The sequence below is a fragment of the Brassica napus genome, chromosome C9 (genome assembly GCF_020379485.1).
Source record: "Brassica napus cultivar Da-Ae chromosome C9, Da-Ae, whole genome shotgun sequence".
Taxonomy (NCBI): domain Eukaryota; kingdom Viridiplantae; phylum Streptophyta; class Magnoliopsida; order Brassicales; family Brassicaceae; genus Brassica; species Brassica napus.
Window position 1 is genome coordinate 20,989,141 of NC_063452.1, and position 72,089 is coordinate 21,061,229.

General features: G+C 37.0%; 4 protein-coding genes and 1 long non-coding RNA gene across 7 annotated transcripts; all 5 read left to right on the forward strand.

Moving 5' to 3' along the window:
* Positions 1-7,856: 7,856 nt before the first annotated feature.
* LOC106351024 (FT-interacting protein 3-like) lies at positions 7,857-11,068 on the forward strand. Its single transcript, XM_022711592.2, has one exon. It carries the CDS (start codon positions 8,445-8,447, stop codon positions 10,725-10,727), a length of 2,283 nt encoding a protein of 760 aa, XP_022567313.2. The 5' UTR covers positions 7,857-8,444; the 3' UTR covers positions 10,728-11,068.
* Positions 11,069-19,570: 8,502 nt separating this feature from the next.
* On the forward strand, positions 19,571-21,906 carry LOC125592429. Of its 3 annotated transcripts, none has more exons than XR_007328420.1 (4): positions 19,571-20,373; positions 20,449-20,572; positions 20,664-20,840; positions 20,929-20,983. XR_007328420.1 is itself a non-coding variant. In XM_048767568.1 (4 exons), the coding sequence occupies exons 1-4, from the start codon at positions 19,892-19,894 to the stop codon at positions 20,898-20,900; spliced, it is 750 nt and encodes a 249-aa protein (XP_048623525.1). In that variant the 5' UTR covers positions 19,571-19,891; the 3' UTR covers positions 20,901-21,906. The 3 variants fall into 3 exon arrangements, 2 of the variants coding, with proteins under 2 accessions (XP_048623525.1, XP_048623523.1); XM_048767568.1 differs by having other exon boundaries at positions 19,571-20,080; positions 20,174-20,373; positions 20,664-21,906; XM_048767566.1 differs by having other exon boundaries at positions 19,571-20,080; positions 20,174-20,572; positions 20,664-21,906.
* LOC106349600 lies at positions 21,089-29,206 on the forward strand. Its single transcript, XM_048767748.1, has 10 exons — positions 21,089-21,239; positions 22,383-22,640; positions 22,730-23,035; positions 23,192-23,407; positions 23,508-23,946; positions 24,066-24,781; positions 25,080-25,782; positions 25,875-26,530; positions 26,621-27,691; positions 27,801-29,206. The coding sequence occupies exons 1-10, from the start codon at positions 21,089-21,091 to the stop codon at positions 28,391-28,393; spliced, it is 5,109 nt and encodes a 1,702-aa protein (XP_048623705.1). The 3' UTR covers positions 28,394-29,206.
* An 8,627-nt stretch (positions 29,207-37,833) lies between these two features.
* Positions 37,834-38,397, forward strand: LOC106349599 (uncharacterized protein At4g04775-like). The gene is made up of 3 exons (XM_013789589.1): positions 37,834-37,989; positions 38,095-38,223; positions 38,269-38,397. The coding sequence occupies exons 1-3, from the start codon at positions 37,834-37,836 to the stop codon at positions 38,395-38,397; spliced, it is 414 nt and encodes a 137-aa protein (XP_013645043.1).
* Positions 38,398-52,971: 14,574 nt separating this feature from the next.
* Positions 52,972-53,654, forward strand: LOC106351022. The gene is made up of 3 exons (XR_001271185.3): positions 52,972-53,074; positions 53,146-53,266; positions 53,343-53,654. It is a non-coding gene; the product is annotated as an uncharacterized LOC106351022 (long non-coding RNA).
* Positions 53,655-72,089: the final 18,435 nt, after the last annotated feature.

Consider the following 72,089-nt stretch of genomic DNA (forward strand, 5'->3'; position numbering starts at 1 on the left):
AAAATCGATTTTTGTATTTTACAAAACAATTTTTGTATATAAATTTGATTTTTTGGATTTTATAAAATGTTTTTTGTATATAAATTCAATTTTTTGGATTTTACAAAACATTTTTAATATCTATAAAATTTTTTTTGTGATTAAAAACTATTATTTGGGATTTAAAAAAAAATATATATATATATATATTATTAAAACTATTTTTTGTAATTATTAAACTATTTTTTATTTATTAAACCTATTTTTTGTTTATTATAACTATTTTTATATATTTATTAAACATTTTTAATATCTATAAAACTTTTTTGTGATTAAAAACTATTATTTGGGATTTTTTTTAAAAATATATATATGTATATATATATTATATAAATTTCTATATTTATTAAACTTTTTTAATATTATTAAAACTATTTTTTCTAACTATTAAACTATTTTTTATTTATTAAAAATATTTTTTGTTTATTAGAACTATTTTTATATATTTATTAAACATTTTTAATATCTATAAAACTTTTTTTGTGATTAAAAACTATTATTTGGGATTTAAAAAAAAAAAAAAATATATATATATATATTATATAAATTTCTATATTTATTAAACATTTTTAATATTATTAAAACTATTTTTTGTAATTATTAAAATATTTTTTATTTATTAAAACTATTTTTTGTTTATTAGAACTATTTTTATATATTTATTAAACATTTTTAATATCTTTAAATCATTTTTTGTGATTAAAAACTATTATTTGAGATTTTTTTTTTAAAAAAAAATAATTTATATATTTCTATATTTATTAAATATATTTTTTTTAATTTACAGGTCTCATGATGATCAGACCCGGCCTCGACAGCGTCGTGGTCGTGGTGGTACGGGGAACAAGTCTCGGGATTCCAGCCATTTTCAGGATTCCCCTTCGTCCCACAGCTCCTACCATACATCTCCCTCTGCTGCAGCCTCTCCTGCTCCTCTCGCTCCCGCTGCTGCATCCGTTCATGCTCCTCCGGGTCCTCCGGGAGTGATGAGTGTTGCGGAGTTGGTTCAACAGCCCGGTCGTGACCATCTTCCCTATCTCACTCCGTATCCACATGGACGGGGTCAAACATGGTAATTAAACATATTTTTTTTTTCTTTAAATTTGGATTCATTATTAACCGTTTGTTCTTTTTATTAGGTTCAACCGATCCGGGAACGAGATCAGCGCATGGATCAACCGTATGATGTACTCGGCCCTCGACAGGGGACATCCGACTTTCACTCACTTCCCTACCGACAAGCAGCATCTGTGGTTTCGTCAGTTTGCGGTAAGTATTCTAATTTTTTACTTATATTTTTAATCTTTAATATAAATTTTCTACTAATTGTGTTTTTTTTTTCAGCAAGAGTTCAACTGGAATTCCGATGAGACGCTCTTTATCTATCACCGCTTCGTCCATAAAGTTATGGACAACTATGGGAACCAGATCCATGAGTGGAAGAAGAAGTGGGAAATCAATAAGGTTCGATTTAATTTATTAAACAATTTTTTAATTTATTAAACTATTTTTTAATTTATTAAACTATTTTCTTTTTTTTTATATTAAAAGGTCCCAAAGTCGATGAACGACACGGTCAGGAAGGAGTTGTGTGCGCATTGGGATAAGGAAGCGACGAAAGAAACTTCTTCCACCAACTCCACCAACCGCAGGAGCGACCGTAAAGGGAAGAGCATCTACAAGCATAACTTGGGTGCTCAATCTATTGCCACTCTGGGAGATCGCATGGTAAGTTCAACCATTTTTTCTTCAATTATTTGAGTTTCAGAATTTTAATTTATTGTGCATTTCTTCTAATTTCTAATGTTTCTTTAATTTATGTTTTTTTTCAAGGCGGAAGAAAATTATGGCGAGCCGGTTGATGATCTCGCCCTAATGAAGATGACGTATACCAACAAGAAGACCAGCCAGATTGATGACGGTCTTGTGAGGGACGTGTTCGACCTGGTCCAAACTCAGGTGATAGACGAAGTGTCTCAGCTTCAAACCGAGGATGACGCTTCGACGGCTTCGACCAACTTGTCCCGGTTTCGAATCAACGAAATCGTTGAATCGGTAAGTTCTTTTTTTTAAAGTTCAATTTATTTATTTCTTGATTTTTATTTTATCATCAATTTATATTATTTAAATTTGGTTATTTATATTTCAGTCGGTTCAAAAGAAGAAGGGACGTTTGGTCAGTTTGGGTCGTCGCTCCCGGTCGGCTGCTCCTTCTTCTGCACCACCGCCATATGTTGATCCTGAAGTTCTTACGGCTCAGCTGAAGGACAAGGATGATCGGATATCTGCGTTGGAGACCCAGATGGCAGCTCAACAGGCGGGCTATGAGACACAGAAGAGGTTGAACGAGCAGATGATGGAGATGATGAAGAGGATGTACCCGAACGAGGTGTTCCCGAACATTCAAGACCCTTAGTTTTTTTTTTTAACCAAAAACTCGGAATGTTTTATTTTTATTTGTAGAACTTTGAATTATCTAATATGTTTTCAGTTTTAATTTTTAATTTATATTTTCGAATTTAAATTTCACAAATTTTAATTTTTTTTAAAAAAATAATTTTTTTAAAAAATTATTTTTTTCGAAATTCCGAGGAAAAGCACCCTCGGAAATTTCCGACGACTTTTTCCTCGGAATAAGTCGTCGGAATTTAAAAAAAAATCCGAATGAATGTTCCTCGGAATTTTCCGAGGACCTTTTCCTCGTAATAAGTCGTCGGAATTTTTTAAAAAAATCCGAGGGAATGTTCCTCGGAATTTTCCGAGGGGCTACGTTCCTCGGAAATTTGCAAGGGCCACGTTCCTCGGAAATTCCCGATGCAAATTCCGAGGAATATTTCGTCGGAACTTCCGAGGATTGGACCATCGGAAATTTCCTCGGAATATACCGAGGAAGTCCTCCCTCGGTATATTCCGAGGAACTTTCCGACGATCTAGTGGTCCTCGGAGTTTCCTCGGAAATTCAGTTCCTCGGAATTTCGTCGGAAATTTCCGAGGGATTTCCGAGGAAAAATGAATTTCCGAGGAGTTATTTCCGAGGACTTTTGTCGTCGGTATGTCGTCGGAATAGCGTTATTCCGACGACATACCGACGATTTTTTCCCTCAGTATGCCGCTGTTTTCTTGTAGTGTTTGTCTAATCTTACAAATAAACTTCAAAACAAATATACCAAACTAATCAACTCAACTAAAATTCAACGACACATACATTGGCCAGCTAAACAAATACAAACTACACGGCCAACTATTTAACAATTTACAAACTTACTTTTGCAGATGCTTACGAAGAAGACGAAGACAACAACCAAGATCAGTGAAATTACTTAAACAAAAAAAGCAGAGTAAGTTACAAACGCTGATAAATACAACTAACAATGATTTTTGTTTACATATTACCCATCAAATAAAAAAGAAACAAACACAGCCACACCAGGAGATACAAGAGACAATCCCAACAGACACAAAGGCGGCAACAACATCTCCACCTGCTCACTCTTCTTGTCTTATGAAAATAGCTTACATGCTCAATGTCACAGACCAATGCTCTTGTCTTCTTATGAAAAATACATATATTCGTTTAAAACCCATTACGACCCAAATATTAATTGTCACTCATTTTATAGTTATTTCTACAAGTCTTCATGTATTTGTTTTAAAGGTCCAGTAAAAGAAACAAGTTTAAAAATAAAAAAACATATAACCAACATAATAAGAATAAAAAAAATTATTACTTAATACACACAACTTACACAACTAAACTAGAGAAAAATTATCCAGAAACAAAAGGTACTCTCAACAATCTTAATATAATTTATGTAATCTCAACAATACAAGTAACAAATTAAAAAGACAAACAAACAATAAGTTTCAATGACACAGCAAGCAACACCACGAATTATATCAATCACATTACTAACACAGTTTAGTTCTTCATAAGTGGAGAACAGTGCATACACAGTTCATCATCACAACTCTAATCCTATAACAATAAAAAAACTTGAAAAACTATGATTAACCCACAACGCAAAATTCACAGCTACAATAACCCTAAAAAATATTGAGATGAAACAAAACTCTGTCCACAACCCCGCGCTTGCGCAGAGGCATTGCCCCTAGTAACTAGTAGTACTTGAAAATACAAAGCCAAATCTCAAACAAGACAAGGACAAAACTATATACAATGGTGGGAAATAATGAGCAGTGCTTGAAACAGAATTACCTATGCTTTTACCGGCTTTAAATTGTTTGATAGGGTGTATCAAAACTCTTGAGTTCTTGTTGGTTTTCAACTGCCCAATACATCGAAACTGACTGATCAATTTCATTTATCTTGTATTCCCATTTTGTTTCTCTTCTACCTATTGATTCACTTCATTACTACATCAGCTGCTTTTAAAGTTGGCTCTTTTACTAGGCAATGACACTGTAGAACTTCTTGAGTCTCTTGCTTTGATTGAGGAGGTGCATTGTAATTCATAAAGATATCGACAACTGAAGGCATTACTTAAGCACAAAAATAAGCAAAACAATCTCAGTAAAAAGGAAAAAGCTTGCATGCACCGAAATTCATCGCTTACCCGATTATTCTCTTTTGAGTTGTTTATCTTTTTCCCCAATTTTATTTTCATGTGTCCCTTTGTTTGATTGTGATTGTTTTGGTGCGTATGTTACATCACTTGATGGAAAAATTACATCCTGATAAGGAAACTATTGTGATTGTTCTACAAGATACTTCGTAAGACACATTTTGAGAGCACATATAAGCTCTCGAGTCATTCAAACACCACATGCACTAACCAATCAATTTCTTTTGCCAGTGAAAATTGCTAACACACCTCAATAAAGGCTTACAATATAATTTAGCTAATTATATCTTTGTGCCTAATTATGTGTTACCAATCAAACCAAGAGAGTCATTGTGCCTAATTATTTCTTTTTGCTAGACATTTAGCTATACTACATTTCAAGTAAGGCTTACAATATGATTTAGACAAATGAAAGAAAATACCTCTTCAGAAACTAGACCTGTGTTTTTATATGGAGTTTTGGAATTAGACAAAGTATAAGTGATACAGTTGTCTTCTTCATGCATTGCTTCTTGTGTTTCTGTTGGTTTGATTTCTAAACAACATTTATAAGCATAATCAATCTATATTCTTTTAAATTGTTCAGTTTTATTAAATTTTAGTTTATATATCTCATATTGGTTCATATATTGATGATTTATAATAAATTTGAAACAAATCATTATTTTTAGGTTTTTAAAATAAAATTATTAGATCAATTATGAAATAAACTTTTTTCAAAAAAATTCAAAAAAATAAAATCGTAAAATAACTTTTTAATTGTTTTTATTTGGTTTAAATGATATTTTTACTAACCATTTAGGTTAATTTGACATTGTGTGGTTTACTTTTGCATTTCTATTGAAATTTTAGATCATTCGACAAATCATCTAAAATTTTTGGGTATTTAACGATTCTTTTTTGTAAACTAACGATTCTCAAAAGTAAAACCCAAACTGTGACCTAGCACGTAAAGGAATCAAACCGAAACTAAATTCAAACTTCACCTGTTCCTAGATGGATGTAAAATTTATAGGGAATTTTTTTTTTTGAGCAAAAAAATGATAGCTATGTCACTTTAGACTAATTTTATATAATTTATGTTTCATTAGACTAATTATTTTCAAAATGACAATAATATCCTTAAAATTGTAATTTTTAAATATAATAAATAATGTGTTCGATCAAGCGGGATTGATCGATCCGAAATTACAAGGTCGAACGGATCGATCGATCCTGATCATTATGCATAACAAAAAAAACGCAAAGCATATACTGATCGACCTGGTCCATTTCACTCGATCGGCAAAGGTCGATTTCATACAGATCGACCGATCTCGAATTATAGATCGATCGATCCCGTGCTCAGGTAAGTATTCCAAATCGATTTCTTGGTTTTCTTCGGTTATATCATGTTTGATTCCCACTTGATTTGAACCGACCAAACACGATTTCAACTCTTTAAAGTCGATTTTTTTGGGATGAAAACCATAATTTCGCATCTCCTTCACGAACAAAGGGGGAGAAAATCAAAGTCTCAGGTTCATAAACCCTAACTCACTCAATTTCACACTGATTTGGTAGAAATAATGTGAAATTTTTGTGAAAATTGTGCGAACAATCAAGAGAATATAGAAGACGGCGTCAGAAAAAGGTTACCACGTTTTTTTTTTGGTTTTTTTTAAATCAATGTTTTTCAAAATATGAAAGTGAATATTCCCAAATATTTTGTTTTCATATTTTTAGGAACTGATTTCTTATCTGTAGAATACATCTAGAGGTTGATTGTTTGTAGTTTTTAAAATGGTTTTTGGTTTTTGTTTCTGAAAAACCACTTTATTTTGCCAATCAAAATTTTGCTAAAAATGATTCCCTAAAAACTAGGGAAACTAGTTTTTCAAATAAATACTTAATTCTACACAAAAACCAAAATCTGCGTTTTTTTAGTTTTCTGACAGTTTTCTAAGAAGATTTTTTTTTTATTATACATTTTTATTTATCATTTTCTTTTAATTGGTCTTTCTTTTCATTTTTTTTTGTAACTGGTCTTTCTTTTTCATATTTGGATTATTCTTATTTTTCATTCCCACTATCATCCGTTTTTCACCATCACATCATCAATACATTTTTTGTACTTTATTAATATAAAATAGGTAAGTGATTATACATACAATTTTCGAGTTTTTCTTCTCAACACTCAAAAAATATTTGATCATACTTGTAAATTAGAAGAAGTTCTCTTACTTGCAAACTAAAAGAATTTCAAAAATATTTCAAAAGGAATTTTTTTTTAAAAGTCACTATTTTAATTAATTGCTATAGAAATTATTTAAACAAAAATAACCATAGAAATAAATGTGTAAAAATTATTTTAGAAAAAATATCAAATGTATGATATTAATATTTTTATAATGCTTAATTACTTGTATAATAGTATTTGAGGTCAAATATGAAAGGCATTCGAGATAAAATTAAAAATATATATATATATATATATATATATATATATATATATATATATATATATTTGTTTATATGGAATTTACGATAGTTTTATTTTGTATTTATATATTTTTTAAATAAGTTTTGTAAATAAATTTATGTTTATTTTAATGACAGTGTTGTATATTTTATTATTTTCAGAATAAATATCTTACTATCCATAGTATTTTTATTTTATTAATTTTAAAAATAAAAACCAAAACTAAAAACTAAAAACCAAAATCTAAAACAACCATTTATGTTTTTCAAAAAAAAAACAAAAAATCTACTGCAAAATCAAAAACCAAAAGTCAAAAACTAAAATCTAAAAACCAAAAACTAAAATCCATAAACCAAAAACTGGAATCTAAAAACTAGGAAAACAATCATCACTCTAATCTGTAGAAATCAGTTTCTACAGGTTTTTAGAATTATAGTAATGTGTAGATTTTGATTTCTACATGTTTTAGATTTACAGTTGATCTATAGAAGTCGGTTTCAACGTGTTTTAGATTTATACTAATGTGTAGGTTTTGATTTCTAAAGATTTTAGATCGGTAGGTTAAGCGTAGAATATGTATTCTAAATATTTTTAGAATACTCTTATTTACGTAGATCACGTATTCTAAACATTGTAGATTCAATGAAAAAAATGAATTTCATTTTCTACTTTGTAGAATGTCATTTCTACTTTATTTATAACAGAATCTGAAAATTATGATTTAAACATTTTTAGACTGAAAAAAATACCACTAAGTTCATATAGGTATTTTATCAATAGTAACTATTTTTCTATTTTTTTTTTTGGAAAACTATTTATTAAATTTATTTTCAAAAATATTAAAGGGTATTATAGGCAAAAATGACATAAAATAGATATTAGTCTAAAAAGACATAGTTATCATTTTTTTGCTCTAAAAAAAATAATTTTCCCAAATTTATATATCCAAAAGACCAGAGATTGTTTTTGTTTCCTATACCCAAAATCACAGTGGAAAATATTTGCCGACAAAAACGTATATTATTTTTTAATTATGGTCTAGCAATACGTTGAAGTTTGAATTATTATCTTCTTACTAACTATTTTAAAAAATGAAATCTCCTGATATGAGATCAATGTCTGGTAACGTCTTTTCAAAATAAAATCCGAAATTTTCTCACAAATGATTTTTATAGAATCTTACGCATTTAAAACGAATAGTAAAGCCATTTAATTCATTTCATCTAATAAGGAAATAAATGTTATAAACTTAGAAGGTAAAATGTTCGTGTCTTTTGAATATCTACAACAAGAAAATCTCTCTTCAAACGTATATCTATTTTCTCTCTCAAAAAACATAAAATTTCAGAACAACGCCAACAATGGCAGAAAACGACTTCTCACTCAAAGAGACATGTCCGAAAATCGGCGGTGGAAGATCGTTTCCCGGCGGCGAAATGCAGACGTCATCGTTCGACCTCGTGGAGCGAATGACATTTCTCTACATCCGAGTCGTCAAGGCTCGAGCCTTACCTTCCAACGACTCATTCATCGAAGTCACCATCGGAAGCTACAAAGGAAGAACGAAGAACAACACAAACCCTAACCCTAACCCTGAGTTCCACGAAGTGTTCGCCTTTAACAAGGATCGTCTCCAAGGAAACGTCTTGGACGTCGCTGTGAAGGCCAACGAAGAAGTGATTATTGGTAAGTGTAAGTTCGAAGTTGCTGAGATTCCGACGCGTGTCCCTCCGGACAGTCCACTGGCTCCTCAGTGGTATAGATTAGAAGACATCAACGGGAATAGGTTTGGAGGAGAGGTTATGCTGTCTGTATGGATGGGGACACAAGCTGATGAAGTGTTCCCTGAAGCTTGGCATTCGGATTGTGTTACCGTGAATGGAGACAACGCAGTGATCGCACGGTCTAAAGTTTATCTATCTCCGAGGCTTTGGTATCTGAGAGTGAACGTCATTGAGGCTCAAGATTTGGTTCCGTTACAAGGAAACAGAACCAATCCGGAGATTTTAGTGAAAGGGTTTTTAGGGAACATTGTCGTGAGGAGTCGGGTGTCTCAGACACGAACCATGAGCCCGGTTTGGAACGAGGATATGATGTTTGTGGCGGTAGAGCCTTTTGAAGACAGCTTGATACTTAGCTTGGAATGCAAGTTAGGTCAAAACGAAGAGTGTTTAGGGAAATGTGAGATAAAGTTATCTCAAGTTGAGAGAAGGGTAATGCCGGATCCTGTGCCGGCTATGTGGTACAACTTGGAACGCGTCGTGGACTCAGTGGTACCGGGATTCGCGGGGAGGATTCATTTGCGGGTTTCGTTGGAAGGAGGTTACCATGTTCTTGACGAGTCTATTCAGTATAGCAGCGATTACAGAGCTTCTGCTAAAATTTTATGGACTCCAGCCATTGGTGTGTTGGAGCTTGGTGTCATCAGTGCGTCCGGTTTGATGCCTATGAAGTCACGTGATGGCCGAGGAACCACTGATGCGTATTGTGTGGCCAAGTACGGGCAGAAGTGGGTGAGAACAAGGACGATTGTTGATACTTTTAGCCCAAAATGGAATGAGCAGTATACTTGGGAGGTTTATGATCCTTACACCGTTATCACCATTGGGGTTTTCGACAACATGCATCTATTAGTACCAGGAAACACGAATGGTCCGAGAGATTCAAGAATCGGTAAGATACGGATACGTTTGTCCACGCTTGAAACGGAACGGATCTACACGCATTCGTATCCACTCATCGTTTTGAAACCAGACGGTGTGAAGAAAATGGGTGAAATTCAGCTCGCGGTTCGATTATCATGTACATCAACGATCGATATGCTTCAGAAATACTCAGAGCCGTTGCTACCTATGATGCACTACTTAACACCGTTGTCAATCTACCAGCTAGACAGTCTTAGGCATCAAGCAACTCACATACTTTGTATGAACCTAGGCCGGACCGAGCCGCCGCTACGAAGAGATGTGGTTGAGTATATGCTTGATTTCGGATCCAACATTTGGAGTATCAGAAGAGGAAGAGCGAATTTCGAACGTCTTGTGACATTCTTCACTGCGTTTCTTGATGCTTGGGTTTGGTTTGATTCGGTTTGCAAATGGAAGAGTCCGGTAACAACGATTCTTGCACATTTTATCTTCTTGTTCATCGTGTTTCTCCCTAAGTACTGCGTCACCTCTCTGCTGCTGTACTGCTTTGTGATTGGGTTCTATCGATATCGGTTGAGACCGAGGCATCCTCCTCACATGGATATAAAGCTGTCTAAAGCGGATTCGGCTTTACCTGATGAGCTAGACGAGGAGTTTGATGGGTTTCCGAGTGGTAAATCTGCAGATTTGGTGAAGAAAAGGTATGATAGGTTAAGAGGAATCGCAGGGAGGATGATGATGGTTTTAGGAGACTTGGCTACACAGGGGGAGAGAGTTAAGAATCTGTTGAGCTGGAGAGATCCTAGGGCAACGTTTCTGTTTTCCATGTTTTGTTTGGTTGCTTGTGGAGTAATCTTCTTAATCTCCATGAAACTGCTGATGACTTTGCTTGCCTTCTACGTCATGAGACACCCTAGGCTTAGGGTTTTTGATATTCCTTCGGTACCTCAAAACTTCTTTAGGAGATTGCCTTCAAGAGCTGATAGTATGTTGTGATTTTTTTTTTTTCCAATTTTATTATGCTTTGATTTCTTTTAATTTTGAGACGTTTCATTGATATTCATCATTCTATAAATTTGGTTATCGTAGTTTCTTTCAAATGGGTTACTTTTATTTTTAAATTCTGAAGACCTTTGATATTTATGTTATTCGAATACGTAGGAATTTTTGCTGTTGTTAATATATCTTACCAACACAAGGTAAATGCATTTTGAAATTTATCCATCCTCTGTATTCATTTCCTGTAACATATGAGAAGCATGAGATGCTCTCATGTTATTTGAAGCATACGGGTTTGCTTATGAAACTGATAAAAATTGTTGCTCGAGTTCAAGAGTCAAGCTTCTGAAGACAAGAGAGAGAGAGATGTCTTGTCCTCGTGTAAAAACTCATTCCCAAACACAAGAGAGTTACCTCAGAGGATTGCATTTGGGATAATTATTATTTTGAGATACTGAATCTTGAAAGGTCTGCTTCTTTGCCGTTAATGATGGTTACAATAATAATAATCTAACAAATCTTGCCGTGATGGTTAATGTAAAAGTCTATCTTTATTCATAACATAAAAGTTTCTTATATAGGAGATTACACCGTCATAGATAAATAGAAAGATTACAAATCATAATCTCTGGGTTATGAGTCATCCACAATCTGGTTCATAACACTCCCACTTGGATGCCATAACCATTTAGAGCTTGTAATGTTATTTAATGTTGCCTCATTAAAACCTTACCAGAAAAACCCAATTGAGACAAAACCATGGTGAAAGAAAAAGAGTACAACACACATTGGACATTACTGAAGGTCCCTTGGAACTCTCCAATTTTCTGCAATCCGTGGGTGATGAAGATCTTGGGCAGAATATGCTTCGTCCTCGAACATGATAGTTGGTTCTTCTTTACCATCGGCCATGCCCCAATCTGATCGAACATATTGAGTCATCGACCTCAAATACACACACACAAAATCTTAGATGATGTTGCTGTGATATGTGTTTACCACCATGTGTAAATCATAACCTGTCTGAAAGCAAATCAACAAAACCAAATAACCTCTCTTTGGGCTGGTTAGTATAAAATAAATCAAAATCAAAGGCTTCTTCATTGTCCTTCTTATGGACCAATCAGATCAGTGTCTAAAACAAGACTTCTGCATACTCCATCTCGGGACTAAACGGACTTCTTTATCGTCCACCTTTGGACTGAATGGATCAGTGTCCAAAACAAGTGATCTCACGCCCATGTACTAGATAATGGGTGAGACTGATCCATATTAAATCTCTTGAGTACCCTTTTCTGTATATATTATTTGATGCACAAGGATTTCATTGTTAATGTACTCAAGCTGTAATCGCAAACAAAACTTTATTTTTTTTTTAAAGATCTTTCATCTCAAACTCTTTCTTGAGATATTCAACTGTTTGAGAAATTGTATCCAGAGGTTCCTAGGATATTCAGATCATATACTTTGATGATTATCAATATTGTTCTCGAGAACTTGTTGTACTTTCAGCTCAATACCCTCTAGTACTTTCATTATCCAGTGAACCATATAAATATGCAGTCACTACATCAACTTGCTGCAAGTCTAATTTTCTCTCTTATATAGCCAGACTTATGAGAAATCTAAAAGTAGTTGCATCTACCACATAGGAGTATGTCTCCTCATAATCTATTACTGGTCTTTGTGAGAATCCTTGTGCAACATCAGCTTTATATCTCACGATTTCTATTCCTCACAAGATCCATTTATATCCACTAGTTTTAACATCATATGGCGTCTTAATCATATGGCCAAATACGTCTTTCTTCTTTAAATTATTTAACCCCACGTTTCCAGTCAATCCAATATGTTCTACGAATGCACACTCTTACATTGACGTGGGTTCATGATCCTCGCTTATATTCATAAATTCAAGTGCTACCTTGTATGCAAATAAATCATCTTATGTCGACATTCCTTATTGGTTCCATTATGTTCCATACATGATATAATCGATTGAGATTCATTATTATCAGGACCTTTAATACTTTGCAGCTTGGCGTCCCAAGCTACATTGTTTGGTACCTGTACCTTAGAGCCGGTCGGCCTTATCTCCATGTCTAGGATGGTTTCCTTAGTAACCTCGGATTTGGATTTTGATTATCATTCTCTGCACCTTTCTTTTGTTTCCGAGGATTCTTATCTTTTGGAACCTATTTGGTCTATCATGTTTCATACGTTGTCTAGACTCTGTAGCAACTTGAGTGTGTCTCTTCTTGGACATCAAATTCGTTGGTGCTTTACAAGCTGGTTTATATATGACTTAGTCATTCTCTTTCGGGCCAGCAAATATGTCTGGCATTTGATTAGCTAGCTTTGTAAATGTATAATCTTTGGACGTCTATTTCACATTCTTTAGTCCGACGATCTTGCCAAGACATTGATGGTTGATTCCATTCTATTTCCTTTACCATTTTTTTACCAGCTTAATTATTTTTTTCTCCTCCTGGTCTTAAAATAATCCGTGTACCTGGTCTCAAATATAATCACCCATAGTTGGCTCAAAGTACTTTATTATTGTGGGAGAATCATATCCAACATATATCCCCATCCTCTTTTTGAGGTCCCATCTTAGTTCTCTGTGGTGGAGCAATTAGTACATAGACAACACATCCAAATGTCTTATGATGGGGTATGTCTGGCTCTTGACCCGCTAATAATTGTGATATGGGATATCTATGCTCACTAAATGGCCTGATGCGTATTAGCTTAGGTGCATGTAAATTTCGTGTGGCCCAAGCTGTGAATGAGAGTTTTGACCTCATAAGTTATGGTCTATCAATCAACTATTTGCGTTTTAAAAGATTTCGGCCAATCCGTTCTTGGTATGGACATGTATCACAGAAATGCCCACACTTACCCCCATGGACATACCATAATCATTTAAACGCTTGGGACATGTATTCACCAGTATTATCTAGACATATAGTCTTTATTTATGAAAAAATGGCTCTTAGCCGTTATACTGGTGATGGTCGAATGAGTTTCCCTTGTGTACATGCTACACACGTGAGATTCTTTGGGATAACTCTTCTTATCTTTTAATGTGTGCCTTTTGAATATCAATTTTCGCATCATGTTTGGACCAGGATGGCCAATCCGGTCGTGCCATAAAATGTATATTTTCGCAGGCTTAAAGCCTCTATCATACTGATCTATGCATAGTCTAGGTCAGTAGAGTATGCAAGTATAGTCTTTAGGACTTATTATGGCCTTGGGCGATTTTATACATATATCTGAAGGAACTCTTTATTTCCTTCGCCCATTGTTTTAATATGGAAACCATTCATTCTTATATCTTTAAAACTCAATAGGCTGCTCTTGCTCTTAGAGCTGGGTGAATATAAGGCATCACTGATTTCTAGACGCATACCCTTAGGCAATAATATATTAGCCTAGCCATAGTCTTCTTTCAGACTGGTGAAACCTGCTTTAGCATTTATATTGGCGTTTTTCAGTGTACTCATATAGACAAATCATTCATTCATTTAATCTAAGCACACAATGTAATAGAAATAAATTCAAGGAGATAAAAATCAGAGAAAACATACGAGCAAAGCAATCACACAAGTTTGATGTCGAAATCAGATTATCAACTTGATTCTTTTAGGCAATCATAAGTCTCATATTCCATAAGATCATCTTGATCATGTTCGAAATTATTTTCACCATCTTTATAGACCAAGTGGGTTTCAGGATTCTTCCCTTTCAGACTCTCTTTGATAAAGGTCACAAAAATGTTTAGGAGTCCTTCATATCTTTGCCCAATGGTTCCCCATTCCACATCTATGGCACACTGATTTGGTCGAGCTTTGTGGTTTAAAGGATATACCACGGCCACTGCCTTGACCATGGCTCAAATTGGGTTGATACCCACGGCCTCTGCCATAGTGATTCCCACGGCCAAATGTGTTATAGTGGCCATGACCACGTCCTTTCCACCCTCCACGGCCATGACCGTGTGGTCTATCATTCTGGACATGGTTACCTTTTTTTTTTCTTCTGCGACCTTATTGGTATCAGGTAATGGGGTTAATCCAGGAGGTCTCAATTCACTGTTTCTCATTAGTAATCCATTATTTTGCCCAGCTAGCAATAGACTCATCCACAGACTTTTATAGTCCTGGATTCTGGGATTCCTCCAATCAAATAGGGCCTTTGGTAATAACACCGTTCTTTGGTGATCATATCTCGATTTTTAACTATGTCCAAAGGTCTAGAGGATTCTCTATAGTCAGATACTGATCTTTGAGACTCTTAATAAGATGATGGCTAATAATTAATATTGCCCTGTATCAATTTTTCTCATTGGCATTATTGCCTTCTATGATACATTCACCAAGTCTTTTTGACTTTAGGATAATTTTCATATTCAATGCCCACCGTAAATAATTATTTTCAGAGAGATTTAGGGCAGTAAAATCCAGGTTGATTTTCGACATCTCAAATCATATATCACTCAATATTTAGGTATAATTTTCATGCGGCCTTACTCTTAAAAACAATCACTTCGGATTTCAATCTTGTGAGGACAATGAGACTATAAATCTTAAAGGCATTTAATCAATCAATCAATTTCTAGCAAGTCTGAGCAATACTATTTCTATGTGCTCATAATATTATGGTTTATCAAAACTAGCAAAAACAAATTCAATTAATCATGCAATTAGGATTTAACAATCAATAGATTTTAGCAAGACTAGTAAAAATATTTATTAATCACTCAATCAGTTTCAAGGCTGATTTTAGCAATACTAGAATATAGATTTCAAGCATGAATTTCAATGAATCAGTTTCAAGGCTGATTGGTATTTAGCATAAACCATGTGTAAATAATTTATCTAGTATCCGAATTTATCAAACCTCAAAAACATATAATCAGACCAATCAATTTAATCAAACTAAGCATACAATCTTAAACATCAAGACATTAGATTTTATCATGAATCTATCAACCTAGCATACGGATTCTCAATTCTCAAAGACATCCAAATCAGATCAATATAACCTATCATACGGATTATTTAGGGTTTCTATTTAAAACATATCAGATTACAAAACTATCAATCCTAGCAGATGATATTAAACCTCAAGAATCATGCAATCAGATCATTCGGATTTTAAACAAGTAAACCTCAATCAATCTATCAACCTATCGGATTATATAAGCAAAGCAAGCTAGAAACCTATTGGATTCAATCAATATTTTAACAGGCTGGTCGATTTAAATAATTTTAAATCAGATGAAAAATTAACCAAGCAGGATGAGAAAATAAATCTATCAATTTAACGGTCAAACAATTCTAGCAACATAGCATCAGATTCAATCAGATTTAAAACCTCAATGATCAAAACCGAAAACAGTTTTGATTTCAAAATATTCTATTAGGGTTTTAATATGTGATTTGATAATTATAGTATAATTAATTCTGATACTTATATTATGTAGGGTTTATAGATATAGAGTTACGGTTTATCGGATTTTAATTTGTAAAAACCGATTTGGAGTTTTAATCATGTAGGAACATGATTTAGGGTTTGGGGTATCGAACTTTTAGAGCTTCGATTTACTCAATTATGATTTTTGATTTATTACCCTATGGTTTTGAGTCATAAAGATTAGGGTTTTAGGGTTTCATTATTTATCAATCAATCCATGTTCGATTATGGGTTCTTAGGTTTTGAATTACCTTTTAACCTTAGATGATTGTTGAATCGGACCACCAAAGGAGTTGAGCCGCGAGCTGGACACGAACGAGACCCGAGCTGGACACGAACGGGACGCGAGCTGGAATGGATCGAGTCGCTTCTATCGGGTCGCAGACATCCTTTGTTGCTTGATCGGGAACGCCTTGATCGTTGGACTTAGCTGTCTGATGCTGTCGCGAACGAGGAAGAGGTCGCGTGCTGGAGCTGCTCTCGGGTCGCGAACGTCTGAGCTAGGATCAGGAACGCCTTGGGCTGAAGCTGATCGGGGACGCGAGCTGGAACAGATGCGGGAACAAGAGACGCGATCGGGGTTTAGGGTTCGTCGGATCGCTGGCTAGGGTTAGGGTTTTAGGGTTTTTTGATTTGGGTATTAGCTTAGAGTTTCGTGCTGATAACGTGTTATAAAAGTAATGGAAAAGTCTATATTTATTCATAACATAGAGGTTCCTTATATAGGAGATTACACCGTCATAGATAAATAGAAAGATTACAAATTATAATGACTTAGTTATAAGTCATCCACACTCTGGTTCATGCTTACCTTTTACATGCATACTTAGAATCTCCTATTTATCAGAGTTCAAGTCGTGGCAGACGTTTCTCAGTGGATGCATGATTTTCAAAGTCAAGTCAAGTCAACTCTGTCAAAAACCGAAGGTAAACAAAGAAAAAGATCCCTTTCAAGATCATCATGCTCACTTCAAAACCCTTAAAACCACTCGGGATCAAATGAATAGAGAGGCAGAGACTTGGCATTGACTTCTCTTCAAAAAGTCTCCTGTTAACTTTGATCCTTAACAAGATTTCTCTTTCCCTGTTGCAATCATCAAGAAATTGATTCATTATCATCACAAAATTACAACTTGCGCTTCACGACACTAACCTTTCCGACTATTAAAAAGTTATCGCATTGATAACGATGGTTCTTCGTGAGTCTGTCAATGACTTTGCTGTGTTAGTTCTTATCACACGATATACTATAAAACTAGATAGTAATCACGCGCTTTGCGCGACATAAGATGTCTAATTATGTATAACATAAGATATATTTTAAGCGATAGTTAGATAGAACTAAAAGTATGATAATTATCAGGGGCGAAGCCAGAGACTTTTTATAATGGGTTCACTAATATTAAAATTTAATATATGGTATTTGCAAGTTTGAGAAGAAGCTTTGGAAAATAATTTTTTAATATTTTGCCTATCACGTTGTATTAGTTATGGACTTAGAGGTTTAACAAATAAAATCGAAAAAAGGTGGATCAATCCCCTATATATTAAAGAAGAAACATTTTTAAGTTATGACTTTGTAATCAGTGCTTAGGTGTCAGCTTCACAGGGCTTCTCAGAGTCTCTAATTAAAAAACTTAGATCTTACTAGAGAAAATACATTTTTTGTTACATTGGACCTCCCTTACCATAATTACACATTCCATAACATTACTAATTAAAAACGTGGAAGCAATAACTAACGTGCATCCTCTGTATAATTATAATAACTGCCTAACCAAGTCACCTTTACAAAATAATATAACGGTTTCAAGTTTATAAAAGTTATCGTGCATGCTTTGTTACTACCATACGTGTTTATATGGTATATGTTCTTAGTATTTCTTTGTCTGGATCAAGAAAGTTTCTGGATTTCAACCTTAAACATAGTTAACGTACAATCTATAACATGTGTGATTTACATTTATAGGTTATTGTCGTTGTCATATAGTCATTTTTTCGTTTTCTAAAGTCTAATAATTTTTGTGTTCGAATTTTCTAATCAAATTATTTTCTGTTATAGTTTATACTATCGGGCTTCAGTAATCAATATAAAAGTCTTCTTAGACTGCAGATGCTTTGTTTTTTTGGTCCTTTCTAAACGCAATTTTCCCTCCGTGTGACAAGCATTGATCTCAATAAGCCTTATTGTCCACGTTTAGCATTAATAACTCATAAATTGTTATTAGTGGCATTTATTTTACTTGGAGTATTGTCCAAGTTAACGCATTCAATTTTCCATTATTACATGACATTAAATGGGTCAATAATACGGTACATACATCTATTACAACGCGGTAAGCTCAATATACAAAATACATTATTTCCTTAATAACAGAGATGCTTAATTTACATAAGGCGTTCGACTTAATTTATATATGGAAATTTAGATCGGCTTAATATCTCTAGGTTTGACTATAAAAGGGGTGACCCGTTCTCTGCTTTTCTTTCATCATTCCTCTTCATCTCTAAAACCCAATAATACTCCGTAACAACTTTCAGACTTCTCTAATGGCCGGCTTTAACCCAGTTGCTGATCTGAAACCCTTCAAATCAATGTGGAAGATCAGGGTGAAGATCATACGCCTTTGGAAACAGTTTACTGCTGCTGGTGGTTTAACCATAGAGATGGTTCTTATTGATGCTAATGTGAGTTTTTATAAAACTCTATTTAATCGTTTCTTTTGGTCTGTTATGTCCATATTTATTTTGTACTTATTCTTAATGTCGTGTATATTTATACAGGGTGATAAGATTCATGCAACTGTGAAGAAAGAATTGGTTAACCAGTTCGATCCCTTTCTTGCTGAAGGGAAAACAAAGATGATGATCAACTTCTCACTAAATCACTCATGTGGCTCCTACAGAACAACAAATCATCTTTACAAGATCAGTTTCCTTGCGACTACCCGTGTCAAAATCTGTGAGGATTTGCCAAGAGCTATTAATGGGTTTCAACCTGTTAATTACCGTGAGATTCTTGATGGTACACTCAACTCGAATCATTTGGTTGGTAAGTAATTATTTCTGTCAGTTTTGTTCTAGCTATTATTCTACGATTATAATTATAATATAAACTCCCGTTCTGCAGATGTCATAGGCCAGGTAGTGGAAGTTAGCCAAGTTGATGTGTTGTCGGTGAATGGAAAAGATACCCAGAAGATTACTTTGGAACTACGTGATCTTGAGTAAGACAATTATTCTAAACCATGATCCCTTTTCTATATTGATTAGTACATACCAATTTTGGGTTTATATGATTTCGTTTTGATTTATTTTGCAATTTTAACTATTACATTTTTTATTTTTCGTAGGGATGTTCGTCTTCCACTTGTGTTGTGGGGAAGCTTTGCTTCTGATGTGAGTAATGAGATGCAGACCCGTCGTGATGAAGCACTAATTTGTGTGTTGAGATTTGGGAAGATAAAAGTATGGAAAGGTACGTATATTTAATGTCGTTTGTTTTGTATACTGCTATGTATATGGTTTATCTTTTTTACTAATTCCTGTCCATCTTTGTGCAGATGAACGTAGCATTTCAAATGCGTATAATGTTTCAGACGTCAGTTTGAATCCATACATGACTGAGGTTGAAGAGTTTAAATCTAAGTAAGTTATAAAGGGAGTGTGAATATATTATAATGATAATTCTTTCCATGTCTTACAAAACTTTATTTTGTATTACTTTTGATAGGTTACCAAAAGATGAACTTTGTTTAGCTATCGTGGAGTCCAAGCCAGTAGGCCAGGTTCTTGGTGTTTCGGACAAGGATGATTTTTTTGTTCACACCACCAGGAAGACCATTGCTGAGTTGTCTGAATCTAGACAGGTATATACATATATATTTAAAAACAGATTTTGTTTACATTTGTTTTGAACAAAATGGTCTTCTTACTATACTATTGGATGTTTGTCATGATAGGTGGAGAAGTGTATTGTCATGTGCACAATTGCAGCTATTGATTCTGATATGGGCTGGTACTATTTGAGTTGCAAAGTCTGTTCAAAGAAGGTTGTGCAAGTGCCTAACGACACTCTTGATGATGGAGAAGATGAAAACGAATTGATGTTCAATTACTATTGCAACAAATGCAAATGTTACAACCCTAAGCTTCTCCCAAGGTTGTACATCTATGAATTCCTTTCGTATATTGTTTCTCTTTCCTTATATTTACTCTTGCATTTTTTCATATGTAGGTACAAGTTGCATTTGGTTGTGCTTGACAATACTGGAAATTCAAAATTTTTCTTATTTGACAACCTTGCATTACAGTTGCTTCATCAACCTTGCATTGAGCTTACTGGACCTATTAGTGATGAGGTTCTTAATCTCGAGCTTAATCCATTTTTTATTTACATGCATTAATTGTCAGATATTTACAGTAAATGTTTTTCCTCTTAACATTTTGTAGATTCATGGGCCAGATGTTATACCTCTTGAACTCCAAAACTTAGTGGGTAAGACGTACCTCTTTAAGATTCAAATTGAAAGAGAGAATTATGTCTACAAGCATGAAACCTACAAAGTGTTGAAGATTGTCACCAACCTTGAAATGATTTCTGAATTTGATCTGCCGGCGTCCCCTAAGGTATTTCAACGGATGTTACTTATAATGTTGTCGATATTGTCTTGTCTAATGATTAAATAGTGTTTGAGTTACTTTTTTGTTTATTTAGGTGCCAAGGCTTTGTTTAGCTCCATCAACCTCTGCCCTTTCAGAAGCACCAGAGGTACGTGGGACCTGTATCAGTAGGTTGGACCTGTATCAGTAGGTTGTATGCAGTTTTGTATTTGTCAGTTAGATAACCGTGGTTAATTTTTTATCAGGGATCGCTCATGTTATCTGGTGGTTCATCAGAGGAAGTTAATCCAACTGAGCTAACTCCATCTAAAAGGAGAGTGTCAACAGTTGTCAACTTGGAGGAAGAGTTTGATCGGAATTCGGTTACTAAAACTGCATGCACTGTTCGAGTTAAGAAGGAGAAGAGTGAGAAAAGTGGCTAGGAGTAATCACGTGGAAAAGTGTTAAGAGGCCTTCAGTTTTTTTTTTTAATGTTTTGGTGTTTTTCCTTTTATGGTTTTTTCTATAATTAATGCGGTTTTTTGTTTTCAAATTTTGTTTATGGCATATGGTTGTTACCATTATTATTAATAGAAGGCCTTAGTTTTATGATATTTTCGTGCTTTGACTCTGATTTTACTTTTATCATTGTCGATTGTTCTAATAAAAGTTCAGGCCATGACACACAAAAAAAACATATACACTCATTTCTGGATATTTCAGTTATTTGTCCATTTAGGTTAATATAAGTTCACTATATTTTCTTAAACAACTATTCGTGTTGTTGAAGTTGGAACTAACCTGAAAGTAATTTGCATAAGGAAGGACAATAATTCTTCTGTCCATCATTGTCTTTCCGCCAAAAATTGCCCCTCTGATAAGTACATTTAAATGGAGTTGTTAAATCAATATGTTGACCAGAAGGTAAAGCACCCGTATATATTTCAAGATATAATGGAATCTTTTAGTAATGAGGTCACATATGACACACAGGAAACACAGACAAAAAGTCTTATATATAAATTGAGAATTATATTAACATCAGGTGTTTTTGATGTGGATGTGCACTGGATACCTGAAATACCATATCATGCATCATATAAACAATGATGATTATCTCAGATCGGATTAATTGAATCATTATATATATAAAATGACATTTATAAAAATATCAATGCAATGTCTATTATGTAATGGAAAATTAACGTCAATCTCTATGGTGCAAGAAAGATTAAAGTTTATTTCCATATTATATATATGAATTAGATCCAAAAATATCTCACACAAAAGGAATGATAATATATTAAATTATTTACTTATTAATAAAATTATATGAATCCTGCAAAACATTGTGATACTACGCTCTATTGTTTCTGTGCAGAGAACGATAGCAGTTTTCAGACATGAATCGAAACAAACATAAAGCTGGAAAAGAGAATGTTTCAGACATTCGTCCACCTAAAAGAAGGAAACTAGGTTTTGTAATTTGTCCCATATATATAAAGATTCTTTTTTCATCTCAGTATATGCAAGTGATTATATAAGAAATTTTTTGACGTGATTTTGCAGACACAAAATCTTCTATTAAATCACCGGAGATGGTTCAACCGGAGGAAAACAGAGCTATGTTGGGTGAGATTACAAATCAGGCATACAACGAACAAAGAGATGCAAGAACAAAAAGGTTTAACATCTTGCGGCAGAAGAGGAAATTTAGTGAAACAAATCCAACTCCTACAAAACCTAAACAGTTGAATATACAACCATCTATTCTACTCTCAGCTGCATCCGAGAGTTCTGAAAATCACTATATCATTGAAAGTCACAGTAAGTGCATATCATGAAATATTAAGTTTCAATTTGTTGTGATTACGTGTTTGAAATTTTTTTATATGTGTACATTGGTATCCTTACAGTTGCTACTGCGAATATTGGTAATCCGCCTAAGAAGAGGATACAAAGGCATCAAGAACGCATACATGAAGGTTTCAAATTTACTGCTAAAGCCACAACTCAACCAGCATCTTCCTTCTTCAAAAACAATAGTTGTGGCACTTCAAGTGTTAGTCAGTGTACTGTTGATACGACACAACCCACACTAACTAGACCTACTAGACAGTTTCCCTGCAAATTGTCAAGTCAAAGGACTACACCTCAGCCTAGCAGTCAAAACCGTTGGTCAGGAAAATCTATTATCTCGAGCGTGGACTCAGATTCATCTGGTAATGAAAAGATATTGATATTGTAATTCATACGTATTTTTGTGGGAAATGTTTTTTATGACATTACTCTATCAGTATATCAGCTCTCGAGTTAACATGTGATTCTCACGATGTTAAATGTTATATGTTTTCACAATTATTCATTTCTATCATCAGATTGCTCAGAAGATTATTGGGCAAATACCAGTGATGAAGATCACAATTATGACATTTTGTCGGACACAGACACTGATGACGAACAGATCGATATTGTACAACGCCGAGCAGTAACCAACCAGGTGTTTGAGCGTTTTGCTCGAGCATTTGGTGATTCACTAACCAAAGTTAAACCAAGATCAACTGCTTCAATTGTGTCGGCTAAAAAGGAGGAAGGTATAATTACATATTTTTGCAGCTTTCTGTTATAAAATCGTGGGTTGAACATACATATTACACTTTTGTTAAGTTAGCAATTGTGGATTATTTTCAACAGAGTATAAAGACGATGGGGACCTTGAAAATGAATGTCCAAAATGTGGGGCACTATTTTGGTTTAACGAAAGGATTGGCAAGACCCGGAAAACAAGAAAGCCCACATTTACAATGTGCTGTCTTAATGGTAAAATCAAGCTTCCACTGCTTAAGGAACCCCCTGAATATCTTATGGGACTGCTAACCAAAGATGATGTTATTAGTAAGCATTTCAGGGACAATATTAGACCACTAAATATGATGTTTTCCTTTACATCGCTTGGTGGCAAAATTGATAATTCTACCAACAGAGGTAGAGGACCGAAGATTTTTAAATTACATGGTGAAAATTATCATTTGATTGGAAGTGTGAAACCAAAGCCCGGTGAAACTGCCAAGTTTTCTCAGTTATATATACATGATACAGAAAACGAAGTTCAAAACAGGTTGTCAGCGTTAAGGTATGGCACTCGCTGTTTTCGGAACTGCTTTTAATTTAGCATTCAGTGTTTTGTTTTTTCTGACACATCGACTACCAATTGTTTTTAATTAACTTGGAGTACGTTTATTATCTTAACAGTGGCAATTCTGAAAGGAGCAAAATCAGACCAGATTTGGTAGAGTCTATTATGAACATGTTACGGGGTTGTAATGTTCATGTGAAGACCTTCCGTAATGCGATGGATAGATTTAACAATGAATCTGAATGTCAGGATGTGTCATTGGTTTTGATCAATGATCGCCAGAAGGATGGCAGAGTATACAATTTGCCTACATCGTCTGAAGTGGCTGCTTTGGTTGTTGGAGATTTTCAGCTTAATATGGATAAAAGGGATATTATCTTGGAAAAGAATTCTGGGAAGCTAAAAAGGATCAACGAGTTGCATCCTTGCTATCTACCTCTTCAATATCCACTAATTTTTCCATACGGAGAGGATGGTTTTCGTCTAGGTATCAAGAATGGTTTTACAGGAATCACCAAAAATAAGAAAGCAAATATTAGCATGAGGGAATTCTTTGCATATCGAATACAAATTCGAAAGGTTGGATCACAAGCACTTTTACTTTCGAGGCGTTTACAGCAGCAGTTTTTAGTTGATGCTTATACGATGATTGAAACTCAGCGTCTTCGATATATAAGGAAAAATCAGTCCAATTTGAGGTCATTGAATTATTCTAAATTTGTGGCTGCTGCAAATGATGGTCTTTCTTCTCTGCCTATCGAAGGAAACCGTATCATCATACCCTCATCATTCACAGGTGGTCCGAGATATATGCATCAGATGTATTTGGATTGTATGTCCATTTGCAAATACTTTGGTTTTCCAGATCTTTTTATTACATTTACATGTAATCCTAAGTGGCCAGAGTTGATTCGATATTTTGAGAAATACAATCTTAGATCAGAAGACAGACCGGAATTGTGCTGCCGGCTATTCAAAGTTAAACTTGATAAATTGATGGATGATCTAACGAAGAAACATTTGCTCGGAAAAACAGTTTCTGGTTAGTATTTTGTTACTAATTTCGATCAGTACATGTATTTGATATTTCATTCTGAATTATTTAAACTTGATCTCTTATCGTTTTGCAGCTGTTTACACCATAGAGTTTCAAAAACGAGGGCTTCCACATGCGCATATTTTGCTATTCATGGATCCGACAGCTAAATTTCCAAGTTCTGATGATATTGATCGGATAATATCAGCTGAAATTCCTGATAAAAAGGAAGAGCCGCGTCTCTATGAGGTTGTAAGAGACACAATGATTCACGGACCATGTGGTGTTGTTAACAAGAATTCACCATGTATGATTGAAGGGCGGTGTACCAAATTCTTTCCTAGAAAGTTAGTGGAGAAGACTACAGTGGATTCGCAGGGGTATCCTATCTATCGGAGAAGAGAAGGTGGGTGTTTTGTTGAGAAGAAAGGAATTCAGTTGGACAACAGGTTTGTAGTTCCTTACAACAAGAAGCTACTTCTCGCTTATAATGCGCACATTAATGTTGAGTGGTGTAATCAGTCCCGATCTATTAAGTACTTATTTAAGTACATCCACAAAGGGCAAGACTGTGTCACAGCAACAGTTACTCAGAAAGTTAATAAGGAATCAAGTGGTTCAGGAACAGCACAAAATAGTAGGAATGATGGAGAGCATGTAAACACTGTTGGAGGGTCTGTAGACACTGCAAGAGTATCATCAGGTGTTAACGCTGATGGGGAAACAGTAGGTGGTAACACTAATGGGGAAGCACTGGAACCAACTGTTGATGAAATTAAGAAATATTTTGATGCAAGGTATATCTTTCATATATCTTTTTGCTTAACGTAAAACTTTATCTATTGTGCTTATGAACTAATGTTATTTTTGTATTCTTACTGGTGCGTAGATACATATCATCTTGCGAGTCTACTTGGAGAATTTTGGCATTTCATACACATTTCCGAAGTACACCAGTTGAAAAGCTAACATTTCACCTAGAAGGAGACCAACCGGTAATATATAGGGAAGGTGATACAGTGGAAACTGTTATGGCTCGCGTGAGTGTGATGAAAACTATGTTCTTAGCATGGTTTGATTGCTGTGAAGAATTCCCTGAAGCTAGATTACTTACCTATGCAGAAATGCCAACAAGATTCATATATGATGACAAGCAACAAAAATGGAGAAAACGGAAAAAAGGTTTTGCAATAGGTAGGTTACAGCATGTTTCTCCAAGTGAAGGACCACGTTACTATCTGAGGGTTTTGATAAATAAGATTAGAGGTCCTCGGTGTTATGATGATATCAAAACAGTTGATGGGATCGTTCAACCGAGTTTTGAAGAAGCATGTTATAAGCGTGGTTTGTTGGATGATGATCAAGAATATATTGAAGGAATAAAAGAATGTAGCTTTTGGGCATCAGGACCCTATGTGCGAAAGTTTTTTGCACAAATGCTTTTATCTGAAAGTTTATCAACGCCCAAATTGGTGTGGGAAGCAACCAAAGATATACTATCAGAAGATGTTTTGCACATTGAGAGAAAAAAGCGGGGAAATCCAGGTTAGTACACGTCTTCTTCTTTCTAAGGTTGTAATGAATTTCCATTGATTCGTAGAGAGATTTTTTATAAAGTTTGTTAAAATTGTGTAGGTTTGATATTGAGTGAAGAACAAATTCTCAATTGTACACTTTTGATGATTGACAAGATCTTGCGCAGTAAGAACAGTAGCCTGGATAAATGGAAATCATTGCCCCAACCCATTGATAACAATCAGTTAATATCAGATAATCAGCTCTTACAAGATGAACTTAGCTATCCTCAGAATGAGTTGCGCGTAAGACATGAAGAATGGTTTCGACAGTTGACAGAGGAGCAGCGGGCTGTGTATGATCAGATCATAGGCTCCGTCGATAGTTCATTAGGTGGAGTTTTTTTTGTGTATGGATTTGGTGGGACAGGAAAAACTTTTTTGTGGAATATTTTGTCTGCTGCTATCCGTTCCAGGGGAGATGTGGTGCTTAATGTGGCTTCTAGCGGCATTGCCGCTTTATTGCTTCCTGGGGGAAGGACTGCTCATTCCAGATTCAGCATTCCGATAAATCCTGATGAATTTTCTATTTGCAAGATACAACCTGGGAGTGATCAAGCTGAATTAATATCTAGAGCTTCTCTTATTATTTGGGATGAAGCTCCGATGATGAGCAAACGTTGCTTTGAGGCTTTAGATCGGAGTCTATGTGACATTATGAAGACTACAGATGAAAGACCTTTTGGTGGAAAAGTTGTTGTTTTTGGCGGTGATTTTAGACAAATACTCCCTGTAATTCCAAAAGGGAACCGAGCAGAAATAGTAATGGCGTCTCTGAACTCTTCGTATTTGTGGAGGCATTGCAAAGTTTTGGAGCTTACCAAAAACATGAGGCTTTTTTCAGAACCTGATAGTCGTGAAGTTGAGGAGATTACAGAGTTCTCTAAATGGATATTGGATTTAGGAAATGGGAAAATTAATGAGCCAAATGATGGAGAAATCATGATTGACATACCAAAGGATCTTCTGATTACTGAATGCAACGATCCTACTGAGTCTATTGTTTCAGAAGTTTATGGGAATACATTCAAAGATTCAAAAGACCCAATTTTTTTCCAGGAAAGAGCTATATTGTGTCCAACAAATGAAGATGTTGACATCATTAACAACTATATGCTTGATCACTCAACAGGTATTCGTAAAGGTTGTTTTTGTTTTAAATTTTTCCGAGCCTCGACACAGCAAGAAATGTCTATCTATTATTCTGATCCCTTATGTTATGTTTTACGTTTCCCATGTAGGTGATGAAAGAATATTTTTGAGCTCTGATAGCATTGATCCAGCTGATACAAACTCACAAGATGACTCAGTTTTCACGCCTGAATTTCTCAATAGTATTAAAATTTCAGGGTTGCCTAATCATTGTTTAAGGTTGAGGATTGGAACACCCGTGATGTTAATGAGAAATCTTGATTCTAATGATGGTTTGTGCAATGGGACAAGGTTGCAGATAAGTCAGTTGTCTTCTCACATTGTTGAAGCAAAGATTATCACAGGAACTAGAGTTGGTGAAAGGGTATTCTTACATCGTATTCTAATCACACCGACAGATTCTAAGATTCCTTTCAAGATGAGGCGTAGGCAATTTCCATTGAAAGTGGCATTTGCAATGACGATAAATAAAAGTCAGGGTCAAACACTTGCGAAGGTAGGTTTTTATCTCCCTAGACCTGTTTTTTCACATGGACAGTTATACGTGGCTGTGTCTCGTGTGAAATCAAGGAAAGGATTAAAGATCCTTATTACTGACAAGGAGGGGAAACCACAGAGTTCAACTATGAATGTGGTTTACAAGGAAATTTTCCAGAACTTATTTGAAGATAAGGAAGAATAGGTAGTATGTGTTTGATTTATGTTTTCAGTCGTAAGATGGGGAGTCTTTACAAAGCGTGTCTAATAAAGTATGTCATGTAATAACCTATTTCATTTATTTTCAGTGGAGCTACTTCAGTTTCTTTTAATAAGGATGTGCTGTAATGAAGCTATGATCATCTCATGTAAGTGTGTAGATATAATTTCTTTGCTGAATGTCTTTATCGGTTATATACTTTGTATTACAAATATTATATTACACAGAGGATTTGTATATGTCTCTCATTTAGCAATCTCATTTAATCTTTTTCAGGACATTGCCGACATATCAAAAGACACAATTTGCAAGAAAAGACAATGTATACCTAAAGCACCAGAACTACAATACCTGGCCAAGTCTACACATGCTAGTAAATTTTCTTATTCAGTTCAAACATTGGCTACGAGAATATCTATCCTTTTTTATAATCAAATTCTATCAGAAATGCCTATTTATTGGATTATTCAGATTTTTTCATTTCTCTTCATACTAACCTTATGTCGACAGACAGAGAGAATGGCTTGTGGTGTTCTAACATGTGGGCTTCAATTCGTAGAGGTCCATTAAGAAAATGAATTTTGCTGGCCATTTTCTGGAAAAAAGGTTTACTGAAAATTAGTAATCATAACAGTTAATGCAGATTATGTATGCAATAATATTTTAATTATAACTTGGACTGTATTACTGATCTCTCTGATCGTAAATTTTTTTGCCTTATTCTCACTTTTCCATATTTATTTGTTATCATAAATATTCTTATATGCCTAAGATTATCATTATTGGTCTTTCCTATTATATATGCATAAGATAATCATTAATAACATTGGAATTAATTTTTCAAATCATTGTCACCTAAGTACCGCAACGTAAAATATAGTAATGAGAAGATCTTAGGATATATACTTCATAGATACATATACAGAAAGAGTATATCTATTCTTACTATATAAAGGTATAATATATAGTGTGTCTATATTGTTATGCACGTTCTATATTAATGAAATTTGCGTCCCAAGTCAATTATATCAAATATATGGTAGCATCGGTAGTATATTAGGTCTTTGAAACTAATTCTATAACTCATACAATAGCAAAGAACAAAACAGCTTACCTTTGATTCTAGATGTTGACCTACGCATGTTTGACCGCCTTGGTTCCAGGCAAAAAGCAGCCTGCAATTCGTGTCAAGATAGTCAGAACATGGATGTCACCTTTTGGTTTAATTCGACCCAATACATGTATGGTTTTTGGAGATGAAAAAGTGAGTACTCTATTTACTAATTAAGTTTATTGTTTTATCATATAGTGTTCTGATGTATTGTTTAACGTATTTTAATAGGGTTCAATGATTGAAGCAACTTTTCCTTGGGGTGTGGTATTGCCGTATGAAATCAATCTTGACGAAGGTGATTGGTTTGAGATCTTAGATTTTAAACTAATTCATGCTTCTGGATTGATTCGAACAACAAGGAGCAAATACCATATCAACCTCACTCATGACTCCGTGGTTACGAAGATTCAGCCTATCACCGAGTGTAACTTTCTCTTTTGTGCGAGTTACAAAACCATCCTCCGTGGTCTATACCATCCTAAGTTTTGTATTGGTAATTCTATCCTTTATTTAAGACAAGTTTTATTAGTATCAAAATTATAGTATGGTTTCCTTATCTTTATGTTTTTTCATATGTACAATCTAGGCCTATGTGGAGCTTTGGTTGAAGTAGGTGATATCGAAGATTTCCCCGAAGCGCAAGCAAACCAGTTTAATCATGGAAATCAACCCAGCATTCGGTTCTCCGTAATAAATATTGAGTGTGTGCTATAGATTTTAATGTTTTCTGTTTACAGGAATTCAGATTAGATAACAGAATTCTTTAAATTCTTTGCAGTTTCACGCAAGTTAAGTGTGTTGCTTATGGATCTCTTGCTGAGAAGTTATATGAATACTGGTCTTCTACAACTGCAAATGTTGTTGTCTGTGTACTAAAGCTATGGAGAATTGAGTGGGGTAATGGTAAGTTTTATTTAGACTAATTAGCCGAAAATAAGTTAGTTTCTTAGCTGAACTGAGTTGTTGCGTTTTATAGGTCGCTTCAGATGTCTTACAAACATTGAAGGCTGTTCGGATATTTTATTTGATCCTGAAATTCCTGAAATACATTACTTTAAATCAATGTAAGTTTAATATTATTGACGAAACCTTTATTTTATAATGTGAATATCATGTATACAGGGTTTATAAACAGTTTTCATTGGTAATGTTAATTTTTGTTTTCCAGGATTCCATTCACTACACTTTGAGTCTAAAGCAAGAGAGCTGAAGACTTTGATTTACTATCTTATGCAAGTTCTATGTCTGCTTTTAATTTGGGTTTTTTTATATTAAGATTTTAGTTTTGGATTTTATTATATTAAGGTTTTAGTTTTGGATTTTTTTATATTACAACGTATGTGTTTTAGAAGGTTAAAGAACTTTCAATTGCTGTACGCTGCAACTGTTTTTTTTTTCAAGTGTTATAAGCCTTATATTATACTTGAATCTACTCTTACCTTCAATTAAAGAATCTCCGATGTCCAAAAATTTTTTTTGATGAATCTCCTTCTTTTCAAGAGGCTACCACTCAGGCACTTGATGAGTTCCTTGGGCATCTGAATCTAATTATGCACATACGAAAAACTTGGATAATCAATTTAATTTATACAAAAGAAGCATAAATAGATCAGCATACTTAAGATCTGAACAGTTTTTTCTGGGTTTCCACCTTCAAATAAATGAATCGCCTTTGCTTGGAGTAAATCACGGGATAGGAGTTCGTTCGCGAAGACGGTCTTCCCAAATACATAAATCGAAGACCCGTTTGGAGGAGATTTTAATTCAGAGAAAAGAAGGGAAGTCAAAGAACGACTTGAATCTGTTTAGCTTTGTTTATGACATGAATACGTTTTGGGAACAAAAAGTGAAGCGGATCGATTTCGTTCTTGCCGTAAACTTTATCCACCTTTAGTCTTATTTTTTATTCTTTTTTTATTAAGTTGAGCAAAATTATTTAAAACAAAAAACATAAAATCCAACCCAATGTGACTGAACTTAAACGCAGCCCACTGGGAACAATTAAAAATAAAACGCCAAACCCACTTATGTTGAGCCAACTTAATTTATCTTTGCAATATTCCAGAAGACAAATTCTAATTTTTTCAGTCAATAAACTATTAATACATTCAAAACCGATAAGTATGGTTTATGTCTCATATTATAAGCTTATATACTAACTCACGCATATATAATTTAAACATGTAAAATAACTATTTCATCCCGCGCAAGGCGCGGGTTACTACCTAGTAACATATTATAAGCAAAACAATAAATGTGTGAAAAAAAAAATTGAAGGTTATTTGACCCTCTAAATTGTAAAGGTTGTTCCAGATGCGACCAGCACGTGAGACTTGCTGATGGTTTGTTCCTGGAAGTTTCTTCTCATCTTCAAGGTCGTCTAATGCATAGCTCTCATGGCGGCGAAGGTGGTGACACTCGAATGCTTATATTGCTTGTTCGAGAAGACTAATACACTAAGCCGAGACGATTTACAGTGATTCAGTCTCCTCGAAACATAGATCACCTCATCGAGCAGTAACAAAACCGAGTACGATACATTTATCTAGAAATATATTTTCAACGTCCTCTTTCAGCTGGGGGTGGGCGTTCGGGTACACGTTCGGGTTCGGATCGGGTATTTCGGATTTTCGGGTATTTCGGTATAGAGGTGTAGAACCCGTTCAGGTATTTCTGTACTTCGGATCGGGTTCAGGTATTTTTAGTTCGGATTCGGTTATTTCGGATCGGGTTCGGATATTTAGAGTTTTTTAAAAAGAATTAAATTTTTCATTTCTCAAATTTCTTGTACTTAAAAATATAACTTTCACTTAACTATTTTTTTATATTTTTAATAGATTCAATGGTTAACAGATTTGTACATAATATTTTGAAACTAAAAAGACATTAATTTGGTTAATATTTTTAAATTTTGGATGTAACTTTTTGTTAATTCTTTAAATAAAAAGTTTGACATGTATTTTAAGTGAGTAGCAAATCATTTTTTCCGTAATTGTATGTATATCATATAAACTTAAAGTATATGAAGTATCAATATAAATATTTAATATAAAATGAGAGATGTAAAGTAGAAATATAAGGTTAATTATACATATGTTCGGTTATCTTCGGATATCCATTCGGGTTCGGATATTACCCGTTCGGGTTCGGATATCCAATCTCTCCTAATTCAATACCCGTTCAAATATTTTGCTCCTTCGGTTCGGATTTCGGTTCGGGTTTTTCGGATCGGGTTCGGGTGCCACTTCGGATATCGGGTAAAGTGCCCACCCCTACTTTCAGCAATGAGAGACGGTTCTCAAGAACGTGAGTGCTCTGCTAAATGCATGAAAGCATGTATGGACAAAAGGGTTCTTTCATTAACACTTGGCATCCTACTAAAGTTTCATCGCTTTGTGGTCTCTACGGATCTGTCGACTTAATGGCGATAGATCAGATGGGTTACCGTTTTTTACAGAAACGTATAGAGCAATAATGAATCTTTACCGTCCGGGTTCGGATATCCAATCTCTCCTAATTCAATACCCGTTCGAATATTTTGCTCCTTCAGTTCGGATTTCGGTTCGGGCTTTTCGGATCGGGTTCGTGTGCCACTTCGGATATCGCGTAAAGTGCCCACCCCTACTTTCAGCAATGAGAGGCGGTTCTCAAGAACGTGAGTGCTCTGCTAAATGCATGAAAGCATGTATGGAGAAAAGGGTTCTTTCATTAACACTTGGCATCCTACTAAAGTTTCATCGCTTTGTGGTCTCTACGGATCTGTCGACTTAATGGCGATAGATCAGATGGGTTACCGTTTTTACATAAACGTATAGAGGAATAAAGAATCTTTATTGATGCTATGATTATATTGAGAGGATTGATAAATCAACTAATCAAACTTGAAGCTGAAGGTTTATCACGTAAAAGTGTTCGTCGAGAAAAATATAGATGGTATGAAGTTCTTTTAAAAGAATGTTAGTGTGAACGCATTAATTGACAGTTTTGGTGAGAAACGTTCTCTGCGTGACACCTAAGTGTTTTACTAAATAAAAGTTTCTCGTTAAGCCACGTCACCACGTCACATTCCTTGCTAATTAACTTTTAAGGTAAATTTTAAAGGGAAAATTGGAAATATACAACAAAACAATAAGTACATTGTCCCTATGCCAGAAAATGAAGTATAAGTTGTCCACTTAGCATAATTTTTTCTGTAAATCCAATTAAACCCCTAATCTAAATCCAAAACGATTATTGTTAATTTAATTATTTTAAAATTTAAAAGTTAAAAAACAAAAAACAAAAGAGGCAAAACCGTTTTATCCCCAAATCGTGTGTATCGAACCCTAATTTCACTCCGTTTTCACCTCCTCCTTTGGCGAAAGAGAGAAAAGACGACTCGAAGTCACCGATTTGCCAGAGGTAGTTGTCGCCGGTGTTCCTTCTTTCCGCTAAGACTCCGCCGGTGTTCTTCTTCTTCTTAATCTAAGTCTCAGTCGTGCTCACTTCAAGTCTCGTTCTTAAGTAAGTCGCGAACATTGAAGCTCGTACCTCGCCGGAAACTGAAGCTCGTGCCTCACCGCTCTGCAATACACTCTCTCAGCTCTAGTTTCAAGAAAAGAAATCGAGAATTTCAGGTTTGTATAAGGACTTGTGGTTTCGATTTAAGTTTATGTCAATAATTTAGGATTTTATGTTAGCAAAGTTTTATTATTTTTGATTTATGTCATCGCGCGATTTTGCTAATAAAGTTTCATACTTTTCGTGTTTCGCATCTGTGTATGGTTTAATTTGTTTTTTATGGCCACCGATTTCTTGTAGCACTCTTACATAGTTTGTGTTGTTGTTCATTGGGTGTCTTTTTTTAAATTTTGGTGTTTTTTTTATCATATTTTGCGTTTGATAGCTACTGATTTTTGCTTCTGTTAAAGATTTAGGTGTTTAAATTCAAAGTTTAATTCTTTTTGCTTGAGACAACTTGGAAGGAACTTATATTATGATGCCTTTTTTTTGTAATGAACTTGTATTAGGAGACTTTGTTATTGTAATGTCTCGGTTTATTGTCTTTGTAATGTCGCGGTTTATTATGAACTTGTAGACTTTGTTTTATGAGAATTGACTGTGGTGTTTGCATTGTTTCATTATTCACAGGTATGACGATGGATGAGTTGCCTAAGTGCCTATTCAAAGAGGGAACTGAAACACAAGTTGAGAAGGTCAACAACACTTGTCGAACTTCCATAATTAAGAAGGTGGAGAAGTGTGTTGAAGCAGAGTACAAGGAAGTGTTGGGTGACCCGCTATTTGCTCAGGTTATGGCGATTTATGTACACAAGCTCAAGTATTCGGGGAGAGTGATCCACAGCTTCGTTTGTAAGCAGCTTCTAACCGCAAAGCGCCATGAGTTATGGTTCCATTATGCTAGGAACCCTCTCAGATTTTCAATGCAAGAATTCTATGCGATCACTGGTCTGAAGTATAAAGATGAGCCTGACTTGGAGATTGATAATTGGAAATATGATAAAGGGTTTTGGAGTAAGCTGTTAAAGAAAGGAGGAAATATCAGTCTACAGCAAATCAGGAAGGTGCATCTTAGATCTTGTAATACGTGGTCTCATGTTGATTGGCTGAGGCTGGTGTATTTGTGTGTGATTGCTGGTATACTTATGGCGAAGGATGAGAAGGTATTGATCCCACACAAGTACATCAAGCTGGTGATGGATTTCGAAAACATGAGGAAATATCCGTGGGGTCTTCACTCCTTTGATGCGCTGGTGAGTTGCATTATCCAAGTTAGGGATAAAGTGAAGATGCAGAAGAGTTATGTCGTTGATGGAATCTCGTATGCACTTCAGATTTGGTTGATGGAGGCTATTCCAGACATCGGGTCTCTTTAGGGTTGGAAACTCAGAGAAGGCATGACTAGCATGAGATGCAGGAAGTGGAAAGGATCTGCTAAGGTTTTCTATGAGGATATTATCAGCTTAGAGTCTAATTTTGGATCCAATGTAAGTTTTGTTTCCTTTAATTAATGTGTTCGAATTTGTATAGTTCTTAATGTTAGTGTCTAACTTCTGTTTTATTGTTTGCTTTGTAGGGAGAAGTGTTTACTTACATCTCTTCAACTGGAAATTTCGATGTCGTTTTAAGTGCTGAGTTTGATCGACCCTCTGAGATGCGGGATGAAAGAGTCAATCTGATGATTGAGATGCACCGAAATAAGTATGACTGGAGTAAGCATGTTTGGGCTTATCAGGAAACTGTACAACCATTTGAGTACAGTTATGAGGAACATGGTTCAGCTGAAGAAGAAGCTGGAGAAGCAAGTCCGAATGAAGTGGAAGAAGAAATAGAATCCACCCCAGTGTCTGCTGCAATAAAGAGAAAGAACAAGTCCGAACCTTCTGCTTTCACTACGCCAGTGACTTATTTCCGGCCAGAGATCTTCAACCGACCATCCTTGAATAATATAGATGATCCAGAAGTCTGTTGCAAAGACACTACAAATTGGTTTTTGTTCCATAAGAAAAAATTTCCAAACTAAGTGAATGGATCCTCAAGCCCAAGTAAGTAATATTTGTATTGTTTTACTTCTTTTTCTCAATTCTGCCTCATAAACATCGTCACTACAAATTGGTTTTTGTTCCATAAGACAAATTTTCCAAACTAAGTGAATGGATCCTCAAGCCCAAGTAAGTAATATTTGTATTGTTTTACTTCTTTTTCTCAATTCTGCCTCATAAACATCGTCACACTACTACTTTCTCTTTACAGAGTACTTCAGATTGGGCCATCTAAATTTGATGCAGAGTTAGCTTCGCGTATAATGGGGCCTAATGAATGGTTGAAGAACTATGTGAGTTTAGCTCAAAATTATTTTGCAGATTGAATTTTGTTGTTGGTTCTCATTCCTAAAAAAATTGTATTGTCTTTTTCAGGACATGTACGCTATGATGTATTTGTTTCGGGAAAAAACCTCATTGCGTCGGTGGAAGCCAAACCGAGTAGCATTTATGAACTGTATGTTTAGTAATCAGATCATCACGGCCTACGGCAAGTTTGATGGGAACATGAGAGGGTACAAAGTCGACAACAATTTTCTTGAGTATGGAAGAGGTTAGCCTCCATATCATGGAAGCACAGGTTCAGTTTCGAGTGTTGATGTCGATCGTCTTTACATCCCTATTTGTGTTAACCAAATCCATTGGATCTCTATGTGCGTCAATCTTGTGAACCGGACAGTTGAGGTCTTCGATTGGGGGGGGGGGGGGGGGTAAGAAGAACAACATAGCCGTGGAAGCATTCGCCGTCCTCATTCCACGAATCGTCAAGGCTGTCCAGTCGTCAGATAAGAAGAAAGATTTCAATGTCAAACAGTATACTGTTTCATATATCCCGATGCGCGCCCTAAACAAGAGTGGCAATGATTGTGGTGCTTATTCGTTGAAGTTCATAGAGTGCCATCTACTTGGTTTAGATTTCTCTTTGGTGAATGACGAGAACATCCAAGAAGCCCAACACAAGATAGCGTTTGATGTTTGGGAAGCAGCAAATGATTAGGTCTTGCAGTATCGAATGTCCACATTTAAGCCTCCAAAGCGTGCTCCGGAGAAAACGGTTGAACTCTTTTGAGTTCATGACTGTTATCTTTGATAGTTTTTGGTTTATCATTTCAATTCATGCACTACTGTTATTGTTTTGAAACTGATCTAATTTATTTGAGTTCATGATATATTAAGTGATTTAGGGTATAGGGTTTGAACCCTATCTAATTTATTTGAGTTCATGATTAATTGTTGTTGTTAGTTGTTATTATAATTTACATTTTAAATATGAACGTGTTGAAACCCCTAAATTCATTACGGTTCAAACCCCCAAATTCGATAGTGAACCCCTAAATTCGATTTGGTTCAAACCCTATACCCTAAATCATGTTATAGGGTGTAGTATTTAACAAGAGTAAACAAGAATTCTGTGTTTACCAAGTTACAATTTAGTATGTAACATGGGGATTTTAAGTGATTACTAAGATATGTTTTACAGCTTAGTATTTTCAAATTTTGTCTTCATATAGTTCTCAGATGTCGATTTTAGTGTATTAGAGTGTAGTATTTAGCAGCCAATATAAGTGTTATAGAGTATAACCCAATTACGGTTTATACCCACTAGGCTCACCCGAAAATTCTTAAAACCCAACCCTAAACCCGTATCCACACACCCCCAAACACGTGATTTTCTTTTCATTTGTCGAAACTTAAGAAAGTAAAGTAGAGAGAAAAAGGGATTAGGGTTCTTTCTCTGCGACTCCTGGGAATCTAGCAACAAAATCACAATGACCAGTTCGTCAACATCTTCTGCTCGTTTTCCTCGATTCTCTACTCATGGTGTGCCTACAAGATGTTGGTGTGGCGAGGGCATAACCACGTTTGGTTATTCGACGGTGGAGAATAGGTATCGACGATTCTACCGATGCGAAATCGCAAGAGATGTAAGTCCCTGTTTCGATTTTGTGTTGCAGATTAAACCATACTATATCACTTAGATTTACAGTTCAAAATATAATACTGACTGATTTTTGTTTCTTTTGCGATAGAGAAAAACTGAGAATCATCTATTTAAATGGATTGATGAAGCTTTGATTAAGGAGATTCGGATGGTGGATGCGAAACATGAGAGGGTTGCTCTAGGGATTACGAAGTTTGAAGAAAGGGTTATGGAAAAGGTGAAGTCCTAGATGGTTAGAGTTGAACATGAGATGTCCGAAAAGCTTAAAGAGAAGGTATACTTGGGGTTTGCTAGAGTTGCACAGGAGATGAAACAGAAGCTAAAGATAGCGACGGTGGCTATGGTAGTTGTAGGAGCAATCGTAGGAATATGGACTTCTCTTACTGTCTGAGCAAGTTCTAGTGATCGGTTTCTTGTTGTCTGAGTTTGATGGGTTCCTAATCTTTTAAGTTTCCAGTATTGTTTTCATTATGATCGACTAATATACACTCCATGGATTCTTATTTACAATCGTTGGCTTTATAATCAGCTTCAGTTCACAATCTATTACTTATTGTTTGATTTCTATATTTCAAAGCTAGCTTCAATTTACTGTATATTGATTAAAGAGTAAAAGTTGCAGAGAAACCTATTGATCAGCTTCAGTTTACAACTTATTGTCAAATAGATAACATTGCCGAAAATCAGGGAATGATTGCATAAAATCAAGTAAACCATATCCAAGAACAAGAAAATTCAAAAGCAAGAAAACCAAGCAAATCAAGTAACCAACACCATAATGAAAAACAAGAAAATCCAAAACAAAGACATGTCTAAATGGCTCTGTCACACGTAGCCCTGTTATGATTCTCTTCGCCACATCGACTGAACATGTGCCTCTTTTTTTCTTGAGCTCCTTCCGATGAACGGAGCTTGTCTTCAACTATCTCATACCTGCGTTTTCTTCTCCTTCCTGCTCCTCTTCTTGATTCTGGAGCTAGCACATTAGCATTCCGAACAGTATCTGGAACCACCCAACTATCCTCAGGAACACCTATTGGATTGATAGTTTCTTGATAAGCTGTTCTCCAAGTGGAAGTCGTGTACATGTCATCTGTTAGTGATGATGGGGCTCCGCCAACTGTTAAACCAGCCTTGATTGCGTGTCTACATGGGATTTTCAGTAGGTCGTATTTCCCACATGAGCAGGTTCTTCTGTCCAAATCAACCAGGCAGTCGATTGTATCTCCACGAACCAAAAAACGATGCTCGTTAACTGGCTGGACAAGAAACGTTTTCCCCTTGTTAATCCGTCTATCTATCTTTTTCTCGATGGCAATAGTTAATGGTTTTGTGTGCTTCCTGCTTCGTGTGCGTCATTCGAAGAACCAACGGGTCAGCATTTCTCTGATGCTATCCAACAAAGGAATGACTGGATACTCTCTTGGTGAGCGCAAAGCAGGGTTTGTTGTCCTGATGTCGTACTTGTATCCTTGAACTTGACAGCGAGCCCACTTTGTAACATCTGCATCTGTTAAATATTTTCCAATAGGTGGACTAATATTGCACAGAGCCTGGAATCGCTTCTTAAAATCAACAACTCTATAAGTTTTAGAAGCTTTTGCAATCAATCCAACCACTCCCTTTCGTACTGATTGCCCAAATGAAACGAAGAGAAATCTGAATTTACCATCAACATCGGTTTCATAAAAGGTGTGTGTTCCTGGATTAGCTTCTTTCAGCATGTGCTCTGTATGAAAACCTCGTACAGATTGCCCAAACGAAATGAAGAGAAATCTGAATTTACCATCAACACCGGTTTCGTAAAAGGTGTATGTTCCTGGATTAGCTTCTTTCAGCATGTGCAAGTATTTCAGAATTTTTCCAAAACTCTGCTCGGGAATGCCTCTAACCAGACTAATTGCATACTCACGAGCATCCCACGTTAATGATTTAGATATCTCGCATCCATGTTTCATTCTCATAATCTGTATGATATCATTAGCTTTGGGACCTTCTTTGACACCATTATACCTATGCATTATTAGACTCCCAATAGTTTTTGCAGAAGCTGTCCGGCCACCATTATTCATACTTGAAGCAGCACTTGTATGATCTGCCACATATTTTTTGATGATGAAATATGTGGATCCTGATAACCCCTCAGCACGAAAACTTCACTTACACTTGTTGTCCATGCATCGGATTTACCAAAGTTTTCAATCTGAATTCAACACTTTGTAATCGAAGTTATTCTTCATTGCTGGCATTTCCAATGCTGCTTTCAACTTCGATTTGTTTTGAAACGTTTCACCCCTCTTCACAACATCATTCAAAGAAAACCGAACACCTTTTCCCCTATCGTCTTCATTTCCACTTAAGTCAACATCTTCATCTTCTTCTGAGGCGTTCGAGTTACATTCGTCTTCAACATCCTTGCTCGATTCAAATGAACTACCAATGCCATCTCGAGGTGAAAACGAGGAAGGCTCACCTCGCTCTCTGAAAGGCGAGTTAGATTGCTCTTTATCAAGCTCAATGTTGTCGCTGTTTCAATTGACATGTGAAATAGACACACACAACCTTGCAGAAGCTTTTCCACGTACATATGTAAGAAAATTCTTGACTTGCCGATAATTCCCAATAATAACTGAGGGACAGTCTATCGTATTGATTAACTCCAAAGGTAAGTAGCTTAACTCAAGCTCGACATCATTTTGGTCAATTCCAAAATCCTCAAAAGCCGTAGTCCTTAGATCTTCAAAGGAACTTGTCAATTCCACAGCCAATACTCTACCTCCTTTTTCTTTTTCAAAAGCAAATCCCCACCCTTTACAGGGATCAAATTTCCACATCCCACAAGAGGCATAGATATGCATGTTCTTCAACAAGGGATTCAAATTTTTGGGGTGGTTTCAAAATTAATCAAGAACTTGTGAAGAAGAAGAGAGATCACGGTTATTTAAAAAAAAATAACTTTAGGAAACACGTAAAATTTGGGAAAATAAAGATTTACAGAATATTTTTCAAAAGATTTTGGAGAGATTTAAGGAATATTTTCCAAAAGAATTCGAATTTGGCAGAACATGCATTCTGCTGCCCGTAGATTGTATATATGATGGTAGATACGACGGCAGAATGTATAATCCAGCAGAGATAAGTTATAGTATATTAGTAGATAACGAAATATTACCATGGTAGATTATTAGTAACTGGCATATTCTGTGAATCCCTGCCAGTAGATATATAGGAAACAATAATTCATGAAATCTTTTGTGGTTCAGATCGTAAGCAAAACCGTAACTTTTTCTTTTTGCGGTAATAGACAGATTACCAAATCGTAGATTTTAACATCTGTAAGCGCAAGATATATGTAGTTAACCGAAACTACGATCTACATATCCGTAGTTAGTAGATTTTGTTTTCTACTATCCGAAGATAAAAATATGAAATTGTGTTTCACTAATATTTAGTCAACCAAATTATTTTTCATATGATTGTTCCATGTTTATGTACATTTTGAATAATTTTTCATATTTTTCTAACTCTTAAAATAATTGATATGAATTTTTGAAGTTGGCCAGGGGTATCTAAGTCCAAATCCGACCAAAAAATGATTTATGGTATAGGAACAATGTAATTGTTTTTCCGTGGTGTTTTGGCAATTTTTTCAATTTTAAAAGTGTTTCTCCTTTAATATATAGGAGATATTAAGGAGAAGCATTTAATGAGTATGCAGAGATAACAATAATGGGTTTTTTTCCTCAAAAAAAAAAAACCACTCGAGATGATATGTCGTGGGGAAACTTCATTCTTTTGATTCATTTAGATGTTTTCATCCTAAACTCAAATTTTGTTTTGTCCTCTACTTTTTGTACTCCATAAATTTTTGATCTTTCTTAGTTCCCATTGCATTTAATCAGCTTCGTGATCTGATATTGTCAGTGAAGAACACAGAGAACGACTTCGATGAATTTGTTTAGAATTAAACACTTGATATTAGGTTCAATTTTCTGTTCCAGCCATTGTCAAACTGCACTAGATTGTCGATGTTGTTTTCATATTCTAACTGTAACACCCGCCCCTTCCCCATTTCCAACCGGGGTTCCTGGGCGCGGGGTTAATGATACACATGTCTACTATCCCGACATCTCCGTGTGTCCCGTTACTGGTTCCATGAGTTCCAAGTGCATTTCCTTTCTTACCATCGATACTTCCACTTAAGGTTCTGCAAAAAGGGAAGGAAAAGAGGGGTGAGTAAGGATTACTCAGTGAGGTGATTCTAGACCAGTCTCCCCCATGAACTTTTATACTGCTCAATGCGAAACGAGAACCGGCTAGTCACTATACTCAGTTGGATTCAACTTAATTAACTTGTCACATTCGTTTCATTTCATCAAGTCAAGCAATGTAATGAACTCAGTCATCACTCAATTCACATAATTCGGTTTAAGACTCAAATCATCCTAGAACTCTAGGACCTACACAGCTCAAAGCGGTTCCCTCCACCCCTTGTTCGTGCTGCTTCCTGTGAAGTCGCCTGCCCTGGTAGGCCCGTCACCCAGTTCCTCGGGTACGGGCCGCCTTTGCAGTGTATTACGACCCCTTCCCGCCAAGACTCGGAGTGACTCAATCTTACCGGCGCCTCTATTCTTAATCTGCCATTTTTATCGTATGTTATGTCCCCGCATCTCCGCCGTTTTTGAACGCTACGGCCGCCGCGTTATCTTTCTTTCCACCCTCCCGGGTAATTTACTAATCAATCAATCATCTTTCCTTTTTCTTTATTCTTTCCATTCATTTTCTTAGACTCAGTCTTTCCTTCATTTAAGACGCCACCCGTTTTCGGTGTCTCACTCAATTCATTAAACAACCATTCACGGATGTCCTACCATTCATCTAATCAGACCGGTTAACGTTTACTATTATCCTAGGTTTAATTCTTTCTAAGCATCCTGACTCTCAACCACAATCAAGAATAGATCATCGACCAATCAATCATGAGACAATCCATTTTAAGTCCTTAATCAGTATGAGCGTTCTTATGCAGTATGATCTATCAACCTAGCATCAATCAGGATCTAGACAATCCTAGCTCCTCATTCAACAATATAGAAGAGCATGAACAAGATCTGGGTAGAACACCTCACCTTAGCCTAGATCTGGATCTATATCTGAAAATAAGAGATAAGAGAGATGAGATCTGAGATCGGCGACAACACACGGCCACCACCACCACTCGCGGTTGCTCACGGCGAGGAGAGAGAGAGTCGGCCGGGAGAGAGAGAGATCACGCGAGGAGAGAGAGAGAGAAGAGGCGCGGCAAGGGGAGAGAGAAGAGAGAGGTGCGGCAAGGAGAGAGAGAGAAGGGAGAGAGGCGGCGCAGGGAGAGAGAGAGTCAACGGCTAGGGCTTCCGGTCTCTGAGAGTTCTCTGCAGAGCTTCGCTTCAAGGCTCATGATGAGAGACTAAGGAGGTGGAGGCTGGTATTTATAAGAAAAAAAGAGTAGGAACTCTAGGGTTTTCTAGTTGGGCTGTAGAGAACCCAATACCCTATTAAAATTTTAATTGGGCCGGTTTTGGGGTGTTACAATTCTCTCCCTATTAATCGGAATTCGTCCCGAATTCCAATCTTCAGACTTCGAACTTAACATCTCAAAACTCGATGCGAGTTTCAAACACAATCAATGGAGGCACACATAAAACATCCTACTTGCTCAAGATCATTTTTTTTAATTTAAAACCAACAATGAATTTCAATAAATGAAATGGAGTAGGAATACAATAGTTTAATAGGTCTCAAGGTATCGCCCAAATCTGCGAATAGCCTTATAACAAGAAAGGAAAAGCTAAAACCAATACGAAATAAAGAAAGCCGTGTCCTACTCCTACTAGCTGTCTCAGGAATCGCAACTAGCCACTTTGAGCTGGAGACTTCTGCCCCGCCTCTGTTTCAACACCAACCACGCGGCCACTCCCAGTCGGCGACGCCGGCTCCTCTTCCCACTCTGAGTCTTCCGATGGATCCTCTTCCACTTCCTCCTCAGAGCTCGAGATGGCGACGACCCGATGGGTAAGTGTCCGTTCGGCCTCCATTGCCTGGCCGGCCATCCGGTTCACCAAGGCGAATTCCCATGATTCCAACGCGCCAATCAGCTTGCCCTGAATTTCCTCGCGGAGTCCTGCCTTATACCACCGGCACCAATCCTCCGCTGTCTTTGGCTTGCATCTTTTGGCTGTCTCCAGGAATTCCTCAGTGTACTCCCGAACTGAGCGTGGTCCTTGCCTGGCCTGCATCAGTGTCCCACACCGACATACTCCGGTCACGCTCCTCAGGCGGTCCGCATCAATGCTAGGAATCTTTCTTGGACGTCCACGTTTCCTCGTTGGTACACTGTCCTCCATCCTACACGGTCCAAGACCTTCCCCGGTCAACCCCGACGTCCTTGGGGGCCCACGGCTCCCCATGGGCGGTGTCGTTTCAACTTCAGGTGCAAACTGGAAAGTCCCCTGACCCTGGTACAACCGCCTGTACTCAGCTGCCCGCTGGAAATGGGGCATCAGTACCCGATGCCTCACGGTCGTCTCCCGGATGTGGGCGTTCGGCTGCTCCACGAACCCCACTTCCTCCTCGTCCGGGAAGAGGGCAGGTACCATGTTACCCCAAGCGTCACAGTAGGGTTTGCGGGTGTACGCCCTCGTCACCTTTGGTCCATAGCGCAAGCGTCTTTCTCCGAACTCGTGATGCACTGGTGAAGACATCCTGCAGTGTCAAAAGATCTGATCAGAATCATAATAGCAGTCATGAATAGATGACAGTTCTCGATCGTTTCTCAAGACTATAGTGCTGCTTGTGCATTTGCATGAATTATATCCCCGGTGTAGTCCTTATCATCCCTAATAGTGCTTTCCATTTCGCCCCAAGCGATCCTCCAACATCCTTGTTAGCATCGGCCTTTTCACTCAATGATGCTCCTCCATCATCCTTTTTACCCCAAGATGATCCTTTTTACCCCAAGATGATACTTATTACCGTCAACCCTTTTACCCCATGAAGGTCCTAGATCCTTATTGGTATATCCCATTTTGCTCCAAAGCGATCATCAATCGTCCTTATTAGCATCCACCTTTTCGCTCCATGATGATCCTCCATCATCCCTTTCACCCCCAGACGATCCTTTTCACCCCAAGATGATCCTTATTACTGTCAACCTTTTTACCCCATGAAGGTCCTTAGCTCAACCCGCAATCTCGAATTGGCTTTTCCCTTTTGTCCAGTCCCCATGGCCGCCCTTGGTTTCGCACCTTCCTTTCCTGGTGGGCCCACGCCAATTTTTTTTTTTTTTAATGAGAAATAAGCTTCACTGTAATATCAGAATGACGCAATGCTATTCTTTTGCAGAGATATCTCTTCCCTGGAGCGACGCACACCTCGGCTTTGTGTCTGATCCTCGTCCCCCGACCTTCTCGGGCTGGCGTGGGGTGGTGATGCCGGCGAGACATATCACCTAAAGCTAGTATGTCCAATCTTCCATTCCTCATTAGCCTGCCGCGCTAGGCAAATGACCACTCTGTATACTTGTCTTACAACTCTTTGTTAACCCCTTTGTGGGCCTCCAGAACTCCGCCACACCACGGTTCGAGGACTTCTTGTTGTTCCCATCCCGGCCGAAGCCTCTGAGCTGTTCGAACTCTCTTTCAACACTGACTACAGTGGGTCCAACAGAACCATAAGGAAAGTAATGAACAATGGCGGAAACGCTGATCCCTTAAGTTAGTATTAAGGGACCTTAACCTGGCTCTGATACCAATTGTAACACCCGCCCCTTCCCCATTTCTAATCGGGGTTCCTGGGCGCGGGGTTAAGGACACAAATGTCTACTATCCCGACATCTCTGTGGGTCCCGTTACTGGTCCCATGAGTTTCAAGTGCGTTTCCATTTTTACCATCGATACTTCCACTTAAGGTTCTGCAAAAAGGGAGGGAAAAGAGGGGTGAGTAAAGATTACTCAGTGAGGCGATTCTAAACCAGTCTCCCCCATGAGCCTTTATACTGCTCAATGCGAAACGAGAACCGGCTAGTCACTACACTCAGTTGGATTCAACTTAATTAACTTGTCACATTCGTTTCATTTCATCAAGTCAAGCAATGTAATGAACTCAGTCGTCACTCAATTCACATAATTCGGTTTAAAACTCCAATCATCCTAGAACTCTAGGACCTACACAGCTCAAAGCGGTTCCCTCCACCCCTTGTTCTTGCTGCTTCCTGTGAAGTCGCCTGCCCTGGTAGGCCCGTCACTTAGTTCCTCGGGTACGGGCCGCCTTTGCAGTGCATTACGACCCCTTCCGTCCAAGACTCGGCGTGACTCAATCTTATCGGCGCCTCTATTCTTAATCTGCCATTTTTATCGGATGTTATGGCCCCGCATCTCCGCCATTTTTGAACGCTACGGCCGCCGCGTTATCTTTCTTTCCACCCTCCCGGGTAATTTACTAATCAATCAATCATCTTTCCTTTTTCTTTATTCTTTCCTTTCATTTTCTTAGACTCAGTTTTTCCTTCATTTAAGATGCTACCCGTTTTCGGTGTGTCACTCAATTCATTAAACAACCATTCACGGATGTCCTACCATTCATCTAATCCAACCGTTAACGTTTACTATTATCATAGGTTTAATTCTTTCTAAACATCCTGACTCCCAACCACAATCAAGAATAGATCAACGACCAATCAATCATGAGACAATCCATTTTAAGTCCTTAATCAGTATGAGCGTTCCTATGCAGTATGATCTATCAACCTAGTATCAATCAGGATCTAGACAATCCTAGCTCCTCATTCAACAATATAAAAGAGCATGAACAAGATCTGGGTAGAACACCTCACCTTAGCCTAGATTTGGATCTGGATCTGAAAATAAAAGATAAGAGAGATGAGATCTGAGATCGGCGACAACACACGGCCACTACCACCACTCGCGGTTGCTCACGGCAAGGAGAGAGAGAGTCGGCCGGGAGAGAGAGAGATCACGCGAGGAGAGAGAGAGAGAAGAGGCGCGGCAAGGAGAGAGAGAAGAGAGAGGCGCGGCAAGGAGAGAGAGAGAGAAGGGAGAGAGGTGGCGCAGGGAGAGAGAGAGTCGACGGCTAGGGCTTCCGGTCTCTGGGAGTTCTCTGCAGAGCTTCGCTTCAGGCTCATGATGAGAGACTAAGGAGGTGGAGGCTGGTATTTATAAGAAAAAGAGTAGGAACTCTAGGGTTTTCTAGTTGGGCTGTAGAGAACCCAATACCCTATTAAAATTTTAATTGGGCCGGTTTTGGGGTGTTACACTAACAACCTAGGAGGAAGTGTTCCTTCAGAACAGGAAAGCTCCTCTGCATCTCTAGGAAACTTGACATCTCTCAGAGATTTTAGCTTTACTAGTAACAATATAGGAGGAATTCCTAATGATATATCTTCGACTAACAAGTATTGTATTTTGATTTTGTTGGAATTCATACGTTTATAACAATTTATAAATCAACCTATGAATTCAATTTGTCTAGAATCTCATGTCAATACTGAAATAAATCTAGATCTAGGGTTTCAAATATACCTGGAAGTTTTGCAGCGGAAAGATGAATAAAACAAACCGAGGTTTCCTAGCACTCCAAACGTCGTGTCTCTACCGGTATCCACACGCATACAAACTAGATCTCAACGAGATGCTAGTGCCGTCAAACTAGACAAACATTTCGTCTCTGGTCGCCTTAGGGTTTTAGTTGTATTCGTCATCATTAATGAAAAGACAGCACCATGTATTATATAATTAACATGGCAACGTGCTTAACCTAGTCCAATTAAGGGCTGGTGGGCTAAAGCCCATACACATACACGTTCATCTTTTCATTAAGATAATTATAACTATTATAATTATCACTTGCTTTAGTATAATACATCTTATCTTATGTATTATATTACTTCCAAAACCATAATCATTAATCTAGTTTGCTTAGGTGTGTGACCCTGTAGAATCATATAAAATTAGTAGTAGATTCTCAATCAATAGATTATAAGCGGTTTCTCGCAAAACATTATAACCACCTTATTTTATACGATTGTCGAAATTAGTAAGTACAAAATGATTTTAGGACATTCCCAACAATCTCCCACTTGTACTAGAATCATCTATTCTCATAATCCATTTGTCTCTATATCTCGATCTCAGCAAAAGACAAGAACTAGTGTCATCCTTATTAAGCTAGATCACGTTTATCGAACTCTGATTTATACTGATAAAACAAACGACTGACAATCACCTCGTTTGAGCACGGCCATGCATTTTTCAGTATCAAATCTTCGATAGTCCCAAAGATATTTATCTCTCGTTATATGGGAGGGACAAATCTCATCTTGTTCCATCCCTGTTCCTTAACAAACTTCATAGAACACCTAATCAATGCCTTTATAATCACCAGTTACGGCTGACGTTTGACAAGGTCAAAGTGAACTAATCCATAAATAAAGAATCATGACGAACTCAGGTCTAAGGACTATACTATATAGTCGTAGTGAGAAACTCTCATGACACTCATATAACAATCTTGTAGAGTTCTCATAGCGGGTCAGTCCGATCATGTGTTCTCTAACACATATCCATGTGATTGACTTCAATACCACATATTGAATGACTACATATTGACTTCAATACCACATATTGAATGACTACATAAAACTTAGTCATCAATCACCTCACATACTAGCCATTCATGGTCGTTAATGTCCCAGTTTAACAACCTTGACTAGGGACCTCAGTAATTTATAACATCTTTCACTTATAGGGTTTCATGATCAAGTCCCGTACTTGATGACCTATAAGAATGATATAAATTATTTTGGGACATTTATTTAATTATCCAATAATCAAATAAATCTGAAACAATTTCATTAATTTGAAAACATAACTAATGTATATTAATATGAACATCATATCATAAAAATAAAGCCTCCCACTAAATCAAGATCACATCTTAAGTTATTTAATATCCATGGCTGCTGTATAACTCTTATACTTAGACCATGGAAGTGGCTTGGTCAATGGATCAACAACATTTGCATCCATTCAGACTATTCTATGGTGCTTTGCTTGGAACCCTTCCAAATCACCACTCTCTATTAAGACAAAAGATGAAACCAACTTGTGATCAAAAATCATCTTTGTCAGTCTGAAAAACTGGCATCGATGTAACCACTTACAACAAGCTCATAAATTCCTCCATAGACCAAGAATTTATCCTTAGTATTTCTCAAATACTTGAGAATATTCTTGAATGTTGTCCAGTGACTTTCACCTGGATCAGATTGGTATCAACTCGTCATGCTCAAAGCACATGCAACATCTGGACGAGTACAGATCTTGGCATACATGATAGATCCTTTCGCAGTAGCATATGGGATTTTACTCATGCGCTCTCGCTCATCCTGTGTCGCAGGACACTGAGTCTTGCTAAGAGTTATGCCATGAGACATTGGCAAAAAGCCTTTCTTGGAATCATGCATTTTGAATCTTTGTAAGACCTTATCAATATAAGTATCTTGACATAATCCATTAGTCTTATTTAATCTATCTCTATATATTCTTATTCCAAGGATATATGTAGCTTTTTCCATGTCTTTCATTAGGAAACAACCTCAAAGTATGTCATCTACATACAACACCAAGGAAAACTGCGCTCCCACTAGTCTTCTTGTAAACACAAGGTTCTTCTTTATCTCTAATGAAGTCAAACTCTGTGATTGCCTCATTAAAACGAAGATTCCAACTCCGAGATGCTTGCTTCAAGCAATATATTGGAGTCAGAGCCCATCATAGCTTCCTCAAAAGGCGTAGGTTCATCACTCCCTATTATCAATAGATCATGATGATCTGTCACCCAAACCTCATATCTATCAGGTTCGTGACGTGTACTTTCGGACCTACGCACTCCGGGTTTCACAGGGGTAGATTCCACGACTCTTCGTAAATCTAATTGATCATCTTCCTAAGATGATGAAACCATCTCATGTGTTTCTCGAACTTCTTCGAGTTGTACTTTACTCCCACTGTTCTTTTTAGAAAGAAATTCTCTCTCAAGAAAAACACCACTATGAGCAACAAACACTTTGTTCTCGGTGGGGTAGTAAAAGTAATAACCTTTGGTTTCTTAGGGACAACCAATGAAGTAGCATTCATCAGATTTAGGTCCAAGCTTATCAGTAAACATACGTTTGACATAAGCATTAGAAACTCAAATTTTCAGAAAAGACAGATTTGGAGCCTTTCCAGTCCACATCTCATATGGTGTCTTCTCAACTGATTTTGATGGACATCTATTTAGCGTAAACACAGACGTTTCTAGATCGTATCTCCAAAAATATGGTGGAAGATCTGTATGACTCATCATAGACCGAACCATATCCAATAAAGTTCATATTTCTCCTTTCGGACACACCATTCCACTGTGATGTTTCTGGAGGAGTGAGTTGTGAAACGATTCCACATTCTCTCTCAGATGATCATTAAATGCTTGACTCAAATATTCTCCACCTCGATCAGATCGAAGAGTTTTTATTTTCTTGTCAAGCTGATTTTGTACTTCATTATGAAATTCTTTGAACTTTTCAAAAGATTCAGACTTATGTTTCATTAGATAAACATAACCGTATTTACTGAAGTCGTCTGTAAATGTAATGAAGTACTGATAGTTTCCTCTAGCATTTGTATTCATTGAGCCGCATACATCAGTATGTACAAGTTCCAATAAGTCTTTGGCTCTTTCACTGTGTCCAGTAAAATGAGCCTTAGCCATTTTACCCAATAAATAAGATTCACATTTTTAATATGATTCATAATCAAATGAGCTCAAAAGTCCATCATTATGAAGCTTTTGAATGCGTTTCTTATTTATGTGGCCCAAACGACAATGCCAAAGAAAATTCTGATTTGTGTCGTTAGACTTGAATCTTTTGGTACTGATATTATAGACATGCATGCTTTGGTCTAGAATATAAAGTCCATTCTCTAATGGACCGCTACCATAAAAGATATCATTACGATCAAAAGAACAACACTTGTTTTTGATCGAAAACTGAAATCCCTTCCAAATTCAAACAAGGAATGGAAATAATATTCCTACTTATAGAAAGTACATAGTAGCAATTCTTAAGTTCTAAAACCAAGCCTGAAGGTAAAGACAAGTGAAATGTTCCCACAGCTAATGCAGCAACCCTTGCTCCATTTCCTAAGCGTAGGTCCACTTGTCCTTTCTCCAATATTCTACTGTTGCTTAGGCCATTCATATTCGTACAAATATGAGCACCACAGCCGGTATCCAATACCCAAGAAGTAGAGCCAGAAGTAGTAACATTTACTTCTATAACATTAATACCCCTAGACGATGTTTCAAAAGTCTTTTTCTTTTTTCAGATCTTCCAAGTAGGGTTTAAACTTTTGCTTGAGAACAATTCTAGGGTTTCGATACCATTGGAGGAAATTTGATCCATACAATTTGTCCTTCTCAAGGGCATATTGAAATGAAAATGGGTTGTGAGGAGTTAATATTGTTGGAATATAAGAATATCAAATATTAATATGATGTTCTAGAATTACAGAAATCTCAACAATTAAAAAAACTCATATTATATTCAAAACAATTTCCTCAAATGAATATAATATCCAAGATCCATATTTCACTAAAATCCGGGTGAGCTTTGGCTCATCGCCCAAATGTTTAGCTATTTAGGTGAGCAACACTTTGCTAATTATATCCAATATAATTCTTAGTTGTCAGACGACATCTCATGTCTTGTCCAACCTATGTCTTTAAGCCCAAAACCGTTTTGATAGCCTAGTCAAGTGAACCAATCTTGTTTCACATGGTAACCGTTACCATCCACCTCACTCATGTAATTGCAGACACCTTGCTTTGGCAAGCCCTTCTTACAACGAAACGAGTCTTGATGGTTGATAAGATTAGGTAGACATCAAAAATACTTGAAATTAATTGAGAAACAAATATTAATCCAATTTTATTATATATTTAAATATAAATATAAATAATACATATCTTATATGCATTCTTATTGGATTACAAATAATTAATTAATTTTAATCTAATTAAAACCATTAATTATTTTACATAGTTAATCTTAATTTAATCTTGAAAATCTAATCATATTAGTATTCCAATTAAATGAAAGATTAAACATGTGTTCGACTGAACCAAACCAAATTACGAACAGATAAAACTGAACCGGTCAATTGATTTCACATGCACGTATATAATACTTGTATTAATTTTAAAAACTTGCAGTCACAACATTACGATAATGTTTTCTGGCTAGTTGTTTAATAAGCATACCACAAGCAACAAATGAATAATATAAACCATATACAAGGAATATATTATTTGTATAAACACACTTATCTCATTCATGCCGTGTTAATATGTAATATTGAATTTTCCTTAGTTAGTCTCAAACATATATGTAATTATTTAACAAATTAAATATACACATATTGTTAAGCTGCCATCTGCCATGGCATAACCGTATCCTATACATGTTTATTAGCTATGAACTTTTTACTATTTCTTAAATCAGTATTTATGAAAGTTATAGTTTGAGACTAATAAGAACAACGAGGATGATCCCCTCGTATGCACATAATTTAATTATTTTAGCAATCATGCAACTACAAAGTACGTGATCCCTTATAAATCATATATTTACATAGGCGATCGAAACACTTTCAATCGTATCTATTATTATAAAACACAGTTTTCTCCTTCCTGCCACGTCAGAAAGTCGGGCGCTGCTGAGTCTACACGTGTCCAAGTAAATAAAACGCGCCGTTTTATTTAATTTGTGATGCGATTCATTCGGGTTTAGTTTTGTTGGGCTGTGACTTCTCTTTGTCGGCCCATACCATAATATATCAATGAAACGCTGCGCTTCCTATTAAATTTAGTGTGTGTTTGTCTTCGCATCTCTAATGGCGATTAGTGTTGAGCAGACGATTTTTCATCTTCTTCCTTAAGGAAGGAACGGTTCATCTACGATGTATAAAGAGGTAAACTCATCTCTCCTTGCTGGATTCAAAACCGGTCGCTGTAACACTACCGTCGAACTCTGTCTTCTCAGATTTTGCAAGGCCATGATGTGAAAAGATACAGCAAGCTTATGGGGTCGATCTACTTCTTCTCGACGATACGGTACCTCTGGCGATTTGAAAAATAAACGCTTCCATTTTCCTGATTTATAGGTAACAATAGGATTAATCATTCTAGGGTTCATGGTGTTTTCAGCTTATGCTTTCAAAATCGACCATGAAATTTCAGGAGGGTGATGGGAGACGACTATTTACAGTGAATCTCTGGAGCGAGAAGAAATCCAGACCAAATGACACGAACAGTATCTCGCTCCAACGACGTCTAAATGGGTTTTTGGATTTTTACCTATCCTTGCAGGCTGGATTGTAAACCTTCAACGAGTCATAGGATTATGAACTGAACGTGATCTTTCTGTAAGGGTCAATACCTATGGCAAGACAACTGATTTTGCTTCTAATTATATCATCATATAATTTAAAATTAAAACCTCATGTTGGAGAAAAATTGCAATTATAAATGAAAATTGTTGGTGTTTATCTATCTTTGGAGGGCCAGATTTAAAACTTTCAAAAGAAAGTTGTTCAAGTAGAAGTCAAAGGTACCTCCATTAAGATTTTATAAACACTGCCAATTAAAAGTTTAGCGCCAATTCAATCACCACTACAAGAAAACAGCGGTATTCTGACGGACATTCCGACGGAAAATGAAATCCTCGGAATTTCCCGAGGAATTTCCGAGGATATCCCGAGGAAACCCAAAATTTGGTTTCCTCGGAATTTCCTCGGAATATACCGACGGAATTCCGAGGAAATATCAATCCGTCTGAATATTCTTATGAAATACCGAGGAAAAATATATTCCTCGAAAAAAACCGATGAATTCCGAGGATATATTATAGCCGTTGGAGAGCCGTTGGGGGATTTTAAAAATTTCGAGGAAATTCCGAAGAACTAGCCGTTGGCGTCGGAATTCCGTCGGAATTTCCTCGGTCTGTCGGCAGGATTTCAACTATAAATACAAGCACTCCTCTTCCTCTTCATTCACTCCATATCTTCATCCTCCCTCTTACTCTATTTACACACGAATTTGATTCATAAAAAACATGTCTTCTTCAAATTATTTTCGTTCTTGGATCGATCGACCTCATTTGGATCCGAACACAAGATTGCTTACGGAAGAATACCAACGAGGTATAACCGAATTCATTGGGTTAGTTCACCGACAACCGGAAGCAAAAACAGGTATGTTAAGATGTCCTTGCTCTAATTGTAAAAATAGAAAGGTTATTAAAGAGTGGGATGTTTAGACTCATCTATATTTGAGTGGGTTTACACGAAGTTACAAAATTTGGTATCATCATGGAGAAACTGATTATGAACATGGTAGTACTAGCGAACCTCAGCCAGCGGTTAGATTAGAAGAACCAATTAGAACGGATGTAGATTATGGTGTAGGTACTGAGGAGATGGTAAATGATCATTTTAGAGGGGAAGATTTACCCAATGCACAAGCTAGGAGATTTTATGATATGTTGGATGCTGGAAAGCAACCAATGTACGAAGGTTGCAGAGATGGTCATTCAGCTTTATCATCTTCAACAAGATTGATGGGCATTAAAACAGATTATAATTTGGCTGAAGACTGTGTGGATGCGATTCCTGATTTTGTAAAAGGTATTCTACCCGAGGATAATGTAGCTCCTGGTTCATACTACGAGGTTCAGAAACTCGTAGCTGGTCTTGGTTTATCATATCAGGTAATAGATGTATGCAGCGACAACTGCATGTTTATTGGAGGGTGGATGAACAGCGGGTTACATGCAAATTTTGTGGAAAGCCTCGTTATAAAGATACGAGTGGAAGAGTTCCAGTGCCATATAAAAGGATGTGGTATTTGCCTTTGACGGAAAGGTTGCAGAGGTTGTATCTGTCTGAACGCACAGCGCAACCAATGAGATGGCATGCGGAGCACTCAACAGATGGTGAGATCAGACATCCTTCAGATGCAAAAGCGTGGAAGCATTTCCAATCAAAGTATCCCGATTTTGCGTATGAGAGAAAAAATGTCTATCTTGGATTATGTACTGATGGTTTCAGCCCGTTTGGCAAGAGTGGAAGACAATATTCTCTATGGCCAGTCATTCTTACACCATACAACCTACCCCCAAACTTGTGCTTGCGACGAGAGTTTTTGTTTCTCTCGATTCTCGTTCCCGGACCAGAGCATCCTAAGAGATCACTTGATGTGTTTCTTCAGCCACTAATATATGAGTTGCAACAACTATGGGCTCAAGGTGCTGAAACATACGATGTTTCGTGTAAAGAAAACTTTCAAATGCGGGCAGTACTAATGTGGACAATAAGTGATTTTCCAGCATATGGTATGTTATCTGGATGGACAACGCATGGAAGGCTATCATGTCCATATTGTCAAGATAACACTGATGCTTTCCAACTAAAACACGGAAGGAAAACGTGTTGGTTTGACTGTCACAGGAGATTCCTACCACCTGATCATCCATATCGTAGGAGTAGGAATTTTTTTACGAAGAACAAGAGGGTGTTTGACAGTCCACCTCCGGAAATTTGTGGGAAAGATTTGAAGACACAACTAAGAGATTTTGGTGCAGAAAGGACGCCAGACGTCGGTGGACATGAGCGTTTTCCGGTAGATGCTGTTGGAGACCTACATAACTGGCACAAAAAAAGTATTTTCTGGGATCTGCCATACTGGGAGGATCATCTGCTAAGGCATAATTTAGATGTCATGCATATTGAGAAGAACTTTTTTGACAATCTCATGAACACGATCCTTAATGTTCAAGGTAAAACAAAGGATAATTTGAAGTCAAGACTGGATTTAGTCGATATATGTGCTCGTTCAGAACTTCATGTTGATGAGAATGGTAGGGCTCCTTTTCCCATATACCTACTTGATGTAGAGGGAAAAGATGCGTTCTTTGATTGGATTTCAAACGATGTGGAATTTCCAGACGGTTACGCATCTAATTTGCGTAACTGTATCGACAGAAAGGAATGAAAGTTTACTGTCTTGAAAAGCCACGATTGCCATGTAATGATGCAGCGCCTCCTTCCGTTTGCCTTCAAGAAACTATTACCACGAAATGTTCATGAAGCAATTGCAGGGATAAGTGGTTTCTTCCGCGATTTATGCACGAGATCAGTGACTCTTGAAGGTATTGAAAATTTGAAAACTAACATAGCCGTGATTCAGTGCAACCTTGAGAAGATATTTCCTCACTCATTTTTTGATGTTATGGAGCATCTTGTTATTCATCTGGCAAGAGAATTGGAACTTGGTGGTCCTGTGCAGTATAGATGGATGTATCTGTATGAGCGGTATATGTTCCATTTGAAGAAGATGGTGAAAAATTTAAGTAGGGTGGAAGGTTCTATAGTCGCACAGATGATCAGTGAAGAAACTTCAAACTTTGCCGAGTACTACTTTCCAGCAGAAGTTCAGACCAAAAACAGAAGACCTGCTCGGCATGATGATAGAGGCGAACGGGCAACATATCATGTTACGGTTCAAGACATTTTCACAGACATTGGACGACTTAGCGGAAAACCAAAGAACCGTCGACTTACTGAGCAGGAGCGCAGCAATTTGCAAACATATTTGCTCACCAACTGCGAAGATGTTCTTCAATATGAGAGGTAAATAAATAAGCTTACAAATTTTTATTTTAACAAGTTAAAATTTAAATCTTAATTAATTACATTATTGTCATCATATGTACAGGATTTTCATGGCAGAAAAGAGGTTCGAATATAGATACGCCACAGAGGACGAACTAGAAGAAATGAAGCAGAGAAAATTTTCTGGATGGATGTTTACTTATGTGAGTGCTTTAAACAAATTAAAATATCATTTATCACATATTTATACTAATTCACATTTATTGATATATAGGTGTCTGCTGGTTTGGCCAGAGGTAAAACATTTGACGATTGGATACGCGAGATGGTCCCTGAACCAAAATTTGTTGTGAAGTCATATCCGAGATTTTGTACTCGAGGATATGCATTCACAACTCAGAAGAGGAGACGTTCGAGTATGACTTATGATGCTGGCGTTTGTTCTGCATCAGGAGATGATGTATACTACGGACACATACATGAGATTTTGGAAATCAAGTATTTGGGCATGGTTGGATTGCGCTGTACTGTTTTCTATTGTGATTGGCACGACAACACTCTAGATCGAGGTGTGAGAACAGATGCATTTGGTGTTACATCAGTAAATTCGAGGCGAAAGCTGCAATATTATGATCCTTTCATTCTTGCTTCTCAGGCCGATCAGGTAATTAAATGTTAATTATTTAGAATGATTCATCATCATGTGTATTAATTTATAATTTTACTAATAATTTTTTAAATGTTACAGGTTTGTTATATCAAGTACCCCCGGGTAAGGAACAGAGATGATCCATGGGTTACTGTTACAAGATTCAACCCGAGAGGCCGAGTTCAGGGAAGTTCTGAGCTGGAAGACCCACTACAACCAAACACATCCGGCAACTTAAGTGCAGCAGAAGATTTAGCTGGAGTTGGCCTTGTAGTCGATTTAACCGACTTCGGAGAGGAAGCCGTCGTTCACGTAGAGGATGAACCAGTGATTGGAGAGTTTCACCAAGATCCAGATTCAGATTCATCTGGTGATGATGACTCGGAAACAGACTAGCATCGACTTTTTTTTTTTTTTTATGGAATATTCCGACGGAATTCCGAGGAAGATAAGGGTTTCCTCAGAATTTCCTCGGAATATTTCGAGGAAATTCCGAGGAAATAGGGTTTTTAAACCGAAAACAACGTTTTGCGGTTTGAATAACACTTATATAACCCTTATTAAGTGTCTTAGACTGATTATGAAGTCAAACATTTGTTCCTTACCCTATAATAAACACTTTTCCGATTGTATGAACGAAATTCCCCACAACGTAAGAGAAACATTTATACACTTTAATGAACGGTAAAAGGAATACTTTCAATTCGTTTTGAAATTTGTTATTTCATGGTTTATGATCATCTATACAAAGAATCCTCAATGGTATGCATTACAATTGTATAAGAAATGAAATACGGTAAAAAAAATTGATGTTTTGGAACCCCAAACACTAGTTCCTCGAAATTCCCTCGGAATATTCCGACGGAATTCCGAGGAAGATAAGGGTTTCCTCGGAATTTTCTCGGAATATTCCGAGGAAATTCCGAGGAAATAGGGTTTTTAAACCGAAAACAACGTTTTGCGGTTTGAATAACACTTATATAACCCTTATTAAGTGTTTTAGACTGATTATGAAGTCAAACATTTGTTCATTAGCCTATAATAAACACTTTTCCGATTGTATGAACGAAATCCCCACAACGTAAGAGAAACACTTGTACACTTTAATGAACGGTAAAGGGAATACTTTCAATTCGTTTTGAAATTTGTTATTTCATGGTTTATGATCATCTATACAAAGAATCCTCAATGGTATGCATTACAATTGTATAAGAAATGAAATACGGCAAAACAAATTGATGTTTTGGAACCCCAAACACTAGTTCCTCGGAATTCCCTCGGAATATTCCGACGGAATTCCGAGGAAGATAAGGGTTTCCTCGGAATTTCCTCGGAATATTCCGAGGAAATATGGTTTTTAAACCGAAAACAACGTTTTGCGGTTTGAATAACACTTATATAACCCTTATTAAGTGTCTTAGACTGATTATGAAGTCAAACATTTGTTCCTTACCCTATAATAAACACTTTTCCGATTGTATGAACGAAATCCCCACAACGTAAGAGAAACACTTATACACTTTAATGAACGGTAAAGGGAATACTTTCAATTCGTTTTGAAATTTGTTATTTCATGGTTTATGATCATCTATACAAAGAATCCTCAATGGTATGCATTACAATTGTATAAGAAATGAAATACGGCAAAAAAAATTGATGTTTTGGAACCCCAAACACTAGTTCCTCGGAATATTCCGATGGAATTCCGAGGAAGATAAGGGTTTCCTCGGAATTTTCTCGGAATATTCCGAGGAAATAGTGTTTTTAAACCGAAAACAACGTTTTGCGGTTTGAATAACACTTATATAACCCTTATTAAGTGTCTTAGACTGATTATGAAGTCAAACATTTGTTCCTTACCCTATAATAAACACTTTTCCGATTGTATGAACGAAATCCCCACAACGTAAGAGAAACACTTATACACTTTAATGAACGGTAAAGGGAATACTTTCAATTCGTTTTGAAATTTGTTATTTCATGGTTTATGATCATCTATACAAAGAATCCTCAATGGTATGCATTACAATTGTATAAGAAATGAAATACGGCAAAAAAATTTGATGTTTTGAAACCCCAAACACTAGTTTCTCGGAATTCCCTCGGAATATTCCGACGGAATTCCGAGGGATATTTAAGTATCCGTTGGAATTTCCTCGGAATATTTTCATTTAACCGGGCAAATATTTCGCGAAAATTGATATTGGAATTCCGACGGAATTCCAGCGGATAGTATCCGTCGGACCCTAGGTTTTATAACCACGAGCCGCTTCTTCTTCCCCATTTCTCTCTTCTTCCTCTGCGCCTCCTCTCCCTCTTCTCCGGAGATTTACCCCTTCTCTCCGACCTCTTCTCCGGCGATCTCCCCTTTCTCTTACACAAATCATGTAAGGACCCTATCCCACTCTCTTAGGTTCTATTTGTTAGGTTTTTGTGTAGGTTTGATAGATTTTTGTTAGGGTGATTGGTTAGGATTGTGATTTGGTTGTATAATAGGTTTAGAATTGTGATTTGGTTGAATAATTTGTTTTGTTAAATTGATGTAGAATTTTTTTTATAAATTTTTTTAATTTTTTTTTGTATTTATAAATTCGATTTTTGTGTATAAATTCGATTTTTGTATTTTACAAAACGATTTTTGTATATAAATTCGTTTTTTTGGATTTTACAAAACGTTTTTTGTATATAAATTCGATTTTTTGGATTTTACAAACATTTTTAATATCTTTAAAACTTTTTTTGTGATTAAAAACTATTATTGGGATTTAAAAAAAAAAAATTTATTCTTTTATATTTATATTATATAAATTTCTATATTTATTACACATTTTTAATATTATTAAAACTATTTTTTTGTAATTATTAAACTATTTTTTATTTATTAAAACTATTTTTTGTTTATTAGAACTATTTTTATATATTTATTAAACATTTTTAATGTCTATAAAACTTTTTTGTGATTAAAAACTAATATTTGGGATTTAAAAAAAAGCCAATTTTTTTATATTTATATTATATAAATTTCTATATTTATTAAACATTTTTAATACTATTAAAAATATTTTTTGTAATTATTAAACTATTTTTTATTTATTAAAACTATTTTTTGTTTATTAGAACTATTTTTATATATTTATTAAACATTTTTAATGTCTATAAAACTTCTTTGTGATTAAAAACTATTATTTGAGATTTTTTTTAAAAAAAAAAAAATTAATTTGTATATTTCTATAATTATTAAATATTTTTTTTATAATTTACAGGTCGCATGATGATCAGACCCGGCCTCGACAGCGTCGTGGTCGTGGTGGTACGGGGAGCCAGTCTCGGGATTCCAGCCATTTTCAGGATTCTCCTTCACCCCACAGCTCCTACCATACATCTCCCTCTGCTGCACCCGCTCCTGCTCCTCTCGCTCCGTTGCTGCACCCGCTCCTGCTCCTCCGGGTCCTCCGGGCGTGATGAGTGTTGCGGAGTTGGTTTGACAGCCCGGCCGTGACCATCTTCCTTATCTCACTCCGTATCCACATGGACGGGGTCAAACATGGTAATTAAACATATTTTTTTTTTCATTAAAATTTGATTCATTATTAAGCGTTTGTTCTTTTTATTAGGTTCAACCGATCCGGGAACGGGATCAGCGCATGGATCAACCATATGATGTACTCGGCCCTCGGCAAGGGACATCCGACTTTCACTGACTTCCCTACCGACAAGCAGCATTTGTGGTTTCGGCAGTTTGCGGTAAGTATTCTAATTTTTTACTTATATTTTTAATCTTTAATATAAATTTTCTACTAATTGTGTTATTTTTTTAGCAAGAATTCACCTGGAATTCCGATGAGACGCTCTTTATCTATCACCACTTCGTCCATAAAGTTATGGACAACTACGGGAAGCAGATCCAAAAGTGGAAGAAAAAGTGGGAAATCAATAAGGTTCGATTTAATTTATTAAACAATTTTTTAATAACACGGTCTGGACGGAGTTGTGTGCGCATTGGGATAAGGAAGAGACGAAATAAACTTCTTCCACCAACTCCACCAACCGCATGAGCGACCGTAAAGGGAATGGCGTCTTCAAGCATAACTTGGGTGCTCAATCTATTGCCTCTCTGGGAGATCGCTTGGTAAGTTCAGCCGCTTTTTCTTCAATTATTTAAGTTTTGAAATTTTATTTTTTGTCCATTTCTTCTAATTTCTAATGTTTCTTTAATTTATGTTTTTTTCCAAGGCGGAAGAAAATGATGGCAAGCCGGTTGATGATCTCGCCCTAATGAAGAGGGCGTATACCAACAAGAAGACCGGCCAGATTGATTACGGTCTTGTGAGGAAAGTGGTCAGCCTGGTCTAAACTCAGGTGGCAGACGAAGTGTATCAGCTTCAAACCGAGGATGACGCTTCGACGGCTTTGATCAACTTATCCCGGTTTCGAATCAACGAAATCGTTGAATCCGTAAGTTCTTTTTTTTAAAGTTCAATTTATTTATTTCTTGATTTAAATTTGTAAATATGGCTATTTTCTATTTCAGTCGGTTCCAAAGAAGAAGGGACGTTTGGTCGGTTTGGGTCGTCGCACCCGGTCGGTTCCTCATTCTTCTGCACCACCGCCCTTTGTTGATCCAGAAGTACTTACGGCTCAGTTGAAGGACAAGGATGATCGCATATCTTTGTTGGAGACCCAGATGGCGGCTCAACAGGCGGGCTATGAGGCACAGAGGAGGCTGAACCAGCAAATGATGGAGATGATGCAGAGGATGTACCCGAACGAGGTGTTCCCGAACGTGCCAGACCCGTAGATTTTTTTTTCCAAAAACTCGGAATGTTTTATTTTTATTTGTGAAACTTTGAATATTAATTAATATGATTTCAATTTTAATTTTATTATTTCGAATTTAAATTTCAAAAATTTAATTTTTTCAAAAAAAATTAATGTTTTTTACATTCCGAGGAATTGAACCCTCGGAATATGCCGAGGGACATCTTCCTCGAAATATACCGAGGGACCCCGTTCCTCGGAATATACCGAGGGACATGTTCCTCGGAATATACCGAGGGACATGTTCCTCGGAATATTCCGAGGGACCCCGTTCCTCGGAATTTTCCGATGAAAATTCCGAGGAATATTTCGTCGAACTTCTGAGGATTGGACCATCGGAAAGTCCATCGAAATATCCCGACGAAGTTCTCCCTCGGAATTTCCTCGGAATTCTGTCGGAAAATTCCGAGGGATTTCCGAGGAAAAATGAATTTCCGAGGAGTTATTTCTGAGGACTTGTTTCGTCGGTATGTCGTCGGAATAACGTTATTCCGATGACATACCGACGATTTTTTCCCTTAGTATGTCGCTGTTTTCTTGTAGTGCACTGTCAATTTAACTTTTATATCGAACAAAATCCTTCTCCTATTGATCAAACACTGGATCTTTGTCCTGAGAAACGACCAAAATCCTTCTCCTATTTTCAGTGAGTATATCTAAATTTGATTTCAGGGTTTGTGCAGATTCAACCACTGTTAGGTTGTGCTATTAAGTTTAAAAACCAGTATTCAGGAACATGTTTTCAGATGTGCAAGGATCTGACATTCTTTAAAGTGGAAACTCACAATTTATGTACTAAGAAAACTGTGCTTACAAATATCCGAGACTGGGACCCACTTGTCTATCACTACAAGAAAACACACGCTTAACGACGAAATTTAACGAGGAAAAACAATCCTCGTAAATTTACGTCGAGTTTACGAGGAATTTACGTGAAAAACTAAAGTCATCGTTATTTTCTCGTAACGTAACGACAAAAGTGTTTTGTCGTAAAGTGGATGTAATTTTACGAGTATTTTACGAGGAAAAACTATTTTCTCGTAAATACGACGTAAACTTTGCGTGGTATTTACGAGGAAATAGTTTACGTGTATTTAGCGAGGAAATTTTTGAATCCACCAACTTTATAGGTGTTACACGTTTTTTTGCCCACCTAATTAATTTTCGTCGTAAATTCATAGGAAAATTACAACTACCAGATTCAAATTTTCCTATAAATATGGATGTTTGAACATCATTTTAAACACACCAACAACAAAAAACGTGAAAGAAAAAAAATGGCTGGCTCCGGGACTATTTACGAGTTGCGGAAGTGGATGTATATGCATAGAGATGCTAACGGGAGAGTGACGAAAGAATACCTTGCGGGTCTGGAGACATTTATGCATCAAGCAGATTCAACACCGCTCGCCCAAGAAAGTGGTAAGATGTTCTGTCCTTGTCGGAAATGCAACAATTCGAAACTGGCAAACCGTGAAAATGTTTGGAAGCATTTAATAAATAGAGGTTTCACGCCAAATTACTATATCTGGTTTCAACATGGAGAAGGTTTTAATTATGATCAGAACGAAGCTAGTAGTAGTAATAGCAATTTTCAGGAAAAAGAACCGGTTGATCATCATTTGCATAATGAACATAGTTACCATCAGGAGGAGATGGTAGATTATGATAGGGTTCATGATATGGTAGCTGATGCATTCGTAGCTCATGATGAAGATGAAGAACCTAATATAGATGCAAAAAAGTTTTACGAAATGTTAAACGCGGCGAATCAACCACTTTACAGTGGTTGTAGAGAAGGTCTCTCTAAATTGTCGTTAGCTGCTAGAATGATGAATATTAAAACTGATCACAATCTACCTGAAAGTTGCATGAACGAATGGGCGGACTTGTTTAAAGAGTATTTGCCGGAAGACAATGTGTCTGCTGATTCTTATTATGAGATTCAGAAACTGGTTTATAGTCTTGGGTTGCCTTCGGAGATGATAGATGTTTGCATCGACAACTGCATGATCTATTGGGGAGATGATGAGAAGCTAGAAGAATGTCGATTCTGCAAGAAGCCACGATTCAAGCCGCAAGGACGGGGACGTAATAGGGTACCGTACCAAAGGATGTGGTACCTACCAATTACAGACAGATTGAAAAGATTGTATCAATCAGAGCAGACTGCTGGAAAGATGAGATGGCATGCCGAGCATACTCAGACGGATGGTGAGATGACTCATCCATCAGATGCAAGAGCCTGGAAACATTTCAACAAAGTACATCCAGATTTCGCTAGCAATATCCGGAATGTGTATCTCGGATTATGCACAGATGGATTTAGTCCGTTCGGAATGTCAGGGAGACAATATTCATTGTGGCCAGTCTTTCTTACTCCATACAACCTGCCACCGGAGATGTGCATGCAACGGGAGTTACTATTCTTGACCATATTAATACCTGGTCCGAACCATCCAAAAAGGTCCCTGGATGTTTTCCTACAACCACTGATAAAAGAGTTGAAGGATTTGTGGTCAACAGGGGTGAGGACGTATGACTGTTCAACGAAGACGAATTTTACGATGCGAGCGATGCTTTTGTGGACCATAAGTGATTTTCCTGCCTATGGGATGTTGTCTGGATGGACTACACATGGGAGATTAGCTTGTCCATATTGTAATGGAACGACAGATGCGTTTCAACTGAAGAATGGTAGGAAGACAAGTTGGTTTGATTGTCACCGTCGATTTCTTCCCATTGGCCATCCTTACCGAAGAAACAAGAATTTGTTTAGGCACAAAAGGGTTGTGAGAGACACTCCTCCTCCATATCTAACTGGAGAACAAATTGAAGCGCAAATCGACTACTACGGAGCTAACGAAACAGTTCGTTGGGGTGGTAATTGGCATGTCCCTCGTAATATGCCAGATTCTTACGGTGTTCATCACAACTGGCACAAGAAGAGTATATTTTGGGAGTTGCCATATTGGAAGGATCTTCTTCTGCGCCACAACCTCGATGTGATGCATATAGAGAAGAATTTCTTTGAGAACATCATGAATACAATATTGAATGTCCCAGGGAAGACAAAAGACAACATAAAATCGAGGTTGGACTTGCCGGATATTTGCTCAAGAAGCGAGTTACATATTAAAAGCAATGGACAAGTTCCCGTTCCGATATTCAGATTATCTTCAGAAAAAAAGTCGGTGTTGTTCAACTGGGTGGCATCAGAAGTGAAGTTCCCCGATGGGTATGTTTCGAATCTCTCTAGATGTGTTGAAAAGGGTCAAAAGTTCTCCGGGATGAAGAGTCATGATTGTCATGTATTTATGCAACGACTACTGCCCTTTGCATTTGCGGAGCTACTTCCAACAAACGTACATGAAGCACTTGCAGGTACGTAGTGTATTATATCACAATAATTTACAAAATAATATATGACTAACAATGTGTTTATTTTTTTTTGAATATAAAAGGCATTGGAGCATTTTTCAGGGATCTGAGCACACGCACTCTTAAAGAAGAAGTTGTGGAACAGCTTCAGGAGAACATTCTCATCTTATTGTGCAACTTGGAGAAGATATTTCCTCCCGGATTTTTTGACGTCATGGAGCATCTAGCTGTCCACCTCCCATATGAGGCATTGCTTCGTGGACCTGTACATTACGGATGGATGTATCAGTATGAGCGAGCCATGAAATATTTGAAGGGAAAAGCAAAGAACCTCGCCAAAGTTGAAGGTTCTATAATTGCTGGAAGTTTGACGGAAGAAGTTTCTCACTTCACATCGTACTACTTTGCGTCAAAAGTACGTACCCGGAGAAGAGCTCCAAGAAGATATGATGATGGTGGTGTTGCGCCAACATATGCAGTTGCTGGTGTTCCAGACATCTTTAGCCAGATTGGGCGACTCGGTGGGAAGTCTAAAGAGGTTTGGTGGTCGAGTGAACAAGACGCTCATAGTGCACACACCTATATTCTACTCAATTGCGAAGATCCATTGATGCGTTATTTTGAAAGGTAACATATATTGACACTTCGAAACACATATAAGTATAATTAATTGTATAATTGCGAGAGATTCATTCCTATAAAATGTGATTTTACAGCCTATTTGTTTCTCAAGTCGAAGAAACATTTCCTGGTATATCCACAAGTGACGTAGACAAAAGGAAAGATCAACACTTCATTAAGTGGTTGCGGAATCAGGTATTAACTAAAACTTTTTTTTCATACATGATCTGTATTTCATTAACATTCTCTTTATTTTTGCAGGTTGATTATGACGACGACGATGCAGATTATCCTAAGTGGTTACACGAAGTAATTCAATCTCCACTTGTAAAGGTCACCACATCACAGATGTATTTCACACGAGGCTATACTTTTCATACATATGACTATGGTAGACAGCGGGCGACCAGTAACTATGGAATATGTGTGAAAGGGGAAACAGATTTCTACGGGATCTTGACGGAGATTATTGAAGTCGAATTTCCAGGGATACTGAAGCTGAAATGCGTCCTCTTCAAATGTGAATGGTTCGACCCCGTCGTCAACAGAGGTGTTCGGTCTAACAAATTCGGTGTAGTTGATGTCAACGGTGGACGAAGGTACAACAAATTCGAGCCTTTCATCTTAGCTTCACAAGCAGACCAAGTTAGCTTCCTTCCATACCCTCGGATGAGAGATTCAGGTATAAATTGGTTAGCAGTGATCAAAGTTACACCTCGAGGACGAATCATCAGTGGAGAAGAACCACCATTGCAAGAAGAACAGATAAATGAAGTCGAGGAACCTGAACAAGAAATTGATGACATCCTTCTCATTGATCCGCATAATCACGAGTACGAAGATCTTACCGAGGATGCCACAAACGAAGCTGTTGAAGACGAGTTTAATGAAAATGATGATGTTTCTAGTGATGACGAGAATGTCGATGTATCCGATTGATGTATTTGTTTTACGAATAAGATGAGCGAGTTTGTTTTATGAATAAGATAATGTGGGGTTTGTTTTATGAATAAGGTAATGCCGGGAGTTTGTTTTATGAATAAGCAAATGTGGGAATTGTGGTTTGGAATGGAAATAAAGATGGGGTTTGGAATATATGAAGTAGAAAATAAGGAATATGGGGTTTGGGGTTTCGGGTTTCGGGTTTCGGGTTTGGAGTTTCGGGTTTCGGGTTTCGGGTTTGGGGGTTGGGGTTTGGGGTTTAGGGTTTTGGATTTTGGGTTTCGGGTTTCGGGTTTGGGGTTCTAGGGATATATGAAGTAGAAAATTAAAGATGGGGGTTTGGAATATATGAAGTAGAAAATTAAAGATGGGGGTTTGGGTTTCGGGTTTCGGGTTTGGGGTTTCGGGTTTGGGGTTTCGGGTTTCGGGTTTGGGGTTTCGGGTTTGGGGTTTCGGGTTTGCGGTTTTGGGGTTGGGGTTTCGGGTTTCGGGTTTCGGGTTTCGGGTTTCGGGTTTCAGATTCTAGGGATTTAAACATAACACTCGTTAATTCCACGTAAGCACAAATCGTCGTAAACTCCTCGTAGGGTGAAATCGTCGTAAATACCACGTAGGATGAAATCGTCGTAAATACCACGTAGGATGAAATCGTCGTAAAAACCACGTAGGATGAAATCGTCGTAAAAACCACGTAACACAACGAGGAAATAACGACGAAACCTAAAAATAAAGATGGGGTTTGGAATATATGAAGTAGAAAATAAGGAATATGGGGTTTGGGGTTTGGGGTTTGGGGTTTCGGGTTTCGGGTTTGGGGTTTCGGGTTTGGGGGTTGGGGTTTGAGGTTTCGGGTTTTGGATTTCGGGTTTCGGGTTTCGGGTTTCGGGTTCTAGGGATACTTGAAGTAGAAAATTAAAGATGGGGGTTTGGAATATATGAAGTAGAAAATTAAAGATGGGGGTTTGGGTTTCGGGTTTCGGGTTTGGGGTTTCGGGTTTGGGGTTTCGGGTTTCGGGATTGGGGTTTCGGGTTTGGGGTTTCGGGTTTTGGGTTTCGGGGTTGGAGTTTCGGGTTTCGGGTTTCGGATTCTAGGGATTTAAACATAACACTCGTTAATTCCACGTAAGCACAAATCGTCGTACAGTCCTCGTAGGGTGAAATCGTCGTAAATACCACGTAGGATGAAATCGTCGTAAATACCACGTAAAAGGATTTAAACAAAACACTCGTTAATTCCACGTAAGCAGAAATCGTCGTAAAGACCACGTAAAAGGATTTAAACATAAAACCCGTTAATTCCACGTAAGTACAAATCGTCGTAAATATTTCGTAGTGTAAAAACTAGAAAAAAAAGGAAAAGGAGAGAAATACCAGATTAACATGTGGCAAGACTTCCAGCAATTATAATACGTAAGTCTCGCCAACATGAATTCTAATATCTTCTCCTTTTCCTATTTTTTCAAATATTTATAATTTGAATAGGATTTTGCTGAGGAATGTGATTTGAGATAAGGTGTGATTTGGGAGTTTGTGTGTGGTTTGAGAATGAGAGTTGTGGGTATATTTATAGGAAAGCAAGCCTCGTTAATTCTTCGTAAGCTAAATCGTCGGTAATACCTCGTATAAAAAAACACGGGCCTTTGTGATTCCTCGCAATTTCCTCGTAAAAAAAACACGGGCCTTTGTAACTGCTCGCTATTTCGTCGTAAACTTACGAGGAATGTGCGACGATATGTAATCTTATATATACACCCGAGCGCTCACTCTTTCTTTCCTCTCTACTTCCTCTCTACTTCCTCTCCATTTCGTAGCAATGGTAAGCCTCTCTGATTCCTCTCTAATTTGGTTAGTTTAGGATAGATTAGGTGGTTAGTATAGGGAATTTAGATAGGTTTGCGGATTTTATGTTATTTAGTGTTGATAAGGTGGATAATGTTGGGAAATATATTGTTGATGTTAATTTTAAAAATTTCATTTTTTTCCCAGGTTCGAAAAGGAAGACTTACTGCCCATTACAGAGGGATGTTCGGTGAGTCGGGTAGTCGTTTAGACCCTGCCTCTTCTTCCACTCCCGGTTCTTCGGGTCAGGAGACTGTCCCCGAGACTCAGTACACTCAGAGAGTCTCTGGGTCTACTTCTTCTAGTGCACCATCGGCTCCTCATGTGCCTCCTCCGATGCCTCCTCCTGTGCCTCCTCCGATGGCACCTCCGATGGTCGCCGATATTCATCCTGATTTGATGGTGCCTCCGAGTGCTCCTTACTCGCAGTACACTGTAGAGGACATTCTCAGTCTGCCAGGCAGAGAAGGTTTACCAGTCATCGACCCAGACCGACCGGACGGAACTTTGTGGTATGTTGCATTAATTTTTTTTTAATTCGTTTAAATTTCTTTTATAACATTAAAAAATAATTTATATTTTAAATTTGTATTTTCCAGGTGGGGGGTTGACGGATGTCTTGCATCGGACGTAACCGACACGATCAAGGGTTACTTCTCCATGCCACATCCAAACTGGAGTAAGACGCCTCACTACGTCAGAAAGACGTGGTTCAAAATTTACGTTGTAAGTTTCTATTAATTAATTATATATACTTTAATTTTTTCATGATTTATATATATACTTTCTAAAAAACTAATTGTTAATTTATTTTTTCCAACAGCAAAAATATAATTGGGCCTTGGGGATCACTGAGAGGGTGAGGAAGAAGTTTAACGCGAAGGCGAAAGCTCGCTTGTTGGACACGGTCTCCAACTGGAAGGGTGACTGGATCGTGAAGGGATATGAGCGTGGCAAACCCGCTGAGCTCACCACGGATGTGTGGGATGGCCTCATCCGTTATTGGCGCCTTCCTGATTCCATTAGAATCGCCCAGGCTTGCTCTAACTCCCGTAACACGGTCGATGAGCACGGAAACGGGCCGATGCTTCACACTACGGGCCAAAAACCCCACGCCGGTGTCCGTTTGGAAATGGTAATTAAATATTTTATTAAATAATTTTTTTAATATATATATTAATTTATTCTAACTTTCTTAAATTTTTTTTAGGCCAAAGAGACGGGACATCTCCCGTCTCTTATGGAACTTTACGAGAGGACCCACAAGAACAAGGCGGGCGTATTTGTAGATGGCAAGTCCGAGCAAATCTACAACGACGTAGTTGCTCGGGTTGAAGACCGCCAGACTCAGCTGACCCAGCAGTCTACCGACGGATTACCCGTCACCTTATCCACACTTGAAGTGGATAAGATTTACGAGGAGGTAAATTTTCAAAAAAATTAAATTTTTATTATTCATTTAATTTAACTTTAAATTTTTACTTACAATATTTATTTTTTTGTTTTTAAGGTTGTCCCTAAAAAAAAGGGACGGACGTTGGGTATTGGTTCCGTCAACGATGTTCCGAGAGCGACATCGTCTTATGGTCAGCGACGGGATGATGAAGTCACTGAGCTGCGTAGAGAGTCCGCTCAGCTGCATAACGAGTTAACCGCGACAAAATCTCGTACGGGTGGAGTCGAGGGCTTCTTGGACGTTATTGCGGCCACAAATCCGGAATGGGAGTCCATGTTGAGGAACATGCGACAACAACATCCCATTCAAGGCGAGTCATCCGACGTACATAACGAGGCGGATGTTACGAGGAGGAGTGATGAATTCTACCGGGCGATGAACAACCCTTAGTTTTTTTTTTCGGTTGTTGTATTATATAAATTCAAAACTTATTTATATATAAAATATTTTCATATTGATTTATTTTTATTTTAAATTTTAATTTATTATTAAATTAAATAATTTTAATTATTTTTTAATTATATTTTTAAATTCTGTAAAATAATAAAAACGAAGTAAATTCGTAGCTAATGTACGACCTCTTTACGTGGAAATCTTACGAGGAAATGACGAGAAATACTAAACGAGTATTTTACGAGGAACCATTTACGAGGAAATAACGAGGAAAGATTTATGAGTATTTTACGAGGAAACCCTTTCGTGGTTGTTACGTGTATTTTGCGACGAAACTTTTTCAAGGTATTTACGTGTAGATTACGAGGAACTCGTTTCGAGGTATTTACGAGGAAATATAGCGACGTCCTTACGTGGAATATTGACGTGGTCTTTACGACGAATAGCTCTACTTCGTCTTTACGACGAAATATATTCCTCGCTAAGTTACGACGAATTAGCGAGGAAATATGTGTTACGACAGACGAGTAACGAGCAAACGCGCTTCCTCGCTAATTCGTCGTAAAGCCTCTTTTACGACGAAATAACGAGGAAAACCGCCCTCGTTAAGATTATGTTTTCTTGTAGTGTATCTATATATATAAAGAAATGTTCGCATCTCTCCCGTGAAGCCACGTCATCAAGTCGTGCGTTATGGGAGTGACACGTGTCCCATTTTATATTTGGAGCCAAAATAAATGAATGCAGTCAGGAGTAATCGAACCCAGCACCTCTAGCACTGGTAATTTCTCTTAGAACCACTAGGCTGAAGTCACTTTTTATAAATATGTGGCCGCGAAAATACTTATTATCGTGTCGGCTGGAAGCCCATGCTTCTTCTGCTTGTGGCCAGGGCCGACATTGAACTGACGTCAAGATGAAGATCGTGAAGTTAAAAACTTTGCTTCAAACAGTTTTGCAATGTTTCCAACCTTTATAACTTGATGCATATAATATATATCAAAATACATTTGTTGTACACGTTTTTATTAGTTTGCTTTTAAAAGAAGATATTTACAGTTATAAATGTTTTGTGCCAGTGAAGTAATGGTTGAAAAACCTCTATACATATGTCATTTTAAAATAACACCCAACTTCTATATATAGTCAATACATATGTCCATGTTATATTATAGACTAAATATTTTCTCTTTTAAAAATATCGAAAACAGTTTTTT

Bases quoted from the DNA above. Each gene is read 5' to 3' on its own strand.
- LOC106351024 (XM_022711592.2), top strand. From the start codon at position 8,445: ATGGCAGAAAACGACTTCTCACTCAAAGAGACATGTCCGAAAATCGGC.
- LOC106349599 (XM_013789589.1), top strand. From the start codon at position 37,834: ATGACCAGTTCGTCAACATCTTCTGCTCGTTTTCCTCGATTCTCTACT. The intron at 37,990-38,094 runs GTAAGTCCCTGT...CTTTTGCGATAG, and splicing joins GATGCGAAATCGCAAGAGAT to AGAAAAACTGAGAATCATCT. The intron at 38,224-38,268 runs GTGAAGTCCTAG...ATGTCCGAAAAG, and splicing joins AAGAAAGGGTTATGGAAAAG to CTTAAAGAGAAGGTATACTT.
- LOC125592429 (XM_048767566.1), top strand. From the start codon at position 19,892: ATGATAATTCTTTCCATGTCTTACAAAACTTTATTTTGTATTACTTTT. The intron at 20,081-20,173 runs GTATATACATAT...TTGTCATGATAG, and splicing joins AGTTGTCTGAATCTAGACAG to GTGGAGAAGTGTATTGTCAT. The intron at 20,573-20,663 runs GTTCTTAATCTC...AACATTTTGTAG, and splicing joins CTGGACCTATTAGTGATGAG to ATTCATGGGCCAGATGTTAT.
- LOC106349600 (XM_048767748.1), top strand. From the start codon at position 21,089: ATGTTATCTGGTGGTTCATCAGAGGAAGTTAATCCAACTGAGCTAACT. The intron at 25,783-25,874 runs GTATATCTTTCA...ACTGGTGCGTAG, and splicing joins AAGAAATATTTTGATGCAAG to ATACATATCATCTTGCGAGT. The intron at 27,692-27,800 runs GTATTCGTAAAG...TTTCCCATGTAG, and splicing joins TATGCTTGATCACTCAACAG to GTGATGAAAGAATATTTTTG.